The sequence below is a fragment of the Beta vulgaris genome, chromosome 5 (genome assembly GCF_026745355.1).
Source record: "Beta vulgaris subsp. vulgaris cultivar EL10 chromosome 5, EL10.2, whole genome shotgun sequence".
NCBI classification, from domain to species: domain Eukaryota; kingdom Viridiplantae; phylum Streptophyta; class Magnoliopsida; order Caryophyllales; family Amaranthaceae; genus Beta; species Beta vulgaris.
In genome coordinates this window covers 42,307,724-42,363,367 of record NC_079206.1, presented here as the reverse complement: position 1 = coordinate 42,363,367, position 55,644 = coordinate 42,307,724, and the positions used below count along the sequence as shown (strand labels likewise).

The window sequence follows — 55,644 nt, the reverse complement described above, 5'->3', positions numbered from 1 at the left end:
TTTAAAAGCTAGTTAGTTTTTTTTTTTTTGAATAGTAAAAATTAATTCATTAATAAAAAGTCATACGACATCTACATAAGCAATCGAATCAAACAAATACATAAGTTGAATCAAACAAAAATTTCCTTCATAAAAACTACGATCGTCAAACAAATCTTGCAATGTGGAACATCTCCCGCTTATATCGCTGGAAAATACAGCCTTGTTGGAGAGACAATCTAACGATCCCCTGTAGTCGTGAGGATATATCTGAGATGTTTTGTACTTATATCTCAACTCTCAAGGGCGGTCCTCGTAAAAACAAAACCCAAAAAAATTTCATAAATGGTCGACGAAATGATCCTGGCCCAACAACATAAAACTCTGGTCACTCGAAATATATTGGGCTGGGGTATGATTTCATGCGCTCGCCGACCTGCTGAACATCGAAATCACTCTCGCTCTTTCTTTTTCCTGGGTGCACATCAATTTCCCAGTTTTTCTCTCTTCCAGAACTCTCGTTTCTTCATTCTTCTTTTCTGGGGTTTTGCTATCATCAATTAACAGAGAAAAAAGGCATCTTCATATTCAATCGCCACTAAACAGCAAATTTAACTCTTTATTTAGTCGGAATATTGTTAGAAGCGCTCCTTTAATTCGGACAAAATGGCGACTGTGATGCAGAAAATCAAAGATATCGAAGATGAGGTACAATTTTTGACTACCCTGCTTAATTTTTCATTACTTTTCTTGTTTCATTTTTTATGGAGTCGATTTCTTATGACTGTTCATGTTAGCCGACCCCAAAATCATTATGTGACTAAGACTTTATTGCTCTTTGCAAATTTTATATTGCTCGTTTGTTGGTTACTTTTGTTTTCTTTATTACTACCCTTAATTTAATTAGTCCATCGTTGTTACTGAATTGGGATTTTTTTTTAGTTGTGGAGAAAGTTAACTGTGTTGAATTTCTACTTGATACAATTCGTTTTTTTGAGTTTTAATTGTTTTCTGAAATATGCCATATATAATTCTTTGATGTGATGGAATTGATGCTGCTATATTGCATCATTTTTTGTTTTTCATTTTGTTCAAATTTTATCTCCTGCAGATGGCAAGGACCCAGAAAAATAAAGCTACTGCCCATCATCTTGGACTGCTTAAGGTAAATGTCGTTTAGCAATTTAGCTGCTGGGAAAAATAATAAAGGGTTTATCTTTTGCTTTGGTATTGATATTACATGAATGGATGAACATATTTGCTTTGATAACAGAGAAGAAAATTATGATTTTTGGTTATTTGATTCTGTACTTGAAATAAGCAAAATTAAGCTTGGACAAGAGAAGGCAAAAGCAAAATTCGTTACAATTTGCATCTACACCCGGGTGTATCTTTGCACCCTCTCACATTTTCTACTCCTCATATGTAGAGTACATGATGCAGGATAATGTGAGGTGTACCATGCTTTAGGTACACTTGGGTGTATAGTGAGTGACTTCAATTGGTAATTCACATAGTATAGTTATCATTGAGAGTGATAGTAATTTCCCTGACAATAATGGGGTGTGCTTTTTTGCTTTGTGTTATTTTGCTAATATAGTAGTATATAGAGTTTTAGCTTCCTCTTTTACCGTGTCTTTACTGAATATGGAAGTCATCGGTTGGAGGACTTGAATAGAAAGATCATTTGATGATGCCAATTTGACAAAATTGTTATTGAGCCATGTTAAATTTTGAAGAATTTCTTCTCTAACCTACTTTCCTTTACAATGACATAAGGAACCATGAGTGACTACTATCTAGTAATCCCTTTAGACATAACAAGAGTAATCATTATGTCTTTTTGAAAGAATTATTTGGTCTTAATAAGGCCATGTTTGGCTATGGTCCATTGGTAGTATTTTAGCTATATGTATTGGCTGTTTTATCTAGTTATCAATTGTATATAAAGATGTTTGTTATACTTTGCTTACAGCTTTTGTTAGTGTGTAAAATTATTGATCAATATTTTCATTTTTGGCTAAAAATGGTAGAGAAAAAAGATGCTTGTGGTAGCTTTTTCATGTTGGGCTGTTCACCCAGTTGTAAAGTCATATACCAAACATATTGGTTGGCTCTTCAACCACATCAATTAGTTGAAGGCCAAGAGCTGATAACAAAGCTAACCAACAACCTTTTCCATAGGAGACAAACTTTCCATACACTAGTAAAAATATCGAATAAAATGTAATTTGGGAACCATCGAGACGAATCAGTGAGCTCAAGTATGATCCAAATTCAAAAGACCACTAAAAAATTACTTTGGGAATCCTGAAGGACGCTACTTTGATCCTATATATAATTTTAGGACCACCGGAATCTTTTAGGGAAATTCTATCAGCTCACTTTCTACTTTTGCACTTTCTATATGTCAGCCGAAAGGATTTGATTTTCATGTAACGGTTTTCTGATTATTTTTATCGTTTCGATAACCCTACTATGAAAATTATCAGTTCTATATGGTAAAATAATTTCAAAATGAAAAAAAAAAATATGAATTTCATATGATAAAAGAATAAGTGTTTTTACTCTATAAAATACTTCCTCTCTTTTATATTACTTGAAGATTTAGTCGGGCACATTTGTCGATGCGTAATTTTAATCATTAATATTTCTATTTTCCTATTTATAAAATTATGAAAATTTGATATCTTGAAATTAGATGTCGAGGTGAATCTAACAAGATCCCATATGACTATATTTTCTCATGTAGAATTCACATAATACAGTTAAAGGGAGTATGTGAATAGTGTACAAGTCAAAATGTTTTAAGTATTTTGAAGCAGAGGAAGTATGTCCCTATGAATTTAAATGAAACGCACTATGAGGATGCGGGAGGGACTTGCGAGGAGGAAGATTTGCAAGGAAGAAGGGTTGAGATGACCGGAAATAGGGTGTTAGGTATAAGGTTTTAGGAATAGTTGAGGTTATAGAAATTAGAGTATTGAGATGTGTTATTGTGGGGATGAGGTGTGGATTGGAGACGACGAGAAGGCGGTGGATTTATGATGGTGAGGTAGTAGTCCAGTGGTGGGGTGGGGGAATGTTTTTCGATGTTTTTTTTTTTTGAAAAATTATATGTCTCTAATTGTTTTAAATAAATGTCTTTTGTTTTCATTTCAGAATTACCGTTTTGAATTTTAAATGTTCATATTAAGGTTGTGCAAAAAGGTGAAACTTCCCCTCCAAAAAAAAAGAAAGGAAAAAACCATGAAACTATAATAGAAAGTTGTTTTGTGAATTAAATAACTTTCGTTTTAATCACCAAATAGAAAGTGCAGGAACTGAGGGTCACCTAATTACCTTCATATTGCTCCAGAATTAAATGTGTGTACCAACTTCACTATAGCTTGTGAAATACCATCATTATTAAGTGGCAAACTCGTGGTCATTTCAAGACAATATCTTATTACCGGGAATCATTCAAATTAAAAGGAAAATAAGTATTTGCAAAATGAAGTTAATTTTCTTCATCTTTATAGTAATATATCATTGCATAGTACCAAGTTAATTTGTTTTCAGAAGTAAAATCTATTTTATTGCTTTGCTTTGTCAGCGTAATTCTTGCCACTTATGGTTCCGGTACATTATTCCTTCTCATACAAAAATCTGGGTTCGTATTGTCTTTTACATTTGTTTTTCTTTCTCCTTTAAATTTTTCAGGCTAAACTTGCAAAGCTACGGAGGGACCTCTTGACGCCCTCAGCGAAAGGAGGTGGTGGTGCTGGTGAAGGTTTTGATGTTACAAAAAGTGGAGATGCCCGGGTTGGGTTGGTTGGTTTCCCATCGGTTGGGAAATCAACTTTGCTTAATAAGTTGACTGGGACTTTCTCTGAGGTGTTGCATCTGTCTATTCTCATGTACACAAGATGATGGCACTAGTAGTGATGGATGTGTTTTCTGTAGTTCGTTCTCTCTGTCTCTTGTTCTCTCCCTCTCTTGCATGCACATGCATCCACACTGCCCAACGGCATGCACATGCTTTATCTCACATGCAAATAGCTATAAGTGCCACCTTGCAAACCAAGAACTTCAGAGGCAGAGAGAGAGGGGGGTGGGGGGGTGGAGGCTTGCAATTTTCTAACTTTAGAACTTGTAGAGCAGTTGACAAAATGTAGATGGAAGTTCGCCTAATCCCCGCGTCTTCATTGTGGAACAGGTTGCTTCGTACGAATTTACTACATTGACTTGCATTCCTGGAGTGATAATGTACAGAGGAGCTAAAATTCAGGTATAATTTAGCTCTGTAGTTTTTTTTGTATTACTGTGTTCTTTATGGAAGCAAGTTTAGTGGAACAATGAATTATGTTGACAAAGCATGTTTACTTGCGTAAATTGTAAGAGAACAATGTGATGGTGAAGATGTTTATACTCAGGGTTTTTGGCAGGTTCCATTGTATAGATTATAGATTGTAGTAAGGTCTCATTTCACTTGACTTTTCTGAGGTGTAAACTTTGAAAGGTCTGATTTCTAAAAGCTGATTTATAGAGCTATTAACAGTGGCAACACTGGAAGAGGCTGTGCAGTTTTTCTTTTTGGGTAATAGAGTACTATTAAATATTACCATAGTCCGCTATTATAATTGACAAATACCAAAGTATGTACTACTCCCTAACTTCCAATCTTCTAATTTTATCTTTATTTAAATTTCTAAGTTTGTTGGCTGTCCCTTCACTTGAAAAGCCTTCTCCTCTATTTCTCGAAAAGTTGTCTAATCACTTCTACTGATTAATTAAGGAATCCTTTATCTCATCATATGGACAAGTTTACAAGTCGTTCGACTCCAAAATTGCAGTGAAATGTGTTTATAGTCTTTATGTAGACTCATCGACGTCCTGCATATTATAGTTCTGTTTGTAATATGATCATCATATGTATTTTCATGTGAATATAACTAACAATGACAAACACTTTAGAAAATAAACCTTGCATCGATTTATTTTCTTAATTCGGAGGAAAATCTCATCATCTAATGTTATTGAAAGAAGAGCCCTCGCATCCCATTTTCGATTTTCTACCATGTCTCATAACTCTTGGGACTTGAACAAAGTCTTCATCTTAAGACTTAATACATGGCAATTTTCCCTCTTAAACATTGGAATGAGGGGTTGGGAAGTTGATTGAGTACCATTCGTTGCTAAGAAAATTTCCAAATAATTCACACGTATTGTTTTTTCTTTAGTTATTTTTTCTTTTTCTAACTCTTCATTGGTGGCTAATTGTATCACTTGAATAATAAATTGCTTGTTTTACATGTGTCTTTCCCTTACTTTACGAAAGAACATAGTTCCATGTTATGTTGAAGGAGGAAGGTTGTGGTGCTTTTATTCTCTCCCAAAATAAAGGAGTTCTTAGACCATGTTCGTGTTATTTGGCAGAGAAGCATGTATTAAAAATTCCAACAACATACATGTCTGACGGGGTTCCATCTTAAAATTGATTGATTATAGGTTGAGTGGACTTATTTGTTAGTTACCCTCTCTTTCCTTTTTCCATATGGGACAAACTCACATGTGGGCTTCCTTTTAACCCTTTTCACATGTGAGTTCAATTTTTTTCTTTAAATTTGGAAAGGTCACATCGGCTCTCCTTTTTTAGACTAATAGTGGGTAAGGATCTTCCTCTCCAATACATGTTGCTGTTATTTGGCAAAAGAAGCAAAGATATATTGAAGTGGAGAAGCAAAGAGAAGCTACTGCATATTTCTTCAATTAAGTGAAAGCATGAAACTTCCACATCAAAAAGGCTGTGAAGCAAACTTCTATTTCCTAATACATAGCAACTAAGCCAAAGATGTTGAGATTAGTGACCCACGAAACTTCTAAACTAGCACACTATATTTCTATCTCCAATAACATGATTCTAAAAACACATTTATTTCACAAAACAAATTTTGCTAATTGACTCCAAACATTAAGGTACAAATTAACCATTACTCTGAAGATCAACACCCCTTCCTTTGAGGTTAGCTACATTTTTTGCTATCTTTAACACATCTTGTGTTTAGGAGCAAATTTATGGCTTATATCTTTCCCTCTAATGGGTGACTGTCTCTACTTGTACATGCCTGTTTATTATTTTATGGACTCTACTCTGTCCTTTCCCTATGCTCATGTAGGCTTCAACTTTCCCACGTGCAACACATCTTGGTATATATCATCTTTATACTGGTGTTGCAGGTTAAAGAATCTGCCAGATACGGTTAATCCATCAAAATGAGGTTTGTTCCATAGTGTAAAATGGCTGCAATTTGCCTGAACATATAGATAGGTCAGAGTTGTCATGAGTTTATATTTCATTAATTCTTCTTTTTTTCTTCTGATAGTTGCTGTTTCGATTTCGCTCTCTCCCTATTAATTTTCTGTCCGTTTGCTAGCTAACATTTAACATAAGGTATTCTCATGACATTTATGTTTTACTTCTTGATCTATGTTGTTGGTAGAAAACTGACTTTAGCGTCCCACCTAGTGGTTCAGCTCCTGGTAGTTTGGATGTAATCTTATTTCTCAGTTCCTTGCCTAGGTCATTTTGACCTAAGCTTTATATCCTTCAGTGAGGTTAGTGATCATTTGGTTACCCTTGATTGTTCAACTTTGGAGATAGCTTTATCCAACCGATCACCAAAGATGTCCTGGTTGTTGGAACCTGGAAATCAATAAATAGAAAGAGTAGTTCCTTTTTTAATCTTTTTTTTTAACCTATTGAGGAAGCTGGATTGGTTCTTAAATGTTTTGATTCTTCTTCCTTGATATTGAGCTTCATAGCAAGCATGATCCTCGTTTTTGAGAGGTTTTCTTTATGTATATCCTCATTCACTAATTTATAAAATTTACAAAGCTTGGGAACTTGAAATTTATAAATTTCTGGGGATGAATTTCCAATGTTTTAGTGCTTGCTGTATAAGGTGGGTCATCTCATTTTGTTAATTTATTTTGCAGTTATTGGACTTACCAGGTATCATTGAGGGTGCCAAGGACGGAAAAGGTAGAGGAAGGCAGGTAATAATCACTGGCTTTATGATATGTGTATTTAACATAGTGATTGTCTTATTGTGTGAGCTTGCTATTTGCAATTTGATAAAGGTTGACAAATCTTGCGTTGGCGATCTTAGTAAGACCTTTTCACTTTATAAAGACAATCAGTATGTATACTGCATGTATCTAGATTCTAGAAGGGTATAGCTTTGGTTTAGAACTGGATGGAGAGGTGAATGTTTCTTTCTTTTAACTTGAGGGGGGAAGGGGAGGAGTGTTAAATAGGAGGAACTGTTTTTATCAGTATTTATATCCTTAAGTGACAATATTTATTGATATAATAGTAAAGTTACTCACTAATTCTTGAAACGAATTTTATTTTGCTTGTTAGCAAGTCCTTTAAGAGTTGGATTCATCAAGTCAAATTGTGGATGAAAATCCTAAATCGATAGTGTGGATCAACAAATTTCATGCTGGGCAGTTTCTGGTCAACTGTTCCATGGACATGGCTAGATATATCTGAAAGGGGCTCCTCAATCCCGGGCCATATCTTCTGTCAATTTTTGTACGGTTTTCATCTTGAAAGTTTAAATTGTCTTACCCGAGTATCTTAGTCCTATCGTTATATTCAGTGTGAACTGTGAACCACGGTGAAAGAGGTCATAATAATGCGGAGACGGGTTTAAACATGGTTAGGAATAATTTTATCATTAATAATACAGAGGCAGACATATACAGGGAAATTAATCATGGGAAACTGTGCAAAGCAGGGAGAATATATTGAAACTGAGGGAGTACTAGGTACTAGAAGCACATAAAATGCATGGTATGATAATCTGTAATGGAAAAGATTACTTATAATGAGTAATTGAAATTTTATGACATATATAGGTGGTTCTTGTGTAATTTGTATTCTTTACAATTTGAAATTCTAGCTTAAGTGACCTATTTATACTTCTACAAGATCCGCTTATCTCTACGTACGGGTTGTAAAAAGTTAAATCTGCTGTGTAGAAATGTGGTACTCACCATGGAATCTTTCTCCTAAGTCCTCCACTAAATAAATATATATATACATACATATATTTTTTAAAAATTAGTAAGAAGAATTCCTCTGGGCTGCCCTCGCACACGCCCCCCCCCCCCTCTTTCACCCAGAGGCTCATTACAAGCACATACATATATTTTCCTTAATGTAATCATTTTTGAATATGTGCCCTGCAAGAGAAAGAAAATGTTACATTCTAGCCAAAATGGATTGTCTATTGGTTAAAAAGGATTACTACCTAGTGTTTTCGTGTTTTCATGTTCTCATATAAGAATTTTTCGTATAGAAATTCAACCCTATACATAGGAACATGATCTTGCGAAACCAATATTAAGCATAAAACACTGAAAACAAGGGCTTATCTAGGGAGAAAAAAGCTACTTCCTCTGTTTCTAAATAGTGTTAAGAATTAACTTATGCATCAGTCATGTCAGAAAATAAGGAGGAAGAAGAAGACGATTTGATTGACAAATTGAAAACAGCAAAATGTAAAGATATTCAAGCTTTCGAGAGGCTTGATTCTTTCCCAAATGAACTCTTAAAAAGCTCACCCAATTTCTCATCAATTTTCAACACGCCATTCTCACCCTAAGTTGCTCTATGTATATATATACTTCTTTCCCTAACAAACTATCTAACTTATTCCCTAGTTAACTGATAAGGAGATTACCTAAGTTATTCTTCTCCCTAAGATATTAGTTCTTAGCATTACTAGCCTCCCAAATTATCACCTTTGTTCAAAACTCTGTTCCCATAGATGTTCGAGGTTGATTGTTGGTGTGATTGTTGAGGACTCAAATTTGTGCGAAAATTTTGGTCATGGAAGGGTTTCGGTCCTTTCGGAGTTGGGGTCAAATGATTGTTGTGTAGATTGGTTCCATAAGTGTGCAAGTTGGAGGATGATGGAGAATTTGGTGTAGAAGCTTGGATGAGGCCAGTTACGTCAACATGGGTGTGAGAGCTTGCTGTTTAGATTGGTTCCATAACTCCAAATGTACCACTTTGAACCCTAAACTCTGTAAGTTGCAAATGGACCTTTTTTTTCTTGCTAAAGCGTACCCTTATCTTCATTTTTCAGCTTAAGTTTGGTTTGTAGCAGCCCCTACATCAAACAATTTAGGATGACGTGAAAAATGAAAATAGGGATCCACTTTAGCGAAAAAGTAGGGTTACATTTAAAGTTTTAAAAGTATATTAACACCAAAGGGTTTATTTTGAGTTTAAAGGGGTACAACTTAGAATGTAAAAGGATACAAGGTCAATCTTCACTCTAGCAAAGTTGTGGGGCACATTTCACAATACTTACGAATAGACTACATATAAAGGAACACTTTCATTTAATAAAGCACTGATCATTAAACACTTTCATTCATTGAACAATTTAGGATCTACCGAAAACAGAGTATAGGGGTCCACTTTAGCAAAAGAAGCGGAACATATATGTTTAAAAAGAATTACTTTTTTTCTTAAACTGAAAATACATTTTGTACAAAAAATGCTAATGAAGAAAAATAGTCCACAATTAGCCAAAAAAATAAATATGCACATTCAGTCTAAAGTATTTGCAGAAGAAATTCATTCTTATGACTCGTCCGGCTAAATTTGATAACCATGTTATTAGATGGCAAGATGATATAATAATATGAAGTTCACATGAGATGATATATAAAGTTCACATGTGAACATTGGAATTATCATTCATTTTAGTGAAAATCCTTTTTTGACATATTACATCATAATCCTTTTTCCTCGAAATATAATCCTTTTAATGGAGATTGGCCTTGCAAGGAATAAAAATGTCGTAATTTAGCCAAAATGGATTATATATCGGTTAAAAAGGATTATAACATGGTGTTCTCATAGAAGGATCGTTGTGATGGGAACTCAATTGTATATATATAGGAGAAGACTCTTGTGAGAACGCTTGATATGTGAGGATAAATTTGGATGTTCTAAAAAATGTTAGAGCACGTTTCGATAATTAAAGTGCATTTTTAAAATGTTATTCAAGACATGTCTCTTCTCAAGAATGCCCTATGTCTCTCATCAAGTATACTTCATTAAAGCTTCAAGTTCAAATTGAACTAATTTAGTTACATATTCAACAAGATTGTTAATTTTTTTTTTTGTAATTTGACTTATTTTGGTTAAGTTCACTAGGTACAATTCTATTTTGTTTCTCTCTTCTATAACAAGCTCATTCTCTCCTCTCAAGCATACCCAATCTTTCTCCTCAATAACTCTCCTTCAACAATTTTATCTTCTTTCCCCAAATTTTACCCCAAACCTCCAAATTCTCACCCTAACCTTATTTCTCTCTCCTCTCTTCTTTGATCACTTTTCAGCTGAAAACAGATGTGGTTTTGCAAACAGAAAAGTTCCTAAAATGAGGAAAACTTAAATCCCAGACATTTTGGAAAACCAAAAATTTCAGAAATGGGTTTCCGTGCTTCCTCTTGAGTTTTCCTCTTTAGCCTCAAACATTGGTGAACATTAGGCCTTGCCTGCTAAACCATGTTGACAATGGACAATCTGATTTCCCAGTTATCTATTCCCAAATATAACTCTGGTAAACCTGTTACGCAAGTCAATGACCGAAAATGATTGGTACGATGACAGACCTAAGATTTTGTGTTCACAGAAGCATTGTCTTACTTGCCAGTGGTTTGTTTCTTATTCTCTCGATGGCCCTTAGTTAGTTAGTTGTTTGCTTGATAAATCTTTCATATTTACTTGTGGTAAGTAGATAACTGTATAGCTCTTATAGGTTATATCTTTCCTCATGCTGAATTTTGGTTAGCCAATAGCCGACCTACCAACTTTCACCTGCATCAACTGTCATAGATTAGTAGGATCCAAACAGGAGGTGTAGGTGATGTCAGCTGCTTCTGTTTAGCCAAAGATTGGCCAGAGCTCTGAGCTTATCTTCTTGAAAATGAAGTCAGAAGTGGTCTTCCATTTCCAGTTACTCATGCTAGCGCTAGGAAACGACTAGAACGTAGTCTTCTTTTCACCAGCAACATCGCTAGTGGCTGCGCTTGAGAGAAGTCAGATGGTGGTAGTTAACCAGGCTAGTGAAGCCCATATTCTAGAACAACCAGAAAGATTTCGGAAAATGTAGGCATACAACATACTAGAAATTTACGGCCTTTATCTCTAAGACTAGAGTGTCAGACCATCCAATAGCTTTCGTCTCAGCTTTGTCCATGAAGCCTGCTCGAAATAATCCGTTTGATGTTGTATTGGGAATATGATCAGGAATAGGTGATATCCAGAATTGTTTGATATTTTTTGTAAGTGTAAATTATGCCCTTTGGTTTTCAGATGGAGAATGCTAATGTTGTATTGTGTAAAGTAGATTTCCGTGTCCAAAATGCTTGATGAAGATGCTGTTAGTCATATTTTTAAAGCAGATTTTTTGCTTGATTAAATTTTTTTTTTACCCTAGACTGCTTGGTGCTACCCAACATTCTAATTGCAGTATATCTCCAAATATTTTTCTTATCATGTGCTCTTACCCCATTGGACCAAAGATGGAAGAGTAGCTTACTGGACAAATGGCCACAAGATGTCAAAGGTCCTTTGCCTCGTGTCTTGGTGAAAGTGGCAACCTGTCCCCCACAAGATTAGCTGGACTCTTATTGCATCTAATTAAATTTTTCATCTCCCTGTGACAGCACTTTTCTTATGAATGATATGAAGGTGTAGGCCCATATGTTGTAAATTAGGTTCCACATTAGGCAAGCTCTTCTTAAGACGTCACCCTGATATATATAATAGCTCTTCTAGTTCTGTTTATTTAGTTTTACACCTTAACTGTCTTCAATTAAAGCAATTTATGTTCATTTCAGGTTATCAGTACTGCAAGGACATGCAATTGCATATTGATTGTTCTTGATGCAATAAAGCCAATTACTCACAAGCGTCTTATAGAAAAAGAGCTCGAAGGCTTTGGCATAAGGTATTGCAAAATCTTCTACATTATACTTTTTCCATGCTTGTTGGGGATCCATGCAAAAAAAGTTTACTCTTGCAGTGAATGCGATGCTGAAGCGAATGAGAGGGGAGGGGAGGGGAGAAAGAAGTAGGCTTGTTATGCTTCCAAATCTCTTTAGGCTTCTCTATTTAGGGAGGTTGGTTTACCAAAAGCATGAGAAAATTGGATCCTTCCATTCCCGCCGTGTCAATATGCAGTTGAAGGATAATGAATCCTTATATTCAAACACCTTCTTAGTTTTGTGTATGCAAGTTGGTGATGCAGTCTGGATAAATATTGTCTTTTCCTGCTTTGGTTCTTGTCCTTCCCTTCTATTTCTCTTGCTCCACCTAAAAAAACCACCCCTTGAGAAGTACATAGGAACGGAAGTACTTTTTGGAACAAAATAAGGAGACAAAATATCGACAAGGCTTTCTGCATAAAGTTGCTGTTATACAATGGCTCGTTTTCGCCTTGTGCATTGCACCTCAAATAAGGGAAGCCTTGGTGGCTTTGAGTGCCCTGTGTTTCTGAAACAAACCTTGTAGTGTTTAGGTTAGGCAGCGGCTGACTGACTAGACTCAGTGGTCGATAGTGGGCTTGGGCATCCTGTGGTCTTCTTTTTTGCTTATGGTGATATGTTTTTTAACGTGCAATTTTTTCTCTCAAAATCCTTAATGTGCCTACTTGTGCTTGTGTGCTTGCAGGTTGAACAAGGAACCACCCAATTTAACCTTCCGAAGGAAAGAGAAGGGTGGTATTAATTTAACCTCTACAGCTACTAACACACATTTGGATCTGGAGACAGTAAAGGCCATATGCAGTGAATACAGGATTCACAATGCTGATATCTCCCTTAGATATGATGCGACTGCAGATGATCTCATTGATGTTATTGAGGGGAGTAGGGTTTATATGCCGTGCATTTATGTTATAAACAAAATTGATCAGATTACTCTCGAAGAGTTGGAAATTCTGGATAAACTTCCACATTACTGCCCAATCAGGTAGTTTGCCTTGACAGCAACTAGATTAGATTTGTTAAGCGTAAATCTTCTTTACTCCTGATTTTATAATTTGGTCTCATCTATTAAGCTACAACTTTGGATCTATTCTCTTTCATTTTAGTCATGAAAGTACGGTAACATGTTACCATCATCGACAGCATTGTACGTCTTTAAGGTGGGAAGGAATATTTACCAATTGATTATATGCACTGACCCAACACTTTATTAGTAGGCGTGCTTGTTCGACTCATAAATGCTTTGAATCCACAGCTTGTAGCGTTCTTTTATCTTTGGTAGGACGATATATGAACAAATTGTGGTGTTAATGATATTTTTGATGAGTGGATGTAAATTTCATGTTTTTCAATCCCTTTGTTCTGTGTACAGAAAGAAAGAGAATTGTTTGAAGGTTCCAGGGAGTCTCCCGAGTTACTATATGTATTTTTGCTCTTATAAAGTGGTGTAGAAAGTCTGTAGTGCAAAACTAAGCCTTTCTGCAAGGAGACTCGTTCTATCTCAACACAAAGAATTTCTTTGTTATCTGATTGACTTTTCTGAGTTCTCCCACTGAATATATGTATATATTATGTGTGTAATTACTTTGTCTCACTTTTCTGATTGAATTCACCTTGCAGTGCGCATCTAGAATGGAATCTTGATGGTTTGCTGGAGAAGATCTGGGAGTACCTGAACCTTACTCGTATTTACACAAAACCAAAGGGGATGAATCCAGATTATAATGACCCTGTCATACTTTCGTCCAGGAAAAGAACTGTGGAAGATTTCTGTGAAAGAATTCACAAGGATATGGTCAAACAATTTAAGTCGTAAGTACCACTATGGATATATTATAGGGTTTGAGTTACGCTAAATCTCCCGTCCCCCCCTGAAGTCCTGGGAAGAAATGGAGCCATTGTGCTTCGTTGTTGTTGAGCTGATTTCCCATCAAAATTCACAGATTGCTAGAAGGGCAAAGAAAAGAAATTGTTAGAGCTCATATGAGGCTGCTTAATTGTCCATTCAATCATGTCTATTTGCTGTCACCTGCATGACTCCTGCTGCATGTCTGTAGAAATAAAGATGCTCTCTAAACTTGACAACTTGTGTTGTAGTTTTGAATGGGGGTTGTCTCTCCTTTTACCGCAATTTGATTTTCTTTTCAAGTCATTGCTAGCTTTTGAGAATGATAGTGATCTATAATGCAAAAAATAATTGATGCCTCTTCTCTTTGCTACAGTGCTCTTGTCTGGGGATCAAGTGCGAAGCACAAACCTCAAAGAGTTGGCAAGGTTGATCCTGAGCTAGATATCTTCATGCACCTTTGTATTTTTTTTTTTCCGGGTGCAAGTATTATGTATTCGCTTATTTTGGTTGGCTCAAAACATCTATACTACTTTCTCTATTCTTCTGAACACAAGTATTCTGCTGCTTATGTTACAGGAGCATGAACTTGAGGATGAAGATGTAGTTCAGATCATCAAGAAGATTTGATTGAAGTTGGCATGCTATTTTTGAATCAAGTGATGGCCAACACAACTCAGTCAAAAGAATTTAGTTAGAGAAAGCTAAGGTACAGAGCTCATGTTCTTGATGCGAACTTGAGCACCCTGCTCTGATGGACGGTTCACTAGCATGTACATTTGTTTTTCCTGTGATGCAAACCAGAGTGCTTCGGGAATGTACACGTGAAAAGGCGATTAGGAACCATGCTGTTGGTATCTAATATAATGTTTTGGAATTACTCGATTAGTACCATGAGCGACTATGTAGATGGTATCATGATCATGTAGTCCTGTTTTTAAGTTTCCCTTAGGTCAGAAGTGTTGTTCCTGGACTTGGGAGTTTTGTGTGGCTGTGATTGATGATTATTATTAAAAATTATACTGGTAACTGGAACGGGCCACATCATTGTCTTCAATTCTTCCTTATGCTACTCAGACTGATTGATATTCGTCCATAGATTGAGAATTGAGACCCGTTAGTAAATATCAAATTAAGTCAATAGAAGTTGCGCGATTTTGCTCGGAAAAGCGTGGTCTATGTATATGGTCAAATGGTGGGGGAGGTCGCTACGAAGTTTCCAAAGCCTTTTTGTTTTACTAGACTAGATTTTGACACTCGTGGTTTCATAGTTAAACTCAAGGATTTGTGGGATAGGTACTTGAGAGTAGGGAGAAAAGTAAAAAGGATTTCTATTTGTCAAGTATTGTAGTTGGTTTTGAACAAACTTCGTACATCTTGTTTGGTAGGATATGACCTTCATGACCTCAATGAGTATTAACAAGTGATGCATCTATGTCTTGTTTTCGTACATCTTGTTTGGTAGGATCTGACCTTCATGAACTCAATGAATATTAATAAGTGATGCATCTATTTCTTGTTTTTCTTAAGTTAATATGACTTGTTGCTCCTATTAATTAAAAGTTGAAACTAATTTTGTTGATAAAAATTGACTTTACAGATCAGATTTGATATTTATTGACTATTACTTTTCTAAGTTGGAATGAAATGGTCTTAGTATGATTTTTAATTAAAAGAAATGAATTTTTACTATATATCTTTGAGTAATTTGTTTTTTCATTATGTTTTCTAACTTTTCAAAATTCATTATATATCTCTTAATGGCTCTAAAGTCACCATATGCACTTGTTACTAATAACTATAAACTTCTTTTTGTATTAATTCTTGATTTTGTTATTACAACCTAATAAACTTATATTTTTACCTTTTTGTCTTAGTATATCGAAACACCACTTATGACTAAAGAAGAGGTAAGAGAATTACAAAAGAAGAGAGATAAAAAGGATATATTTGGTGTTTTGTTGGTGGTTAATTAAGATTAAATAGTCCGGTAGAGGTCAATTAGGGTTAACTAATGTAATTAGGGATTTATAATTAAAACTATCGAAAATCGTTAATTATTAAGGACATAGTGAAATTAAGGAAATTGAGGGGTATATGGTGAATTCTAAAATGCGACTTGTAAACGATATGAACCCGTTTTGACATCTGACTTGATTAGGACCTAAAACAGATTATAACCCGACACAACCTGTTATTGTCTTGACTTGTCATGACCCATTATCTAGTCTTACTAGACCTGTGGCAACCCGGTATCTGGTTTTACTTGACATGATACCCGTCACCCAAATTTTGTCTGATTTTGTTGTTTGTTGATAACTCAACTAGTCATTGACTTCACCACATGGTAACATAAATCATAAACTGACATAACTACAAAAAGGCATATACGGGGACGCCCTAAAATCCTTTAAGACCGTCTAAGATGCGGTTTCTTGCTCAGTGGTTTCTTAGTAAAAGAAACCACTCTTGACTCTTCAATGTAGTACCTCTATTAGCTTTAGTTTATATTGATCTCATCCAATTACTACTTGTTACCATTCGATTAGATATCATTGAGTTTCGAGATTAATTTGAAAAATACGATGAACTTCTTAGTATAAGTATATAACTAGATGAACTATTCAAGCATTTGATTATTAATGAAATATTAAATGATGATACAATTTAAATTAGCACAACACAAGGTTCATGATCCGTTCCATACTCGAAGCTACCCGAAAGTGACCTGAAATCAGATTTGGCACAGCCCAATTATAGCCCAACCTGATAACTACAAACTTGAACTTGACTCGAAACTAATATTGAGCCCAACTGTTATTTGTCCTAACCTGATAACAATTCGACGAGGAATAACTTGAACCTGAAAACACCCTCTAAAATTCTGCCATAAACCCGATTCGACACCAGATGACCATGAAAGATGACCTGTCACAAAAGTGATTGTGCCAAACCGGACCAAACCTCAAAGAAGAAACAAACCGAGGTAGACCTGACCAAATTACGGTATTCCCAATCTGTTGCATTTGATTACCACATATGACCTAACGGAACATGACTTGAAACCTGAAATGACCTAACCTGAACCCGACTCGAGTAACTGCATTGACAGCTCTATCCTTTCTTTTGGATTGAGAACTCAACAATTGTGGAAAGGCACTGTGTTTAATTACTCCACTTCATGTCGTTCAATTGCTTATATTAAATTGATTTAATTGCATCTAGTACTATCTTGGTTTTCCCAATCAAGTACTTCATATCCCCTAGTATCGGTCACTCAATTGTAAAACTAGCTAGCATGCAATAAACTTTCTTTCTTGATTTCAATGGTTCGTGATCTCTTTTGTGGAGGAAGATGCAGATTTGGAACAAAGACACGCTATGTAAAACGCCAAAATAAATTGAGCCCTAATTTTAAAAACAACCCAAAAATAAATAGAAACAACAAAGCTCTGAAATTTGAAGATGAATTACCTTGCAACCTAATTTTTCAGATCTGGATTGTCTTTCAAAGGAGAGAACTTTGAAGAAGCTGGAGCGAAAAAATTGGTACATGACAAAGATGAGGAAGTAGAGCTATAATGGGGGGATTCTAAGCAAGTGGTATTGTAATGGCTGTAATTCAGATTTGAAATTCACGCACAACATTTGGAGGGAAAGATAAGGTCAATGTAAGATAATTGACCATTTTAGCCGAAAATGATGTGCAAGTACTCAAATTAACCATTTACCAACGATAAGGTAATATTTTTTTGTTCTTACTACGAGGAGTTTCCACCCTTTGGCGAGTGGACTCTCCTACGGGAGTTTGCACGGGTACCTCAAAGGGCAGCATCCCTCCCAGCTGAGATTTTTTCCATACCCAAGGCTCGAACCCGAGACCTTGGTTAAGGAGCGAGAGGCCCTTAACCACTCACGCCAACCCCAGTTGGTCACCAACGATAAGGTAATATATATATACATATATATATATATATATACATATATATATATATATATATATATATATATATATATATATATATATAGAAGTGACACTCTTAGGCTGAAAACTAAAAACATCCAATCTTGACCGTCTGATTTCACTTGATTTTATTAACCGTCGTCAGATCACTTTCATTCTCCCGTAGCACATGACTTTCTCTATCTTACCCCTCATTTCTACCTCTCACCGGCTTTTTTCTCTCTCCTCAGTCCCTGACCTTTCCATTGAAATCATCTTTCTTTCAGGTGATTCCTCAGAGGAAACGATGTGAAGCCGGTTCAGGTGATCATGATAAAGAATTAGAAGACGAGGGGAAAACAGAGGATGATAGCCAAAAGAAAATTAAATTGTCTGAAACGGATACGGAGGCGAGAGAAAGAGAAGTGGTAAATGGTGAATGCGAGAAGGATAATATCACCATACTGAAGGAAGATATCGTTTAAATAGCGACTAGCTTCTTTTTCTTTCTTCCTTTGTTGTATTTTCATATTAACCCTTCCCCTCCATCCCTCCCCTTTTGGTGGGGCTAAGTTTGGATTGACTTCACTCATCTGGCAGGATCTTGTAATCAAACATTTAGTTTCATCTTCTTCAATGTATTTATTGTAAGCTTTATTAATGCAATACCCTTTTCACCAAAAAAAAAATGTATTTATTGTGAGATGTGGAATTCTGCGAATAGAAACGCGCTGACTGGAGTTTCATTTTTCAATTTCTGGTCGTACTGTGAGCAAGCTCTTCACTTAGAATACCATGGATATGAGAAGATAAATGTAAGCTTTACAGTTATAAATTCTTGCACAAGTTCTCCATCGATGTTCATCGATTTTGAATTTCAATTAGAAGAAATTTAAGTGATTGTTGATTTGATCTTTGTCTTATGAATTTTTGGTGGATTTTGGTGTAGATTTGTTGAAAACTTAAAAGTTACCCTTATAATACTCAAAGTTATCCTTATAATACTCAAAGTTACCCTAGAAAGATGAAAATTAATTATGACATAATAAAGTTATCCTAAACGCACTAAAAGTTACCCTTGTCATATATAAAGTTGCCCTTGAAATATATAAAGTTATCCTTAATATAATAAAGTTACCCCAAAACTGGTAAAAGTTACCCTAAAAGTGCTAAAAGTTACCCTAAATGGGTTAAAAGTTACCCTGTTTTCAGTTTTTAGCTTAAGAGCTGCTTTCAGCGGATCCTACCCCTATATATATATATATATATATATATATATATATATATATATATATATATATATATATATAATAATATATATATATATATATATATATATATATATATATATATATATAACAAGGTTCAATTAGCTTATGTGTCATTGACTAAAAGAATCTGTCCACATGTTATTTGCAAAATCCCCCTCACTACCTTCTGCCACGTGTAATTCTGACTAATGGAATGCATCAATTACAATCTTTGTAACTTTAGTAAGTTTGTATATTTATGTAGATTAATTTCTAATTGTTTTCCTATTTAATATATATTAGCGATTTTTTTGGCATTTTTCTCTCCACTCTCCACATCAAACAAAAAAATTCATTATATCATACATGGAAGTAGATACATACTGTCAACCACCTTATTTTTAATTCTCAAAAATTCAATGACCACCTACTTATTAGGATTTAGTGGGGTTAAAGCAAAGAGAATTGGTACAGCTTTTAATTAAACAAAAACATTAAGTGCATATTCACCGATTTGAAGTATAAACAAAAACGATGAAGTGTGATATAAAAAAAAAGCTATCATGTTAGAAAGTTGACAATCTATGATTCCACTCTCACAGTCTCACTTAGATTTGCACTGGATTAAGAGGAAACAAACGACATTGATAGAGTTTTTTCAAAATAGGAGTTTGGTTTATATAGTTGAAATTAAATGGAATGACAAAACAACCATTTATTTACAACAACCATATTATTATACAGTCGGGCTATGGATGACGAAGATTAAAAAATTCGTGTAAAATGAATTACCTTATGTAATTATTATACAACAACCATATTATTATAAATAATTGTAGCTCAAGAAGATTTGATATACCATTGTCAATTACCATCACAAACAAAATAGTGATTTCGAAGTGTAGGAGCCTTTTAATGGATATATCTAATAGTAAGATAATCAAAGATAAAGAATAACAAAAATCTAAAAAGGGGAAAATAATTTTATTCTACAAATAATCTTCAAAAATATAATTAAGAAAAAAAATCAAATGGGTGATTTCACAAGTTAAAAGAGGTACCTTTTAAGCAAAGTGTAACTTTTAATTTTAAATGGGTCACTTCTAGATTAATAAAATTGACGTATTTAAGGCAAAAAGTTACCCCTTCCCACATTAATTTATTGTATATTTGTATATCTGTGTTACTAAAGAATTTGTATAATAAAATAGTCATCAATATATTTTAGTATATCTAATCAACAGAAAATCTCCCGTGTATTTTATCATGACATTAGCTACATCAGTAATTGAACGCACGGGTCATAAGTCGGTTTTAAAATATATTTTTTTATTACACGATATGATTATAAAAATTTAAATCACGAGCTAATATTAAACCATGATTTTAGGAGAAACATCCTAAAATCCTAAATTTACAAAACAAAATATTCCGCACTTTAATGTGTATTTTGTTTCATCTATGTATTTATATATGTATATATTACGATTACAAGATTTTTAAAGTTTAAAAATGTTGTAACAAAGGATTTTTATATATCATGAAATATAATTTTACATTTTACATTATTTCCATCTTAAAGGCACGAATTCTAATAATAATTATTGATTCAATAAATTTGAAACAAAAACAACTACTTAATTAATAAAAGAATTCTCATGCATTATGCACGTCCAAATCATATCTATATAAATTCCTCCGTGCATTGTTGCAAGTGGGTTTACTGGGGCCGGTCGTAATGCATGGGTGCAGCCATAAATACTCAATTAATTTTTCTCCAAGAAAATACACTTGCTAACGAAATAACATATATACATGAGTTATATTGATGACACCATGCACCATTGGCATAATATCCATAGACTTTTCACACCAGGTCCTTTTTTGCAATTTTAATTTATAGTTTAACACTAACTTAATATATCAAAATCGAACATAGGTACTACAACTTATAAAATTCACGAGAACAAGTTCATTGGAACATAATAACAAAAACCTATAACTTCTACGTTGCTCTATTCATTTATTTAATATAAATTATGAAGTTTTTGTTTCTTTAAGCAAACTACATTTTTACAATTATGAAAGTCACTGAGTTGATGCTCAATTTCTTGATCTCATTTTGTAAGGAGCAGTCAATGTGAGATATAAATAATGAAATACATTGTTTATGCATGTAATAAGTCAAACTTTTTTTTTTTAATAAATTGAATTGAAAAATGTCTTTTCACTTTAATTTTTGTTAATTTATATTTAGTAGATAGGATAAATTACAATGTCACGACTTTTAGGTCATCAATATCTTACTAAATATTTAATTATTTACACAAGATTTCAAGGAACATATTGTAAATTAATAAAAAAAATAAAATTTGAGGTAAAATATTAATCAACTTTTCGATCCGATTGAACACAAGTAACCATCACAACATGTATGTAAATGATATAAATAATATCTAATCTCAAATATCAAACAAGCTGAAATAGAATTGATAAAAATTAAGTATTTTTTTAGGTGCAAAAAATCGAAATATCATTTGTCATAAAATAGATCAACAAATTTAAGGTTGTAATTTTTGGCAATTTCGGTACGAAAAAAATTAAATTCTGGCAAATTTGAAGGGAAAGATAGAGAATGGAGGAAGAGGACCGAGGAACAAGGGTGTATAACGAAGTGGTGGATGATTAGAGTGTTAGGGTTAGTAGGTTTTATATTCAATTACTATTATGTGTATTAGGAGTATAATAAGTTTATGTCAGATTATTTCACTTTTGGTCAAAACAAGTCACTTTCAAGTCCAAATGGTTACTTTTTAATTTAGAATGAGTCACTTTTAATGTTAAACAAGCCAGCTTTGTATAAGTCAATTGACCCATTTAGGGAATAAAGTTACCCATTTTTTTAAGCCGAGTTATGTATTTAACCACGAACAATTATATGTTACTATTTCAATAGTTACAAGCAAAAAGGGTATGAAAATCTTAATATGTGATAGATTGTGGCAACTCATCTATTTCAACCAAAGTGGTTTATAGGAAGTTTCTCAAAATGTTTAATCGTGTATGAGTTGTAATTGACCCAATTTTTTATGTATCAATTTGGATAGTGTAATTGTTTTTTTTTTTATCATAATGCGTTGTCAATTCAATTTGATTTCAATCAATCTCATTAAACAAAAATGTTGCTAACATTAATAACATGTCTTTTTTGTCTGATAAATAATTTATAATATCACATACAAATATGGCCTCCCGTGCATTTTTGCACGGGTTAAAAGCTAGTTTGACAAAATATAACAATAAAGGTACTAGTTCACAAAATCAATGCTATAAAAAGTACTAATTCACAATTTATATTGACAAATAAGTATGTTCGGTTCACTGACTATTTTACAATTGTATTCTATTTTATTGATTTTAACTTATCAAAACTTATTTTAGATTATGTGAACTTTTTTTTGACAAAACTTATTCGAAGTTCTTGAAGCTTACTATTTTATAAGGTGAAAAGTGATACTCCCTCCATTTTTAAATAGTTACTCCATTTTGACTTTAACACTATTCACAGTCTCTACTTTGACCATATTAATCTATATATGTATAAGACCAAATGTTAGTATACAAGATGTTGATATTGATTCGACATGTGTTTCAAAATATCAATTTATATAATTTTTTAATAATTGAGAACTAGAGATATTAATGATCAAAGTTGTGCATTAGTAAAATTGAAAGTCAAAATGAAGCATCTATTTAAAAACGCATAAAGTATAATTAATTGATACTTATCGAAACTTATTAATACTTACCTTTACTTATATGTGTTTCTGTCTAGAAATTAAGGATGCTAATTCCATTGCTTAGGGAATACCGGGTCAGATCTGAATGTCCTGAGTCCAAAGTCCGTACGCCGGAATCCTGCAAAAGTAATGGTTAGATTGCCCCGGGGGTGGTTCCGGGATCGCCTCTCTGACGCTCAAGTCAGTGATCAAGCTAGAGAGATAAAGTCTAGAGAGAGATGCTCTGGTTTGTTAGGTAAGAATTCAATACCTTCTCATTGATGAGGGGGTTGAGTATTTATAGTGCTTGAGATATCCCAGCTGTAGGCCAGCTGGAATGCACTGACAGCTGGGAGACACTATCACAGGTGGGCCCCCTGGGGGCTTAAGGCCTTGCTGGGCTTGAATTGTCCCTGGCTGGCTTAATCGGGGAAATAAGCCCAAACAATTAGCCCCACGCCAGGAATGGGAAACATCGAGGCTTTGCTGAAGCCTCTCCCGTTCGTGGCGGAACCTAGATAGTCTTGAGTCCAGACCGACCCGGTCTCCTGGAGGAGAGGGGAGGCATGTGCCGACCCAGTCTCCTTGAGGAGAGGGGAGGCATGTGCCGACCCGGTCTCTTCGAGGAGAGGGGTGGCATGTGCCGACCCGGTCTCCTTGAGGAGAGGGGAGGCATGTGCCGACCCAGTCTCCTTGAGGAGAGGGGAGGCATGTGCCGACCCGGTCTCTTCGAGGAGAGGGGTGGCATGTGCCGACCCGATCTCCTTGAGGAGAGGGGTGGCATGTGCCGACCCGGTCTCTTCGAGGTCTCTTTGAGGAGAGGGGTGGCATGTGCCGACCCGGTCTCTTCGAGGAGAGGGGAGGCATGTGCCGACCCGGTCTCTTTGAGGAGAGGGGAGGCATATGTGCCGACCCGGTCTCTTTGAGGAGAGGGGAGGCATGCGCCGACCCGGTCTCTTAGAGGAAAGGAAGGGTATTGCTCATACATGGCTCGGATGAGGGGCCAATGAGCCCCATGCTTGTCCGAGTCGGTGCCTTCTCTCGCTAAGTCAATCTGGGACTTAGGAGATTTAATCAACCAAAGAGGAGAGCCTCCATGGGTCGAGTTGGTTGGACGCGGCTCGGATGAGGGGCCAATGAGCCCCATGCTTGTCCGAGCCGGTGCCTTATCTCGTTAAGTCAATCTGGGACTTAGGAGATTTACTCAACCAAAGAGGAGAGCCTCCTTGGGTCGAGTTGGTTGGACGCGGCTCGAATGAGGGGCCAATGAGCCCCATGCTTGTCCGAGCCGGTGCCTGCTCTCGCTAAGTCAATCTGGGACTTAGGAGATTTACTCAACCAAAGAGGAGAGCCTCCTTGGGCCGAGTTGGTTGGACGCGGCTCGGATGAGGGGCCAATGATCCCCATGCTTGTCCGAGCCGGTGCCTTCTCTCGCTAAGTCAATCTGGGACTTTGGAGATTTACTCAACCAAAGAGGAGAGCCTCCTTGGGCCGAGTTGGTTGGACGCGGCTCGAATGAGGGGCAATGAGCCCGTGCTTGTCCGAGCCGGTGCTTTCGCTAAGTCAATCTGGGCTTAGGAGATTTCTCAACCAAGAGGAGAGCCTCCTTGGGCGAGTTGGTTGGACGCGGCTCGGATGAGGGGCCAATGAGCCCATGCTTGTCCGAGCCAGTGCCTAAATTTGGACCACTGGCTGAAGTGACCGAGCTGGTAACCTTGAGCTGATGAACTAGTAATCTTGAGCTGGTGAATCAACAGTTTTTTAAACCCGAAATGTCACGTGGCAACAGTGGATTATTGGGGTGCTTGAAAACATGGTGGCGATTCAACTTCTGGTCATTTATGACCTTTCGCGACTCTTCGCTTCTTTAGGGTGCGCCTTTTACTAGTTTTGGGCCATCTGAGAGGCCCATTTAAGGGGGCGCAATAGCAGGTCCCGGTCCAAGTTTTGACGCAGGACACGGAACCCGAGGAATTTTGCTTATAAATAGGGAGAGGAGAGAGAGATTTTGCCATTTCCTCATTTCTCTCTCTCTCTAAAATTTGAGATTTTCTGCTCTCTCTCTCTCTCTACTTTAGAGCTCTTTCTCTCTCTAAGTCCGGGTTCCATCTTCTTCGTCCGACCAGGTACGCTTTTGTTTTGTTTTTTCACTAAGTTTTTCTTCTCTTCTTTTAATAAAATCGGCCGACCCCTTCTGTTGATAAATAATGGGGAGCTCGTCCGAGTCAGTGACACCTCCTCCTTCACCTCATTATATATTTAGCCGAGGAGGTGAGGGGTATGGGCATGGTATTGGTGTCAACTTTAATAAGTTGCCCGGATCCCTCGGCTGTGCCTGAGGCGCTTTCGCTCTCGAGTACTCCTTCGCAAGCCGAGGAGGAGGAGGCCGAGGGTGCCATCCCCCTACCCTAGGAGGTGTCCCTGGCCTATCCCTCTTCGAGGAGTTACTTAGACAAATATCTGTCTGATGGTGTAGTTAGGACAACTATGCCGGGAGAAGAAGGCGAAGCTTCCACGTCCGGGCGGTTCGCGTATCCGGAAATCGACCCCAGGGGCGGACCAGGAGCAAAGTTTCCTCTTCCATCTTTAATAAAAGCCCTGCTGGAGGATGCCCGAGGCCAAGCGGCCAAATTCCAAATAAAGGACCCTTATTTGCTGGTCCGACCCGATGCTAGCCATACCATTCTGTCTCCACCACTCGGATGCACTGCATTTTACTACAAGGCCATGGAAATGGGCTTAAGATTCCCGCTGACCCAGTTCGAGAAAGACTTATTGAACGCCTACAATTTGTGTCTGGGTCAGCTTTCTCCAAACTCTTGGGGTGGAATTTTGGCTGTCCAGGTAATCTGTGACCTTATCGGCGTTAGGCCGACCCTCACTCTCTGGCGCCATTTGTACAAACTGTTCGAGATGCCTGCGGGGGATCATGGACCTGGTTGGTGGTGCTTCCAGGCTCGGCGAGGCTACCGAACCGTCCTTGACCTACCCACTTCCCAAAAGGGGTTTCGCCGAGGGTTTGCCTTTGTCTACTACGGGGGAGAATGGGGTATCCCAACTGTACCCCCATCTGCCGACCCCAATCACTGCCTGAACTTCAAAGTGCCCGAGCTATCGGAGGAGGAAGTAGTGGCCGCCATCTACATGCAGTTGGAGGCCAAAATAGTGGATGGCGGCGAAGTTTTTGTAGCGGGGAACTGGCTCCCGAGCTGCAAGCTTTCTAAGAATGAGCACTTCCTGGCGGCGTTTGGTCTGAGCCCGGCCTTTCCTAAGGGTAATTCGGCAAAGGGGGTCCGGTTGACTTGTTTTTGTTGCTTTATTTTTTATATCTTTCTAACTGTTCTTTCTTTTTGCAGAAGCTTCTCTAGCATTCTTAAAAGAAACCGACCAAGAAATGGCCGAGCGATTAACGTCTGCTGCGCTGAAAGCTGCTCGGATCAGGGCCGAGATGAAGGCCAACAAAATCAACAAGCCACCTCAACCCAAGGTATGGATTCCTTTTTCTCCGACTAACTCCCACGTTGTCTTCATGGGACTTATCAGATTTTTTAAGTTTTTCAGGACCCTTCCAACCCTAAGCCGAGGAAGCGCAAAGAGAGGACCGAAGGGAGGGTTGAGATGACCGAGAGAGCCTTGGCGAAGGCTCGAGTCGAGAAGGAGGCCTCGGCAAAGAAGGCAAGGCAAGAGCCTTCTATGGAGGTGAACAGTCCTCGACCGGCGTCCGGGGATGAAAATACCCAAATCTCCATTCACCCCGAGGACTTCGAGCCGGTACGGAGTCCGGGCCATGCGCAGGGGACCTCTCAAACGGAGCAGACTATGTCTGAGGCGCCGGTCCCATTTACTGAGATGTCCAAAACGGACAAGAAACAAAGGATCTCCGATGCTTTGGAGATACTCTACACCCAAACCGACCAAGATCACATCAACGCGGTTAATGGGAGGAACGAGTCGAGCGAGCTCTTTCGCTCCCGGATGGACGTAAGTATCGTTATTTGCTTTATTTTTTGCCTCTTGACTACTACCTTCTAACTGACTTTTTCTTCGCAGTTTTCCATCCGGATGACCAAGGTGGCCGAAGACCGGCTCGCTTTGGTCCAAGAGGTCCAGGAGCTGAAGGATGCGTCTCGGACGCACTTTGACCAGCTCTACCAGGCTGAGGAGGGTAAGCGCTTGGCCGAGCTGAAGTTGAGCAAGGCTGAGGCAAGATCCGAAAGGGCGAGGAGGCCTGGCAGAAGGAGCAAGAGGAATGGAAGGTGGAGAGGGCCTATTTGGCAACGGCCAAGGGAAATGCTAAATCGGCCAAGGCAGCTGCTGAGGCCAAGGTAACCTGGATCCAAGGCGACTTGGAGAGGGTTAAGTTTAAACTTGCTATGGCTGAGGCTCAGTTGAAGGAAGCCCAGGCCGCGGTTTCCCGTTCTCAAGAGGAGTGGTTCACGACGTGGCAGTCCTCCGATGCCTGCACTGATTTTTGCGCCGACGTGGGCCAAGCCTCTCATAAGATCGGCGAGGACGAGGCGCTCTCCAGGCTTAAGGCTGCTCTGGCCGACTCGTGCCCATCGGCGGATTGGAACTCAATTTGGTCTCGCTACCAAGAGATATCCGAGGCCGAGGCTGCGGAGCTTCGTGCCAATATGGCGGAGGAGGCCAGTTCGGACGACGAAGATGATGATGATGAGGAGAATGCCGAGGACGGCGGAAGCACCGAGCAACCTCCTCCTGAGATCAGTACCGAGCAGCCTGCAGCCGAGCCTTCCACCCAGCTTCCTTAGGCTTATCTTTCTTACTCTTTAGCTTGTTTTGCTGCCCTAGAGCTTTTTGTAATTTTGGCTTTTTGTACTCATTATCTCTGTATTTTTGCAAACTTTCAGTTGTGTTTTGCAACTTTGATCAATGGAATACAACTATTATTTTGCAACTTGTCGTTTTATTACGCAATCTATTCTTTTGTTATTTGCAATATCACAATATATAATATACAATGGACTAGTTAAGTCTTGTTTGCAACTTCGATCTAAATAATAAGACTGGCTAAGTCTTTTCATTTCAGGGGTAAAAACCCGACTTGATACATGGACTGGCTAAGTCCGAGTTACATTCAAATTTGCTAGCTAAATCCGACCAGGTAGCGCTGGCTTTACAATATGCCCCTATTGTGAGTAACAAAAAGAAATTAAACATAGAATCTTTTGAGATTGTCTAGGTTCCAAGGACGAGCCAGGGGGACCCCTTCGGGAGATTCGAGTCGGAATGTCCCTGGCTTGAGGACCTCTGTAACCTTATAAGGGCCATCCCAATTTGCCCCCAACTTCCCTTTGAGATCGGAGAGTCCGGTGGCTTCCACCTTTCGGACGACCCAGTCGCCCAAGCTGATTGGCCGAGGCTTTACCCGCCTGTTAAAGTGCCTTGTGATTTTTTGCTTGTACCGAATGGCTTGCAGTAAAGCATTGCCTCGTGTTTCCGGCAACAGGTCTAAGTTGACGGGTTTTTCATCGTCGTTTTGGTCAAACTCATAGAATGTCATCCGAGGAGAGGGGATTCCTACTTCGACCGGAAGGACAGCCTCGCTACCATATACCAACCCAAAGGGAGAATGCCCCGTGGCTTCTTTTACTGTCGTCCTGGCCGACTAGAGAACGCCGGGTAGGTCATCTACCCATGCCCCCTTAGCAGCGTCTAGGGACTTCTTGATGCCCTTGAGGACAATTTTGTTGGCCGACTCGGCTTGCCCATTGGTTTGGGGTCGGGAGACGGCTGAAAACCTTGTCTGAATGCCGAACCGGGAGCAATAATCACGGGTCGGCCCGCTGTTAAATTGCCGACCGTTGTCTAACACTAGGGCTCTTGGGATTCCGAAGCGAGTGATGATGTTCCTCCAAATGAACATTTGAACCTGCTTATCAGTTATTGATGCCAGTGGCTCGGCTTCTGTCCATTTGGTGAAGTAGTCAATGGCCACAATCAGGAACTTTCTTTGCCCAAAAGCTGGGGGAAAAGGTCCGAGCAAGTCCATGCCCCACTTGTCGAAGGGTAGAACCCTTGAATGGTGGTAAGGGGAGTGGCAGGTGCTCTCGGTATGTCCGAGTGAATCTGGCAAGAGGGACATCGCCGGACTAAGTCCGTGGCATCAGCCTTCAAAGTGGGCCAGTAGTATCCCGCCCTTAATGCCTTTCCGGCTATCGTTCTGCCCCCTTGATGGCTCCCGCAAGCTCCTTGGTGTATTTCCCTAAGGACATAGTTTCCTTCTTCGGGGGTTATACATTTGAGAAGGGGATGGGTGAAGGACTTCTTATAGAGCTGCCTTTCATGCCAAAGGAACCAACCTGATTTATGTTTGATCCGGTCGGCTTCCTTAGGATCATTGGGTAAGGTCCCGTCTCGCAAGTACTCCACAATTTCGCCCATCCAGTTCGAGGAACGATTGAGTACAAGCTGCTCTTTGGCATTTATGCTAGGTTCCTTCAACACTTCCCAAGTTATAGTTCTCGGGGCCGACCCTTCAGCAGAACTGGCCATCCGAGCCAGTGCATCAGCCTGTTGGTTTTCCGAGCGAGGAATATGGGTAATCCGAAATCCGGACAGCCTTCCAATGACAGCTCGAGCTTTGGCCAAGTACATTCTCATGTTGTCTTCCTTGGCCTCGTATTCTCCAGAAATCTGACCCACAATGAGTTGTGAGTCGGATTTGGCTATGACTGATGTTGCTCCGTCTAGGATGCATAGCTGTAATCCGAGGATAAGGCCCTCATACTCGGCTTCATTGTTAGATCCGAGAAACTCGAACTTAACAGCATATTCAATTTTCTCCCCGACCGGGGTTTGATGACCAGCCCTGCTCCACAACCATCTTTGTGGATGACCCATCAACAAGCAACTCCCACTCCTCTTGTGAACCGACCGGGGGTCGAGTTGCCATTCAGTGATGAAGTCAGCGAGTGCTTGGGCCTTGATTGCCCTTCGTGGCTCAATTCGAGCCCAAAGTCTGCTAACTGGTCTGCCCAATCGCTCATCCGACTCGAGTGATTTCTATTTTCAATGAGCTTCCGGAGCGGCTGTCCGGTTAGGACTTTGAGGGATGTGCTTGAAAGTAAGGCTTGAGCTTCCGGCTCGCCATTACTAAGGCAAAGACCATTTTCTCGACATCCTGTACTTCGCCTCGGCCCCCTATAGGCATGGCTGATGAAGTAGACAGGATGTTGCTTTCCTTCTCGCTCGGCTATTAGGACTGCGCTAAGAGCGTAGTCCGAGACAGCCAAGTAAATGAACAGGGGTTCCCCCGGCAAGGGGGAGATCAGTTTAGGCAAAGTTGCCAAGTGATTCTTGAGAGGCAGTGAAGGCTTGCTCGGCTTCATCGTCCCATGCGAACTCTTTTCGCTTCAGGGCCTTGAAGAACAACAAGCTCTTATCGCCGACCGGAGAGGAACGACCGAGCGCCGCTAAGCAGCCGGTTAGGCGCTGTACTTCCCGAACGTTCCGAGGAGATTTCATCTCTAGACCGCTTTGATTTTGTCCGGGTTGGCTTCATTCCTCTTCATCCACTAGAAATCCGAGGCACTTTCCCCCTTTAACTCCGAAGACACATTTTTTGGGTTGAGCATCATTCGGTATTTCTTAGGGTGCTCACGTTTCTTTCAGATCGTAGGGTGATCCGACTGGGCTTTGCTTTTGACTATCATATCGTCAACGTATACTTCAATGTTCCGACCCAATTGGTCGCTGAAGATTTTGTTGACGGTTCGCTGATATGTAGCCCCGGCATTTTTGAGGCCGAACGGCATCATCTTATAGCAGTAGACACCCTGAGGAGTGATAAATGCCGTATGAACCCTATCCTTCTCGGCCATGGGAATTTGATGATAGCCAGCATTTGCATCCATGAAGCTGAGAAGGGCGTGCCCTGCCGTTGAATCGACCAGCCTATCGATCTTTGGCAGAGGGTGATTGTCTTTTGGGCAGGCTTTGTTTAAGTCGGTAAAATCGACACACATTCGCCATGCCCCACTCGCTTTTTGACCAATACCACGTTGGCCAGCCATTCCGAGTATTGACATTCTTCATGAAACCCGCTTCGAGCAGCTTCTTGACCTCGCGCGCTGCTGCGGCATTTCTTTCGGACCTTGGTGCCTGAGCTTTGTTTGATTGGTCTGAACCCCTCTTTGATGTTAAGCTCATGACACATGATTTTCGGGTCGAGCCCGGCATTTCTGTGGCCTCATAGGCGAAGACATCTTGGTACTCCGTGAGCACTTGGATGATATCTGCCTTGTTTGGGTCCATGGCCTTGCCTACCCTGACAGTCCGACGGGGTCCTGGCCGATGCGACTTCTTCGTCATCCTCGGCTGGCTGAGGCGTTCATATTGCTTGGGGTTTTCAGTTATGTACACCCGAGGCTGGTTGAGGGCTGACCCCCTTCATATTTTCTTTTTTTCGAGTCCTTTTGGACGTCGTTGTCCGAGTCCTTTTGGACGTCGTTATTTTGAGGCTATTCACATAGCATCTCTTGCTGCCTGTTGGTCGCCTTGAATTTTTCCTACCTTCCCGTCATCAGTCTCAAACTGCAAGAGGAGTTGGTAGGTGGAGATGGCGGCCTTGGCTTTGTTTAGCATGGGCCTCCCCATTATTATGTTGTAAGGCAAAGGGATGTCTACCACCAAGAAGTCGATCGGTAGGCTTCTCCCCTTACCCTTTTCACCCATCCGAGTGGGTAATTTTATTGATCCGACCGGGGGGACAGAGTTGCCCCCGAAGCCTATGAGCGGCTGAGCCATGGGGGTAACATCCCGCTTTCGGTGTACTTCAACTTCTTTGAGGCAGTCAAGGGTGATGATATCAGCGGATGACCCACTATCCACCAATACCTTTACCTTTGTATTGCTACCTTGAGCTCGATGACAGGGGTCGTCGTGCGGAACGTGCAACGTCCGACTGGGTTCCCCAAAGGTCATGACGGGGCCACTGGCTCGGGGGAGCTGGACATCAAGTACCTGATGTTTGAGGTTTTGGAGGTGAGCCTTGCGTGCTCGGCCGGTTAGGCCTCCCGACGCGAATCCTCCAGCGATGACACCAATGAATCCTTTCGTGTCCCCGCTGTTCGACTGACCCACGTTTTGCTTCCCCTTTTCCTCGCTCGAGCGCTTTAAGTAGTGGTTGAGTTTGCCCTGGTCGGCCAAACCTCCAAGGATTTCTTGAGCTCTCGCAGTCCTTGGTGGTGTGCCACATTCCTTGTGGTATCGCACCACCAAAGCTTTTATCCCTCCGAGACGATGATGTCCGGATGGGCGTGGCCTGGGAAGCCAATTTTTGTTCCGGATGTCAAATAGATTCTTTCCGGTTTTTATTGAATCGAGGTCGTTGCCGTTATCGGTGAGCCGTCCCCCGGCCCCCCGTTCTCTGATGCTTAGGCTGACCCATGTGACCCCTTCATCTTTTCTCTTCTTGTCCCTTCATCCGAGTAACGGCAGATGTCCGTTGCTTGATGAACTTTGGGCTGGCCATGGCTTCCGAGTAGGTCTTACTCATTCTCGGCCAGACCATCTAGCCGACCCGGCTGGAGCCGGACATGAGGGCGCGAAGCTACGCATCCTGAAGTCGGTGATTTTGAGGGACTCCTCATTGAACTTTGATGTAGTCCGAAGGGTTCATTCTTGTCTTGCTTCACCCCCATGAGGTGAAGGCTGGTTTTTCTTTGCCTCTTTCCAGCTACAAACTGGTGGATGAAGAGGTGTTCAATATGGCGAGTCGAAGTCAGTGATGACCCCGCCGGAGTTCTTGGAACCAATTGAGGGCCAGACCTTTGAGGGTGGTGGGAAGAAACGACACCATGTGGCCTCACAACTTGTCTGAACGCTCGTTTGAGCCTTGTAACTAGCCATATGATCATCGGGTCGGTTAGTCCCGCGAATGGCTCGATCAAGGGAGTTTTAATTTTCCCGGGGTTTGGGTCCCTAGGATTTCTGACTGAAGGGGATCAGGAACTTGAGCCCCCTCCAGTTAGCCTAGGAGGCTGAGAATGAGCCGAGTCCCCTTGGCCCTCTCGGTCATTGCTTTCTTCTTGAGGAACTCCCGGGCGTCATAGCCTTGGCTGAGGCGCTTCTTGTTGTTAAGGAATTCCGGGCGTCTTGGGGTTTCCGACCCGCGCCCCCCCTTGGGGATTTGATACATGGGTTCCGCATGCTGACGGGCCGACCCCTGTCGCGCCGACTTTTCTTTTTCTCGATGGCTTGGGTCTCTCGCATCGGACCGTGGCCGGCTAGGCTGCTGATCCCGATTAGAACGAGATGAGTCCTTGGTCCCTTTGGAGCGAACGATGTGCGCTCTCTGGGCTCATGCTGATTGAGCGGGACGAGTTGCTGCTGCCTCTGCTGGAGCATGGCCATCATGTCCATCATGCCTTTTTGGAAAGTTTCCTGGAGCTGGCAGTGATAAGGGCCAGGTCAGTCGCAAAGAGCGGCTGAGGCTCCACATTCTGAATCTGTTGGGAGACCGACCGGGAATCCAGAGTTTGGACGGTGGGTGACCTCCGACCCGGAGAGGGGGTCTGCTCGGCCTCCCTATTATGCGCGGGTGAGTGGCCTCTCTCTGGCCGAGGGACTGGGGGTTCCCTATTATGTGCGGGCGAGTGGCCTCTTTCCGGCCGAGGACTTGGTCAGAGGCTTGCTTGCCGAGTTTTTGGTTGGTGCCATTGTCAATTGGCGTTCGAAGCTGAGTAGCTGAGTGAGTAAATCTTAATGAGTGGTGGCGAAGTAACTTTTTGTACTTTCCCCACAGACGGCGCCAAACTGTTTATGTCTAGAAATTAAGGATGCTAATTCCTTTGCTTGGGAATACCGGGTCAGATCTGAATGTCCTGAGTCCAAAGTCCGTACGCCGGAATCCTGCAAAAGTAATGGTTAGACTGCCCCGGGGGTGGTTCCAGGATCGCCTCTCCGACGCTCAAGTCAGTGATCAAGCTAGAGAGATAAAGTCTAGAGAGAGATGCTCTGGTTTGTTAGGTAAGAATTCAATACCTTCTCATTGATGAGGGGGTTGAGTATTTTTAGTGCTTGAGATATCCCAGCTGTAGGCCAGCTGGAATGCACTGACAGCTGGGAGGCAATACTCTTAAAACCCCGTTAAAATAGGAGGGTTTTGGGAGACTGATAAAAAATAAAAACTTTTAAGATATTTGGATAGTCGGAACACATGAGATTTAGGATGATTGTAGTCTGGGTGAGGGTATTTTGTGCCTACAGACTGCCGTCCAATTGTTGCGAAAACCTCTCCCTGCCAACTTCCGTGTTCCGCCCTAAAACACGAATCAGAGCGCGCTGTAAATGTTAATATGTTCTACAGAGTGTCTAAAGTAGCCCTGAATCAACTGTGCCCACCCTTCGAAATCCATCGTAAAATTAGACATGAATCCAACTCTCATTTCCAAAATCAAACTCAATAGATTCATCTCTCTCCCTCAATTTATAAACTCCTCTATCAAACCAACTCGTCTAAATTTTTTATCTCACTTCTCTTCTTCTCCTTCTCACTCTAAAACTTCTGCTACCCAAAGTAGCAATGATGATTTATCTACTGATGTCACTACTCAAGGTAATTTAGATTGTTCTATTGTTTATTTTGATTTAGACGATATTTGATATCTTAGGTGCCACCTCGGCAACTTTATAAGACTCTACTATCTAAATTATATAGCATCCATATTATTTTTTTATTACTTAGTTGTGTGCTTATGTTGGTTTTATGGAAATTAATTGCTGAAAAATACAGTGACATTATTATTTAGTTGAGTACTTATCTCAGTTTTTTTTGTAGCGACGATTTTCAAGCTTTGCCTAATTTATGCAAATAGTGCATATATCGATATTGTGAGGAGAAATTGATGGTTGGTTTTGGGTGTGTCCTAAAAAAATTTCCTATATGGTTTAGGTTTAACATTAGGGTGTATTTTGGGAGCCTTGGCTGAGTTTATGCTAGATATATTGTTGAGTATCATCTAATTTCCAGGGTGGTATTGGTTTTTTCTGATCTCTTCATGGTGTATGATATTACCCATAATTTTTGTGTTTGCTTTAGTATCTAGTTAATCGAATAGTGAATCAAATCTTAGAGTGCAACAAAACACATTTTTCATGATAGGTTTTATACATCAATGTATCATTAGGATAGATGTCTTCATTTGCCAAATGAGATCCTCTGATCAAGTATACTTGACAAAATCGGAAAGCGGAAAGAAAGGGACAAGTAGTTGAAGCAAATCTAGCTCTTGAAGTCTAACATTTGTTATGACCTAAAGTGATAAATTATGGATATTCATGCTAGTATATTGTTAATATAACGATTCTCACTTTAGCTCAAATTTTGATTTTTGTGACACCATACTAATTCTGTTTAGAAAGACGGCCATGGCAAAGTATCAGTCAGCAATTGGCATTGATAAATGTCTGCAGACTGCAATTTGAGTTCTGGTATCAAATTTGTAATATTGTGCAACAACATTTCTATGAATGAACTACCTTGGAAATCCTTAGCTTTTTGCTGAGGAAGAGCATTCTTTGTGTTCCTGTTTTGTGAGCAAAGGGGGAAGGGTTGGGTGCAGAGTTTAGATACTTGTCCATAAATGTGTGTCCCTTCCCTAACTCCCCCCAGAGTTAAGAAAATCATATCTTAGGTGCATTTAACTAATTATGCTAGGACAACAAAGGCATTGTAAATTTGATGAAAAAAAAGTATAGTTACCTGCGTGCAAGTAACCTTTTTCCTTCAAATTCTAAACTTTTAAGAAAATTTCACTTACATCCTATATGTACTACGAATATGTTTCGTTTGTCCCATAAGTATGGGCATATTGGGCAATTATATTGTGATTAAAATAGAATCAAAACTTGGTTTAAATGTTGAGTGGGCATTTCTTTTCCTTAATTATGTAATATATAATCCCCAGTATGTTTGATGGTAAAGCTAAGCCTCAAGAAATTAGTCAGCCCTTGGCTTATTGAGTTCGAATGGAACGGATTGAGAATTGGGAGGTTAGAATAAAATTTTCACAATTGTTTATATGCATTTGGTCCAATTGAGGATCATATTCCATTGATAAATTAGGGGGTATGGAATGAAATGAAAGGGTTTGCTGGGAAATTAGATACCCTTAGTATGAGGTCCCACCCCTAAAATACCCCAAACAACAAAATAGAATTCAATCAATTCTGTAATGGCCAAGTTGCAACAATTCTTGTTGCTCTTTGAGAAAGGTTAATAATGGCTTAACCTGTGTTTTTGTATTTTGTTGGATCATTGATCAATTATTACTTAAGACATAAATTAGTCAAGGTTCTATATATTTTTGTGTGTAGTAAATTTATTCAAGGTATTAAATTTCTGTGTGTATAAAATGCTTGTGTGTTATTCTAGCTAATTATTTTCAGTTAACAGGCTCAAAATGGAGCATCTCTTTACCTTATACTATACGATGCCTTTTTCTGTATTTGACAATCCCATCTTCTCCCATTGTTTTCTCTAATACGATTTGTTCAGTTTTATCGAAGTCGTATGGCGCCATATAGTTTCATGTTATAGTCGGTGTCTTTTTCAGCATATAACTAGTAATTAGATGATTTTCTTTAGTTGGTTAATGTATCGTGCATCAATTTGGATCGGAAACTTGGCTGTGATTTTCGAACGAAGACTATATACATGAACTATGCATCATCCTGTCACATGTGAATATGCAGAGCTGAAGAACAGAATTGAGAGGTACTTAGGAGGTGACATGGACGCTCTTCCTTCCATCTTTGAAGGCATACTTGTGAGAAAGTTGAGCGGTAAACATGATGAAACTGATGATGAATTGATGGAGGATTTTCGATCCAAGACCCAGAAAGATGAGGATCAACAGGTTCAGTCAGATAAGGATCTCACTGATTCTGATGAAGAACTTAGTGACTGAAGAAGTGGTTTTTAGTTGAAGAAACTTGTAGCAAAAATGTGATAATCTAGTTGACCATGCAAATCATGTATACATTTTCGGACTTCTTGGTGTAACCTCCGGCTTCTATCTGAAACACAAGAGAGAGGAACATCGTTACAGGATTGCAGTCAGCTAGCTCTGTGATAATTTAGTTGACCATGCAAATCATGTATACATTTTGGAAGTGGTCACCTTCTTTCTGATGCAAGCTCTTGTAATTAGTCCTATGTTTCTTGTGGGATCTTCAAGTTTATAAAATGGCCGAACACATGTTTGCTACCAATCAAAAGAGAGGAAGGGAATGTTGTTTGCTGCACTTGTGTAGCTGTGCGGGTCCCTCTCCTCCCTCTTTCTTGGTAGGTTTTCACTGAAATGGCAGGCTAAAGAAACAATGTAGTTTTTTAAAGCCACATGCAGTAGGGGAGCTCAACGCTAGAAAACTGGTAACACCCCCATTCTGGCATAAAGTAATGGTTCATCAACTATTCTCTAAAATGGAGAGCATCTCTCACTAGAAACCTAGAGAGTGAAACCCTTTGTAAAAACAAAACCTAATCACCTTACCACTTCACCACCCTAACTAAATCACAATCATGAACCCAAACAAAAACGTCAACCTAATCCAAGAACAAGACCTCATGTTAAGAAGAATGGGCCGTACATTCTCTGCTCAAGATGGAGATCTAGTGTCAGAGGATAGTATTTTCTTGAACGTAGTTATTGGGAAAGCTAAAGATCTGAGAGATTTTCATGAAAACGCAATTTAAGACTAGGTTATATTCCATTGGATCACACATGACAAGATATCAGTGAAAAAATAGGAAAATTATCTTTTTTTTTTTGTGTGGATGCAAGAGACAAGGAATATTTGGCAGCTTTAGGCTCTACAAGCTTCCAAGGAGCGCTTTTCCTCTTTACCTTATGTAAAGCGAAAGACTCATTCCAATCTGACAAATTAATCCATGCACCTATCTGAGTAAAACTAGAAGGTTTACCACTTCTATAATCCTCACATAGCCAGAAGAACACTGCAAAGAATAGGTCGAGTGTTGTATTCTGATAATAAGTCGACGTCTCCAAAATTCAAAGACTATCTTAGAGCCTGGGTGGTCATCCCTACCAACAACCCTTTTATCTCGGGTTTCTTCTTCGACTATTAAAATGGAGATCTAGAATGGGTGCAATTTAGGTATGCAGGAGTGTTTGTTTTCTGCTCAAAGTGTGGACGCATAGGTCATAGATGTCAAATGACGTTTGGAAATCGCATAAAAACTTTGACATTGTTTTGGAGAACATGGGTCAAGGAAACGCCCAACCTTATATCTCTCCCACATTGCATCCTCTATTCACAAATCATCTTATAGGGCTCAAGAGAGTAGAAAGAAATAACACAACAGAGATAAACTTGGTTAATTACTCTTGGGATAGGGATGAGGAAAGAGATAGTCCATAAGAGAAAATCATATTAGAGGATGATAATGAAGATAATACGCAAGAACACTCATCATCCAGTGACTCAGAATATTCAGGTAACCCAGACGGACCAGGAAACAACAACAATCTTAACAACGACAATTCATAAGATGATCATTTATTCTCCCAAGATCAAGATCCTCTCCCTAGTTTTGAGGGATCAATCTTGGGGAAACGCAAAGGAAATGATATGGGTAGTTCTTCAGGTCAAGGAAGAAGTACAATGCAAAAATATCATCAAGATCAAAATCAAACCTATCAACCAGCTGATGATAAGAATCAATGCAATTTTCTTCAAGCAAGAGCGACAAGATGAAAAAAGCAGGCATGCGCCAAAAATCGAGAGTGGGAAAGCATGAAACATGCAAGTATTTATGGAAAAATTTAGGGTAGCAGGAGAAGGATTTTACAACTCGAAAATTTTTACCTCTGACCCAAAAAATTTACTCCTTTAACTCCCCTATTAATTTCATTGCATCAAATTACTCTTTCAATCGCCCTATTTCTCCTCTCATACAAGGAGAAACATGTAATTTACCTCGTAAATGACCTGTATGCCAAAGAAAGAACTGAAACAGTATGCAAAGAAACTTTACGCTTCTTTATTCTTCTCAAATGCTTTTATTTTTCTTTCAACCCCCACCCCTTTTCATTTATATCTTTGTCTCTTATCTCCCCTCCATTTAACCCACTCCTTAACTAATAAAAGCCACAACATTATCTTCTCCACCTCCCCCCATTTTTGGAAACCTCAAACAATGGAAAGCGACTCATCATCAACTTTTTCCAAAGAAAGAAACCAACCTATGGTCCCCCTCATGGACCACACCTTGAAAAACAACATTCCCCTAGAATCTCCCAGTGATTCTAAGCTAGCCAACCTTTTTACCAAAGTCTAACTCACTGAATTTGATAACTTTACATTTCTACAGACCCATTTTCCGACCCCTTTATCCCATTCGGGTCCATGGACTATTTAGAGCTCAACAACATATTTAGCTCCAACAACTTATCTCAAAATTTTGAGCCCTCATCATTTGAGTCAAACAGTTTAGCCTAAAAGGAAACCCAAGAAAAAAAACACCGAGCTAAAATTTGAACCTTGCGACGGGTTGCGCCAAGTGGTCCAATCATTTCTTAAACACAAAAACACTAGTTGAACCCCACAAAAAGCCCAAACTGATTGCAAATCCCAAATCTCTCAAGCCCTCTAAAGGCCCCATCACATTCCTCAACCTAAAACACACAAGTCAACTTACCAACCCAAGTCAAACCTTTTAACCCTATAAAGCAAGATTTCACTTCAAAACCCCCCACTAAACTCACCATAGTGCGAACTCTTTCTTCTCGGCTCACTCGGATATTCAGTTTGAAAATTTCGAAAACCCAATGGGAATATAAGAGGATCTTAACAAACCGCCCCCTCCTCAAGCAATCAAGCCTCCCTTCAAGTTTAAGATTCAAGAAGACCCTAACTATCCCTATTTTCCACACAATTCAGTCAAGAGGAGAAGAGTTGAGAGTGAGAGAGTTCATAACTAGGCACCTTCAGGCTACCTGGCATTGAACCTCATTGAAAATTCTACAACATCCTCTCCCGAGCAAAATTTTGAGAAGATCCCTAATCTAAACTTGGTGTCCCCAACTATAGCTTTTCGGGAATTCTATCAAGAAGGCAAGAGAAAAAACTCCAAAAGCAAAACAAGAGAAAAGGAATTATGATGTTTGGATTGAACCAAGAAGACGAAAAAGAAGATTGAAGCTCAACTTTTGTCGTTCTGGACTACAAGGATGCGACTGGCCAAAATCAATCTTCCAAAGCAGGATGAGTATTCTAAGTTGGATTTGCAGAGGGTTGAGTTTCAATTCCTCCCCTCTGTACTCCATTATCTTGAATTAGGCTAGTAATAATAATTTAGAACTTTATTTTTCTTGCTGAAACTAAGTGTAGTGTTGCTGTACTTGAACCAATTTTCAATAGGTGGGTGTTCAATGGGTGTACGGGGTTTAAGTCCGATAACAATAGTGGCGACTTATTCTTGTGCTGGCATCGGAGTATAGCAGTTTCAGTTATTTTTAGCTCTGACAACGTAATAGCTTGTAACTTCAGGATATGAATGCTATGTAGCATTTGTGTACCGCTCCCCAGTTCTACAAGATAGTCAGTTTGTGTGGCATGCAATCTCCAAAACCATTAGTGAGCATAGTGAAAGTTGGGTGTTGATATGTGATTTTAATTAGGTATAATGCTCAATGCATACATAAATAGGAGGAAACCCAATATTGAAGGGTGCAAAACAATTCATTAGTTGGAAGATGGAACATAAACTGTTAGACCTACCCTTTCATGGAGTTAATTTTACCTGGACAAACAACAAAGATGGATTAGACACAATAATGGAAAGAATTGATAGAGCTATATGTAACCCAAACTGGAAAAATGATTTACCAGATGCATCAATTACAAACCTTCCAATTCTACTCTCGAACCACAGTCCAATCATACTGCAAACACATCCAAGTTCAACTAAAAAAAGAGGCCTTACAAACTGGACAGTTGGTGCCCACAAAACGAAGAGATCAAAAATAAAATTAAAGATATTTGAAATGAACACATTTTAGGTTCTGAAGCCTTCAAGTTGCAAAGAAAACTAGGTCATTTCTTGTTTGAAGCAAAGTCTTGGTGCCTAGCTCATAACAACGATCATACAATTAATTGAAGTGAAATACAAGAAGAAGCTACAAGAGCCCAAGAAGGCATTTAAGACGTTGTTCAAGCTTCCACGAGCATCAAGATCTCAAAAATCTCTAAAAGGTATTTCTAAGGTAAAGTGGGATTACTTGAAACAAAGATCCAAGTCTAAGTGGGATGCATTTGGAGATAACTCAACATCTTTTTTCTTCAAAAGCGTCACGATAAGAAGTTCTCGAAATGAAATAAGAGCTATTAAGAACCAAGAAGGCAAGTGGATGGACTCTCAAGAAGATCTAAAGGACGTTTTTTACAACTACTTCAAGGAGCTCTTTACACCTGACCCCTCAATCCCAAAAGTGTCACATAATGATCTTATCTTTGACTATCTTCCAAAACTTTCTCCTTCCCAGCTAAAGATCATTTCCAAACCATTTTTGGAAGAGGAAAATAAGATAGCAACTTTTAGTCCCAAACCTTTAAAATCTCCTGCCCCATATGGCTTCTCCCTAATTTTTTCCAAAAAAACTAGGATGCTGTGAGTCAAAGCATGATTAATTTAGTTGTTTCCTTCATCAATAGTGATCACCTTTTGAAAGAACAAAGCAAACGTTTATAACTCTCATTCCCAAGAAAGACATACCAGAGTTAGTAAACGATTTTAGACTAATTAGCCTTTGTAACACCTCATACAAAATCATTTCCAAAACCTTAATGAACAAGCTAGAATAAATCCTCGGAGATCTAGTAGGGGAATTCCAGAATGCTTTCGTTCTCGGTAGGTAAATAACGGACAACTGCCTAATTTCTCATAAAGTGATAAACTAGGTGAAGAAAAGAAAAAGAGGAACTTTGTATGCAGGTATCATAAAAATAGATCTCAGCAAAGCATATGATAAAATCAGATGGGATTTCGTTCACGTCATCCTCAAAAAAATGAACTTTCCAAGCAAATGGATCAAATGGATTCGAGAATTCCTCTCAATAGTCTCATACTCCATCCTCATCAATGGTGAACCTACAAATTTCTTCAAACCTTCAGAAAGGCAAAGACAAGGAGACCCTCTTTTATCTTAAATCTTCGTTCTATGTATGGAAGTTTTATCGACAAATTTAATAGCAGCCCAAAATGATAAGTCCATACATGGTTTAAAATTTGCAAGGTCAACTCCTTCTCTCTCTCACCTCTTCTTTGATGATGACGCCCTCTTTTCTTCAAAGGTATCCCAAAGTATGTTGGAAGCTCAAGGAAATTATCACAAACTTTTGTAATAAATCGAGTGAAATGATCAGCAATGATAAATCTATAGTCCTATTTAGCCGCAATACTCCTCGCCATTTTGTTTCACTTATGAGAAATCAATTAGGGGTGAAGAATAGAACTCTATTGCCATTATTTGGGATGCCCTATGGAAGTGGATGGAAGACATACTCTAGCCTTTGAATCTATAGTAGAGAAGATCAACACCAAGATTCTATCATGGAAGTTCATTCACCTGTCATACACAGCTAGATTAATTATCATAAATTTCATTTTGTGTTCCGTAGCGTCTCACATGCTACAAAATCTATCTCCTCCCAAAAAAAAACCACAAAAAAATAGATACCACTCTACTTAAATTTTGGTTGTCATCTTCTATGGACCAAAAAACCTATTTATTGGAGAAAAATAAGTCTTATGGAATTACACAAAAAAGATGGAGGCCTTGGGCTCAAAAACACGATGAACATGAATAAGACCCTTTTAGTGAGTCAAGCTTGGCGAATCTTCAGCTATGACTCTTCCCTAATCAAGAAGCCGTACATTGCTAAGTACAAAAAGGACCCTCTCACAGCTAGCCTATCAAACTCTTAATGTCCCGATTCCTCTTATGCATTTAGAAGGATGTGTAAAGCATCTTCAACCTTGAGCTCCAAGTTTAAACATAGCATAGGATATGGAAGGAAAACCTTCATTTACAATCACTGGTGGGTAGGAGATAAAAGATCAATCCTCCGAATCTCTCTCCTTCGGCTTTCCAGAATTCAAAGGTATCAGATCTTATTATTAAAGGTCAATGGAATGCAAATATCATTTGGAATCAATTCAACAAAGCTACAACAAAGGAAATTCTGGCTTCACATCTCCCCTTCAGTAATAATGATGATAGTATATATTGGAGCGACAACAATAAAGGTCGATACTGTGTTAAATTAAATTACTGGAACCTCTAGAGTGTTCATAATCCTATCATTCCTGCAGAGTGTGGGGTTTTGGAGACTTCTTCGGAGCCTAGACATTCTTTCAAAATGGAACTTCTTCATTTGGAAAATCATTAACCGCGCACTTCCAATAGCATATGATATCATGAAAGAAATATTCAAGTTGATAGAAATTGCAAGAATTTTGTCAATCTGAAACTGAATCTTTAGAGCATCTCTTTCGGGATTATAATTTCTCCAATATAATTTGGATGAGTACTTTAGGTATCCGTCCAAATTTAGGAAACTCCATACCAATGGGAGATTGGATCAAGAACTTTTTGAACCTGTTATGCGAAAGGAAAAAGAATGTCCAAGAGACTAACATCGAAGAAGAATTTGACTCTTTCGTTGCTTCCCTATGTGCTATTTGGATTCATTGAAACGAAAAGGGATTATCCATATCTATGAAGATCACAAATGCAGACAAAAAAGAACAAGATTGCTCCACTCAAATCCTGAGGATTTTACGATACAAAACCCATATGCAAAGAACGACCACCTTTCTTGGACTAGTGGTGTTATAAGGAACAACACATTAGACTATTTCCAAGTTGATGGGTCATGGAAAAGGGATGCAAAACAAGAACAAACAGACAACGACAATAGCATGGGTTAACAAGAGTGATAAAGAAAATTGAGAAGCTATAAAGTACTAGCAAATACTCCAACTCCGACAAAAACCCAAGCTATCCTTCATTGTATCAGGAGCCTGAAGACTGACGCCAAATCAATCTCTATCAAATCGGATAGTAGAGAAGTGATCTCAGCTCCCAAAGATTCAAACAAGGCTCCAACCGAAATCAAGAATATTATTGAGGAAATCAAATTCCAGTCCAGGAATCTAGACAACGGTTGTTCGCCGCGTCTGTCCTAGCCCCTAGCATGGACAACGGTTGTTTGTCGCGCATGTCTTAGCCCCTAGGCTTGTGACCTCGACTAAGCTCGAGCTCATTTTCAGGCTCGGCTCGAACTCAACTCGAGCTCAGGTTCGATTATGGGACTTCATATAATTTTTAATATATAAAAATAATTTTTTAATATAAAATTATTTCTTTATATAAAATATTTATATTAAAAAACATTTTTTTAGTATAAAATAATAATTGAGTTGTTCACGAGCTTTTCGAGCCGAGCTCTGCTTAGCTAAGCTCGACTCGTTTAAGTCTCAAGCCGAGCCTGAACTCGAGCCGATCCCGAAGTGTTCGCGAGATTGTCAGGCTTATTATTACTCCTTTTAGCTTTGTTTTTCTTCTTTTAGATTTTAGATCTTGTTTATGTAGTTAGCTTCTGATAGAAGCTTATTGTACTGCTTCTCCTCATGAAGCTAGATCTAGGTTTTTGGTTCTTTTTTTTTTCCATTTCTTTGTACGTTTGTTTTCCTAGTGGTCTCTCCTAGAGATAGGGATTCCACTAGTTCATAGTGTTATTTCCGTAAGATAAGCATTTCACTAGGTCCTCCCTGTATCTTTTTAAAAGTACAATAAAATATAGCTAATTAGTTTTTAGGCCCGAGTTATGCCCCATATATATTTTTCATTTATTAATATTTTTACGTCAAAACGATAACAAATGTTTCTTGATGTTATGTAGAGCTGGACTAGTAAATATATTGTTATCCCTCAACAGGTTCTTGAATGGAGACTTGTGCAACGATGTCCTAATCAAATGATCCCGAACCTAAGCTTCGTTCCTGAACCTCCAAAAAAGGGACCCACCCTGGAGGTTTGGGCGGTGGCTCCCCCTTCAAAGTTTAAGTCAGGTATCATGAGTAATAAGGGCAAGTAAAGTTTAGAGAAATAAAGTAGAGAGAGGTTTTCACAGAGTAATAGTACACATTGCTCAGAAAAAGGTACATGTCTCCTGATTTCAAGGACTATTTATAGTGTTTGGGGTCTGATTGCTGTTCTTTGAGGTCACCCTAATTTAAGGGCACATGATTGGCTAAACATTTGAAGTATGTCATATGGCAGGTGTTGGAGTACAAGGTGACACTCAAGAAGAGGGGGGGGGGAGGGTTGAATTGAGTGACAAAAACTAATCGCTTTCCGCAAAAACGCTCTATAACACTATGCCTAATACAACGTGATCGAAAAATTCTCCGATCTGAGTTTTTGCGAAAACTAACTTGTAACATAATATGAAATCAGTGAATTCAAATAATAAACACCAGAAATAACGTGGTTCAATCTCACCTATGAGATCTACGTCCACACAAATAGACTCTTTATTATTTGAATCCTAAGATATCAAACTCTTGATATAATATGATTCCCCCACTAATAACTCTAGTAGTTATCCTCAACACTTAACCCTAAGTGTCGCAACTCTCCATAATTAATGAAAGTACAGATTGAATAAATCTTCAAAAGCGTGCTTCTTATTCAAGCAAATTAGAGGACAATTACAAACGTTGAATAGTTACCTAAACTGATTAGAACTCTGTGCCAAACTATGTGCTTTAGGACTTAGTTTTCAGCTCTCGAAAGCTCCGATATTTTATTTGAAAATGTAAGTTATGAAACTGAGTTTGTATCCCTTTAATAGCTTATTTTATGAACGAAAATCCTTCTCTAAGTTATGATTATCTTTTACTCCTAAGATTAAGGGTTAAAACTTTTCCTTTATAAAAATGAATTTTATCTCTTTATAAACTCTAACTTTTTCTTGAACCCTTATAAGATGAGAATTCTCAAACCAACTTTTATCTAAAACTTGATAACCAAATAAGTTTCCCTTTCTTTTATTGTCTTTATTAAACTCCTTTTCATTTTCAAATTCTTTTAGTAAGCGTTTTCCTTTGAATCGATTATTACAAAATTCTTTTTCGGTTTTCATAAAATCCTTTTTCAAATTGGTTTTTTCACCGGCGTGGTGCGGGCGGTTTTCTTGCACTAGTGGAAAAATAAGGAAGGGATGCGCTTTTCAAGCGCAACCCTTCAAGCTTAGAAGGGCTGCGCTTTTACCTAAAAAGCACAGCCCTTCCTACCAAAAAAAAAAATTTTTTTTTTGACAATTTTTTACTCATATATTAATCTCACATTTTCTGAATTTTAACATTTGCATTAAACTTTAAAGTAAACCATCCAAATCCAAAAGGAGAATAAGAAATATGGTCAGGAAAACTAAAACTAAAACAAGAAATCAAAAAATGTTATCACATAGAGAATTCTACAATGCAACTAAACCCAAAACAAAAAAAAAAAGAACGAAATGAAAAAAAAGGGACAAAAACTAATATACAGAAGAGAAGAAATTATAGATCTGAAAATACAAGAACATTAATCAAAAACAAAGATTTAAGAAATTCTAGATCTGAAAAGTCAAAAACTCCCTCCAAACATTGACCTAATAATGTTTAAATACGTAAAACAAAACCCTAATACATAATTAAGGAAATAATAAAATTCAAAAATACTTAAAATGCCTATTTCGAGCCTTAAACGAACTCGGATGGCTTAAAAAGCCTATACATCCCAGCATAGCACTGTGTTTGACTCGTTGGCCCGTTCCGCTTCCGAAAAGGTATCACAATAGCCAATCGGACTCCGTCGGCATGATTAGTGCAAATCATTTCAGGCTTTTTGTCGCGTTTCTGGGAGTTTTTGAGAGAGAAGAGAGGATGAGAGAGAAGGAGGGAAGGGAGGAGGGACGTGAGGGAGGAGAGTGTAGGAGGAAAAGGGAGGAGGGACGTGAGAGAGGAGAGAGAAGGAGGGATAATATATTTGAAGCCCGCGAATTTTTTATTTCAAATTTTTTTAAGTAAGGCGGTGCTTTTCTTCAAAAGCGCAACCCTACATAACAGAAGGGCTGCGCCTTTGAAGAAAAGCACAACCCTTCACTTAGTAGGGCTGCGCTTGGAGAAAAAGCGCAGCCCTTCTGAATGTAAAAAGGGTTGCGCTTGTTCTACCAGCGCATTTTCTTCAAAGGCGCAACCCTTCTGTTATGTAGGGCTGCGCTTGTTGAAAAAGCGCAGCCCTTCCTTTTTTTTCCCCTAGTGTTGATCGGGCGACGGGTGGTTTAATTTTCACCAAGGTTAAGGTTGCGAAAGAGAGAGGGAGAAGGAGAGAGCTGAAATTATGAAAGGGAGGGAGGGGGTTTCACTGGTTTGGGAAGGAGGAGGCTGGGCTATGGAACCGGGGTAGAGATTAGGGCTGGGGGTTTTGTGTTTGGGCTAGGAGTTTTGTTTGGGCTGGGGGTTTTGTTTGGGCTGGGGGTTTTGTTTGTGCTAGGGGTGTGAAGGGCAAGGAAAGGGTTGTACAGTGATTATTAGGAGCGCCTTGAACTTTTTATTTTAAAAAAATTGAAAATTAAAAAGAAAATTCGAAACAATTTGGTTTTCGGTTCAAAGCATCATCACTTTAATTTTGAGAAATTGTGACACATGACTTTTCAAGGAAATTCATGAAGCAACTGTGGTGTATTCTATCAGGACAACATCAATAGCTCTTTTTATGAGTCCTATTTTATTTGAAAGATATGTTCTCAATAAGCTTGACAATAAGTACTTTAACTCCAATTAAGACAACTAAGCATATTATTCCACTAAGTTCCAGAAATAAATCCCAATGCCACTCGATGTTTTTTAAAACGTTCACGAGCAAATGGTTTGGTGAAAATATCGGTTATTTGATCATCAATAAAAATAAATTCAAGGGCAATATTACCTTTTTCTACATGATCACGTAAACAATGATATCTTATTTTAATGTGTTTTGTACGTGAGTGTTGAACTGGATTTTTTGGGATGTTTATGGCACTTGTATTGTCACACATAATTGGCACATTACAAATCATAACTCCAAAGTCTCGAAGTTGTTGTCTTACCCACAATACTTGTGCACAACATGAGGCAACTGCAATGTATTCAACCTCGGCAGTTGAGAGAGTAACAAAATTTTGTTTCTTTGAAGCCCATGAGATTAGGCATGGACCTAAGAATTGGTTGTTCCAGATATGCTCTTCCTATCTACCAGAAACCCTGCATAATCTGCATCAGAAAAGCCAATCAAGTCAAATTTCCTCCTTTAGGATACCATAAATAAATATATGAGAATACATTTGACAGCCTTGAAGTATGATGTTTGTTGAACTGCCAGTATCAATCAAAATTCTTCTCACCCTCAGATTTGGTATTTTCATCTCCACCACTAGGGGATCATCATGGGGGGTCTTTGACTTTCCCCGATCCAACTCGCTGAATACCATTTTAAGGAACGAATCAACCTCTGCATGATTAGCTAGCAAAAATTGGACAAATTCCCTGAGGTAGTTCTTGTGCCCTCTGTTGGTTAGCCAACCAGCAACAAAGAACAACATCTTCATCATTACTTTCACTTTCCTTCTTTCTGCTCTGACGATCATATTTATTCTGAAACTTCCTTCCCCTTTGGGGGAAGTATGAATTCATCTTCCCTTTCCAAGCTAAATCCTCCAAAGCTCTCTTAAGGTGCTTATACTCGTTAGTCTCATGGCCACAATCCTTATGAAAGTGGCAACACTTGCTTTTATTCCTGTTTCTGTATAGAGTCTTCATCTCTGCTGGAGCCTTAAGCTCATGCTGATCTTTAATCTCTATGAGAATGGAGTATTGATATTTGAGGAAGACTATAGGCTTTGCCGAAGTTTCAGATCCTCTTCTTTAACTTCGTCGGAACGAAGTTGTGTTGGAAGTCAAGGTTCATGTCCCAGTTTTCTTAGGATTGTTTTTCTTTAGCTGAGTTACTTCTTCAACCTTTTTAGACCCCGGATGCTCCGCTTCCGCATAAACATCAGTGGCATGGATGAATGCTTCATCTTCTCTGAGAGCCTTGGCTAGAGTAGTGATCTTCTTTTTCACAGGGTCAAATTTAAAGCTTCGTGGCCTCAACCCTATGATGAAGGTGTCAAAGGCCACCCTAACATTGAGGTCCTGAATTTGTAAAGCCTCTAGATTGAATTTCTTGACAAAACATCGCAAAGCTTCTTTCGGTCCATGGATGATCTTACCCAAGTGCATGCTAGTCTTTTTCTCTTGCCGATTTGCCAAAAAATGACTGGTGAAAAGGTAGCTGAATTTTGTGAAGTTGTTAGCTGAGTTAGGGGGGAGATTGTTAAACCATTTATGAGCCACTCCTTTTAGAGTGGCTCGAAACTTTTTACACCAAGTGGCATCCTCCACAGCGTGGACATACATCTGGTGCTTATATGCAGACAAGTGATCATCGGTGTCAGTTGTTCCGTCAAAAGTTATATTGTAGGAAGCTTAACCTTTAGGAAGGGGGGAACCTCCATGATTCTGGCCGGGAATGGAGTCGGCCAGTTAATCTGGAAAGCTCCCAGCTGTCCCTCAGTGGGTATGTGCTCCCTAAGGTATTCCTTTAGCACCGGATTGGAGGAGGTGTTTCCAAGCACTAGTCGCCTGTACACCATAGATTATAACACTGTTTTTTCCTACCTTAGACGAACAGGAGAAGGACCTAAATTTCTCCCTTCTGTTTTAGATGACAACCTCAATGGAAGATCCATCAGATGTGGGGTAGATCTTGTGGCCGAGCGTTGTAAGGTTGCAGCTTTCATCGCCTCCAGATACTCTCGAGCATCTGTTTACATCCGACGTCCATTTGGGTGGGCATTATCTTGAGTTCTAACTACCAACTTCCAGTCCATCTTTCTTCGTTGCTCACTAACTTTTGGCTGCTTTTCCTTGGCCGTCCTCTTAGAGAGTTCCAGACGAACATGCGGTTTGGACCTGGACGAGTCTCTTGGGAATTCCCCCTAAGAGGATTGACAGCAACTGGATCTAGGTTTACTTGAAAAAACAACATATTGTTCTTGATCTGCTCCTCGACGACTGCAACCATCTTAGTTTGAAAATTATTCATGACGTTCTCCAGATGGGCAGCAGTCACCGGACGCTCAAGGTTTTCCTGAATGAAATGCTCTCGACTTGTGCAACAGTGTCCTGGTCAAATAATCCCAAACCCGAGTTCCGTTCTCAAACCTGCAAAAAAAGGGACCCACCCTGGAGGTTTGGGTGGTGGCCCCCCCTTCGAAGCTTAAGTCGGGTATCATGAGTAATAAGGGTAAGTAAAGTTTAGAGAGAGAAAGTAGATAGAGTTTTCACTGAGTAATAGTATGCACTGCTCAGAAAAATGTACCTTTCTCCTGATTTCAAGGACTATTTATAGTGTTTGGGGTCTGATTGATGTACTTTAAGGTCATCCTAATTTAAGGGCACCTGATTGGCTAAGCAATAAGATGGGCTTGTACTTTCCCCAAATGGGAATTCGTACTTCAGCCATCTCCTTTTTGCCTTGTACTTCTATTTGCAGATAGGAGACACGTGGACGCTCCAGATGGATCCACGTGTTCACAAAAAAATCTGCGTGTTTGTCGACGGACTTTTTACCAATGGCCCAAATATCCATCGGTAAAATAAAAAATACCAACGTATTTTACCGATGGATATAAACACCGACGGATAAAATATATTACCGATGGATATTGTAAACCATCGGTAATTACCGATGGTTTGATGGCGGTACCGCCGGGTCAGCCGACAGTAATAATACTTTTTTCTTTTTGTTTTTTAGAATTAAATTTACCGTCGGCTCCGTGTTTTTACCGATGGATTATCCATCGGTAAATGTTTTTTGCTAAGTTTCTTGTGTGTCAGTTCCCTTAAACCCTCACTATCTCTCTCTTATTTCACCCGCCTCCACATCTTATTCTCTCTCCTCTTTCTTCACTCTCTTCTCACCCTCTTTCTTTTTTTCATCTTCAATTCTTCAACCTCAAAACCTCAATTCTCATCATCTCAAATTAAAAAGTAAGTGTTCTCTCCTTTTTTTTTGTTTTTTTTTCTTTTTCCTTTTTTTGTGGTTTTATTTGTTTCTTTTTCGTTTTTTTTCCTATTTCGTTTTTTCTAGGTTATTTTAGGTGGGATGCGAGTTGGGCTGGGCTAGGGTTGCACGATTGTGCGAGGTTGGGGTTGGGGTTGGGTTGGGGTGGGGTTGCAGGTTGTGGGTAGGGTTATTCAAGGTTTTAGGTGGGTGAGTTCGTGGGTGGTTTCGATTTTTGGGTGGTTCGTGGGTGGTTAGGATTTTTGGATGGTTTGGGTGGGTGGGTTCGTGGGTGGGTGGGGTTAATTTTGTTTTTGATTTGATTTTCTTTGGTTAATATTGTCAGAATTTTTTTAAATTTGATTTTCTTTGGTTAATTTTGTTTTTTTTTTATTTTCTTTGGTTTATTTGTCAGATTTATTATGCTATTCTATTTTTCAGATTTATTATCATAATTTACTTCATTTTATTTAATTATTATCATCAGTTTCTGTATGCATTTGGTGTGTAATTTATTTTAATTCAGTTATTGTATGGTTTATGTTCATTTTTTTTTCTGATATGTGTTTTGTTTTTTAATGTTTTTGGTTGCAGAATTTGATTCCTCAAGATTGAAGATCTAGAAATTTAGTTATTTTATTTAGAAATTTTTTATTTTTTGTTTCAAATTTATCATATTTTAATTGTATTAGTTGTATTTGATATTAAGTATATTAGGTTTTTTTTTATTAGATTTATTAAAGTTATTGTATTCTTTTTGGAAGCACATATGTAACGTTTTACAGATTGTTAAATGAAATGTTTATTTTATTACATTGTAGATGTACAAAGTCTTGATTCTAGTTTAATTGCATTTTTTATTCTATCAAATAATATGGAAAAGAAAATTTTTAAGAAAACATACGGACTAAAAATAGCAGCAATTACCGACGGTTTAATCTGTCGGTAAAATGATCAATACCGTCGATATTTTGTGACGGACAATATCTCCGTCGGTAACTAAAAAAACCAACGGGAACTGTTACCGACCGTTAATCTGTCGGTAAATTCTGAATTACCGACGACTAATTTTCCGACGGCTGGCCGTCGGTAACAAGGTTACCGTCAGACACCACGTTTTTATCGACAGATTTTGACCGTCGGAAAAGGGTGATTTTCTTGTTGTGGTTCCTTAGGGAGCCATTGATTTCCACGCTACAACACTTGGTACTGTGGTTAAGATTGTAGTACTTAAGGTTGAATTTTCATTATTTTTAATGTATGTGGATTACATAGAGAAAAACACCATAATGGAGAGAGCAGCATGACATTGTTCATTGTTCAGGAACACATTTTTTCAGTTGATCTTTTAAGAGTATACCTATTTTTAGTTTAGAATTAGGCAACGACCCAAGTCCAATATTAAGAAGAGAACGAACCACCTTTATGAATATAGTGATTAGTTTCGTTCTTTCAATAATCTCATTCTTTAATCCATTTGATAACTAGTTTAATCCATATTGTGATTAGTTTAATCCATTTAATGATTAGTTTAATCCATTTAGTAAGATTGTCCGGTTATTTTTGCAAAAATTGTCTGCTTTAAATTGAGATTGAAAGGGAAACCAAGGAAGAAGATGAGAAAAGATAACTAGACTGGTCCAACACGTCTACGAATAGTGTTGGGTTAGAGTGATTTGGAATGGTCTTGTTAGAAGAATTTAGGATTGAGTTTGTCTAAATTTATATTAAAAGTAGACCGCCTATTGTAATAATTTGATTAATATATTAGTATAGATATGGTTGATAATGGTAATGACATATTCATCTTTTATTATTACTTTCTTTGGTCAATATTACTACATTCATGATTTAGTATACAATTTTTTTTTTGCTAAATTATACTCCTTCTATATTTTCTTTATCTTTCCTACATTCATTGTGTGCATTTGTCAATGCACTTCTTTTGATCTTACAAGTCTTTCACTGCATATTAATAAAAAATACGATTTTTAACCATATATCCCCACAATTTTTTTATTCAGCATATACCCTTGGTGTTTTCAAAATTCACCGTATACGATTCGGGCGATCATTCATCGGAGTCTGATGCCCCTTTTCACCTAGAAAAGGAGGCTGACTAGGGAGAGGACAATGATCGTGCTGCAGATGCGTTAGATGCATGGATGGAGTGATTTGAGCTAGATGCTGATAGGAATGCTTTACTTGGCGTTGAGGTGACAGGTGATGAGCTGCCACCCCCCCTCAGGTTCGCGTTTATCTCAATATTGTAAATATTCAATATGTAATTTACTTGTTCGTTCTCTAATTTAATTTCCTTATTTTGATTCTTAGATCCACGTCAGACCACTACATATTATGGTGCACAAGGGAGCGGGAAGAAGTCAAGTGGGAATCCAAAGGCATCTAGAAAGAGTAAACGAGGTCCCACGATGAATCTCCACAACACAGGAGATACGGTCTTAGAGTTTGATGATTTGGGAAGACCAACAGGTAAATAGATGTAATTTATCATACTTAGCTTATTAAAACTTCATGTTTGGATTTCTAATTGTTTCTTTATTAGGTCAATGGCGAGCCAAGTATGGTATTTGGATCAGTCTTTCTATACGGAAGCTGAACATCAATTGGTCATGGAGACACATTTCTCCTACCTAGTTGGATTTGATGTGGACAGACACTATGGTAAGCACCTCTAACATATCATATATACTTAGTTTCATGTATTTATTGGTAGTTTTGATTAGTAATAAAACATATAGACAACGTGTAACTAGGGGTGTTAACGAGCCGAACCAAGACCGAGCATACCCAGGCTCGGCTAGGCTCGAGAATGAATGAGTTCGAGCTCGAAGCTCGTCGAGCCTAAAAAATTTAGGCTCGGCTCGAGCTCGAAACGAACAAAACCAGGCTCGGCTCGGCTCGAAGCTCGGCTCGTGAAAATTAAAATTTTAAAAATTTAAATTTAGCTTAACATTAACCAAGACTTTAGATATAGCCCAATGTTTTGCCAAACTTTTTATAAGTATGGATGTCAGTCTAATTTTCATTAAATTATGCAAGCCCAACAACCATACATTCTACTCCTATCTATAACCCATATATAATACAAGAGGTCCCTTATTACTCTTGCTTTCTCCCCAATGTGGGACTTTTAAAATCCCAACAAAGGAACTCACTTAGGCTTTATAGCGAGCAGTGAGAAAAAGAAGAGATGGGTGCTTTAGATTTTTCTATCATGTGCCTTTTATATTTGGAGATGTGAAGTTTTGCTTTTGCCTCACCGATGTGGGACTTATAAACCTTAACTAAATAAGCTCAACATTATATATGTTTTGTCAAACTCTTTATAAGTATGGATGTTAGGCTTCCCTTGTTACTCTTGCTTCCTCCCCAATGTTTGCTTCCTCCCCAATGTAGGACTTTCAAAATCCCAACAAAGGAACCCACTTAGGCTCTATGTACAACGGGCACCAAGAAGAGATGGGTGTAGTTGTTTTCCATATCATGCACATTTTATATTTGGAGATGTGAAGTTTTGCTTTTGCCTCACCGATGTGGGACTTATAAAACTTAACTAAATAATTCACAAACACTGTGCATTATTCCTCATATTCCCAATATGGGTAGAAGAAAGGTGATAGAATTATATATAGTAAAAGAATTAATTTTATGCTAATCCAAGTTTCTAGGCTTTGCATATTTAATGATTGTCCAATATTATAAAATAAGACAAATCAAACAAAAATTATAATCAACTTAAAAGGTAATAAGCTTATTTAGGGAAAACAAGGTTGGTGTTTACTTTTTCTATCGATGTGGGACAATACTTTTTTACATAAAGCCTATCTTAAAACATTTCACGAACATGTTTTCGAACTTTCGAGCCGAACTCTACTATGCTCAGGCTCGGCTCACTAAGATCACGAGCCAATCTCAAACTCGAGTCGAGCCCTCCCGACCCGAACTTTGACCGAGTCGAGCTCGAACAGTTTGCGAGCCACCCTGGCTTATTAACACCCCTACATGTAACCAAAATAAGCCATTTTAGGCCATTTTGGGCCATTTTCTTTCCAAATGAAAGAATATGAATAGTTTCATGCTAGTTTAAGTTGTAAACACCTCTAACATATCATATATACTTAGTTTCATGTATTTATTGGTAGATTTGATTAGTATTACAACATATAGACAAGTTGGAACCAAAATAAGCCATTTTAGCCTATTTTGAAAAACATAACATGTTTCACATTCCCGACTTGGTTCCATACAAGAAGCAGTACTTGTCTGCTATGAACATTAGATGAAGGGATTTTAAGAGCAAATTGGTATCTGGTTGGATAACAATGACGAGAGTTAGATCAAAGAAAGAGAAGTTAGGTGATAGTCCGCCAGATGTATACCAACACATCAAGAAGGAGGATTGGGCCACCTTCAAAGAAAAGATGACGTCAGATGATGCTATAGTAAGTTTATAATCTAATTATTAACTTGGTTTTTTTGATTTAAATAATATTATACTAACTTAATGTATTTTTTTTATTTTGCAGAAAAAGCGAGAAAAGGCGCTCGAGAGCGCAAAGAAGAACACACATCATCACCA

General features: G+C 38.8%; 3 protein-coding genes and 1 long non-coding RNA gene across 4 annotated transcripts; 3 read left to right on the top strand and 1 right to left on the bottom strand.

The window, feature by feature from the left end:
* Positions 1-365: 365 nt before the first annotated feature.
* Positions 366-14,914, top strand: LOC104893588 (developmentally-regulated G-protein 3). Its single transcript, XM_010679717.4, has 10 exons — positions 366-687; positions 1,091-1,144; positions 3,682-3,855; positions 4,178-4,249; positions 6,958-7,017; positions 11,893-12,002; positions 12,725-13,024; positions 13,660-13,851; positions 14,262-14,313; positions 14,465-14,914. The coding sequence occupies exons 1-10, from the start codon at positions 646-648 to the stop codon at positions 14,513-14,515; spliced, it is 1,107 nt and encodes a 368-aa protein (XP_010678019.1). The 5' UTR covers positions 366-645; the 3' UTR covers positions 14,516-14,914.
* A 2,259-nt stretch (positions 14,915-17,173) lies between these two features.
* LOC125497285 (uncharacterized) lies at positions 17,174-18,193 on the top strand. Its single transcript, XR_007273913.2, has 2 exons — positions 17,174-17,831; positions 18,116-18,193. It is a non-coding gene; the product is annotated as an uncharacterized LOC125497285 (long non-coding RNA).
* A 15,842-nt stretch (positions 18,194-34,035) lies between these two features.
* LOC104893589 (hypothetical protein) lies at positions 34,036-37,185 on the top strand. Its single transcript, XM_010679718.4, has 2 exons — positions 34,036-34,438; positions 36,577-37,185. The coding sequence occupies exons 1-2, from the start codon at positions 34,252-34,254 to the stop codon at positions 36,789-36,791; spliced, it is 402 nt and encodes a 133-aa protein (XP_010678020.1). The 5' UTR covers positions 34,036-34,251; the 3' UTR covers positions 36,792-37,185.
* An 11,713-nt stretch (positions 37,186-48,898) lies between these two features.
* Positions 48,899-49,393, bottom strand: LOC104893802 (uncharacterized). The gene has a single exon (XM_010679937.1). The coding sequence runs from the start codon at positions 49,391-49,393 to the stop codon at positions 48,899-48,901; it is 495 nt and encodes a 164-aa protein (XP_010678239.1).
* Between the last annotated feature and the right edge of the window lie 6,251 nt (positions 49,394-55,644).

What these genes read in the sequence shown, in the direction of transcription:
- LOC104893589 (XM_010679718.4), top strand. Translation starts at nt 34,252, where the DNA reads ATGAATCCAACTCTCATTTCCAAAATCAAACTCAATAGATTCATCTCT. An exon ending in TACTGATGTCACTACTCAAG is followed by an intron (nt 34,439 to 36,576) that starts GTAATTTAGATT and finishes GTGAATATGCAG; the next exon opens with AGCTGAAGAACAGAATTGAG.
- LOC104893802 (XM_010679937.1), bottom strand. Translation starts at nt 49,393, where the DNA reads ATGTATGTCCACGCTGTGGAGGATGCCACTTGGTGTAAAAAGTTTCGA.
- LOC104893588 (XM_010679717.4), top strand. Translation starts at nt 646, where the DNA reads ATGGCGACTGTGATGCAGAAAATCAAAGATATCGAAGATGAG. An exon ending in CTCGAAGGCTTTGGCATAAG is followed by an intron (nt 12,003 to 12,724) that starts GTATTGCAAAAT and finishes GTGTGCTTGCAG; the next exon opens with GTTGAACAAGGAACCACCCA. An exon ending in CCACATTACTGCCCAATCAG is followed by an intron (nt 13,025 to 13,659) that starts GTAGTTTGCCTT and finishes TTCACCTTGCAG; the next exon opens with TGCGCATCTAGAATGGAATC.